This window comes from Glycine max, chromosome 13 (assembly GCF_000004515.6).
Source record: "Glycine max cultivar Williams 82 chromosome 13, Glycine_max_v4.0, whole genome shotgun sequence".
Lineage (NCBI taxonomy): Eukaryota > Viridiplantae > Streptophyta > Magnoliopsida > Fabales > Fabaceae > Glycine > Glycine max.
Window position 1 is genome coordinate 10,748,484 of NC_038249.2, and position 62,424 is coordinate 10,810,907.

Here is a 62,424-nt window from a genome sequence, read left to right on the forward strand (position 1 = left end):
GTGAAACCCTTTACAAGTACAGAACTGGACGTGACTTAGGTTGAATGAACCAATATAAACCAAAATGTTTATACTTCTTTCCTTAATGATTTATTAAGCGTTCTAGCTATTAGTACTTTCTGTCACTTTTTTAATATCAAGTATTTATTTGAAAAACTTTTTTAGAAGAACTCTCTTATTAAGTCACTAGTCAATCAAACCTGCCTTTATTAAAATCAATTTTCTCTTCGATGAACGACTTACCATACATATACATTTCTGTCTATATTTATTCTAATAGTAAGTAAAAACTATTATCTTTGATAAACACACTATTCAAACCCCTTCTAGTTCTAGTGTGATTGTTATTCTTTCAATCATGTAGATAGATGAGAAGAAGTAACTATAATAAGGTATTAAGGGGCACTCAAAAACACTCTCCATTTGCATTTGTTAGATCCAACCTAGCGGACATAACTGAAATGAAGTAAATATTATTTTATCCTCTTTGTGTTTAAATATTTTGTTGTTGGATGTTCTCTTTGTAGCCTTTGATGAATCTTCCATGTAAGGCTATGTTGTCTTGTACTTTTCCAAAACCAAGTACCTCAGAGGGAATCATTCTTCATCATGCAAATGGACTTCAAGTAATCTTCGAAGTTCTTTCTGAAAACCTTAGAGGTTCTTAAACAATCTTTCTGAAAACCTTAGAATGCATGAACACGTCTATTTTTTAATAACTTTAACATTGAAACACTTTAACAAAATGTTAGTCACCACATAAAACTCATTATTCTTACAATTTTCATTGCTAATGATTTGTCATAATTAAAACCAGGGATGTTGATTCAGCAGTTGATAGATACTTGTTTAGAGAAAATAAGTTATGTGTGCTTCAATGTTCTATGTGTGAATTGTCTTTAAAGAAAGCCCATGGGAGAGGATCAATGGATAGTTTTATGGGCAAAAAAGACTTTAGATGTTTTTGCATGAACATTTCGTTTGCCCTGAAATAAAATGTGATGTAAGCTCCATTGGAGCTTGTAGGCCTAGGATCTTCTTCATCAATGAATTCCTTTGCTTCTTGGAAGATGAATGACAGTGGAATGGAGAAGGAAGAGAGAGAGGGGACGCCACTTCAAGGAGAAGATGAGTTTAGAAGAAGCTCACCACCATAGGAGGCCATGGATAAGAGCTTAGAGGAAGAAGGAGATGAATGAAGGGAGAGGAAGAGAAGAGCACGAAATTTTGTGCTCCAAAAGAACTCTGAAATCTGAAGTTTAATTTTCAAATGATCAAAGTAAAAAAAAATGCACACAAATGACCTCTAATTATAGCCTAAGTGTCACACAAAATTGGAGGAAAATTTGAATTTCTATGGCAAATTTCCCCATCTGGGGTTGTTTTAAAAAGTATTTCCCCAGATGGGGTTCTTTCATTATTATTTCCGGCAGGGGGTACTTTTTAACGTGAAAAGGATGCCATGCAGTGACCAACTCGCCAGAACCAGTGGCGAGTTTGGTCTCAGTGAGCAAATCGCTCCTGCTGCTGGCGATACGTGCATTGAGGGCTGAAACCGCCAGCTTCAATGGCGATATGCGGATTGCGTAGGGAACCGCCAATCAAACTGGCGAGTTCCAATGCTTGAGGGTGCAGACTAGCCCTGCGAATGGCAGTGCAGGGAACAGACATGGCAGTGCAGGGTGCAGGCCAAATCGCCAGACCCATTGGCGGTTTGCAGGCCAAATCGCCAATCCCATTGGCGTTTTGCCTTGCACTGGGATCCATTGCTTCTACGTTTTTAAAATTTTCATTCATCTTCTTCCATTATAAAAGCTGAAGAAGGTCCGAGAGTGAGGAGCTGCCTTCCTTTGCTTGCTCTTTGTTATTCTTCTTCCCTACTACATTGCATTCTTCTTATTGTGTTGCTGTATTTGGTTTTTGGTAAGTATCTTTTGAATGACAAATATTATATATGATATATATATATATATATATATATATATATATATATATATATATATATATATATGTGAATATGAATGATAAATATTTTGATAATTTGTAGGGCTGTGCTTTGTACGTGGTTTCTCTCGTGCTCCTATTACGTGATTGCTATACTTGGTAAGTAGTTCTTAACTTAATAACTTTAGTTGATAGGTTAATATTATTTAAGTTAGGTTTTAAAAATTATATATTAGTAGTTGTGTTATATATATATATATAGATATATTTTAGGTTAGTTATAATTAAATTGATATATATTATTTTCTTTAAATTTTATAAATTACCGTGATATTAATTGTTTTATATATACATATGACACGTTTGTTGATGTTAGATGAAATTTTTAAATTTTAAGTTGTACATTGAAATATTGATATTATTTATGTTAGATGTATATGTTACAAATTTGAGTTGGTATATTATAATTTGTATGTTAGCTGTAGTGGATTTATTAATATGATTTTGTTAAGATTTTTTAAATTTGTATGTTATTATTTGTGATAAAAATATTTGTACGTTAATTTTAGTTGTTATGTTATTATTATTTGGTTTAGATTTATTAGGTTTGTATGATATTATTTGTATTTTATATATGGTATTTTAGGTTTAGTTAGAATGTGAATATTATTTAATTGACTTATTTATAGTTTTTATTGAAATATATGATATTTTATTAATTATATATATATATATATATATACACACGTTCTTAAAATTTTTTATTTCATGAAATTATTTTGATTAAATACCATTTTGTTGTGTCTAATATTTGTTATTTAATTTAAATTTTAATAATTGGAAAAAAAATATGGTCATTTAATTAAATTTATGTACGTATTTGAATATTTAATTTTGTTATGTATAGAGTATTTTAGTTAGTAAATTAAGTTTTGTTGTGTTAAATTTATGTACGTGTTTTATTTTATAATTTGATTATGTACATATTTTAATTTGGTCATTTATTTCAATTTATGTTGCTATGTTAATTTTTAATTTTGTTATTTGTAGAGTATTTTAGGTAGTATTTTAAGTTTTTTTGTGTAAAATTTATGTACGTGTAACAATTTTTAATTTTCTTATGTATTTTAATTTGGTTATTTATTTAAATTGTTGTAGCTATTTAATTTTTAAATTTTTTATTTGTAGACTATTTTAGGTAGTATTTTAAGTTTATTTGTGTAGAATTTATGTACGTGTTTAAATTTTTAATTTTGTTATGTATTTTAATTTGGTCATTTATTTAAATTTTTGTAGCTATTTAATTTTTAATTTTGTTATTTGTAGACTATTTTAGGTAGTATTTTAAGTTTATTTGTGTACAATTTATGTATGTGTTTAAATTTTTAATTTTGTTATGTATTTGAATTTGGTAATTTATTTAAATTTGTGTAGGTATGTAATTTTTAATTTTTTTATTTGTAGACTATTTTAGGTAGTATTTTATGTTTTTTTTGTGTTAAATTTTTGTACGTGTAACAAATCTATGTATTTTAATTTGGTCATTTATTTTAATTTGTGCAGCTATTAAATTTGAAGTTTTGTTATATGTAGAGTATTATTTTAGAACATTTATTTAAATTTGTGTAGCTATTAAATTTGTTAATTTTTTTAATGTAAAATTTTTGTTGTCAATTTTTTGTATTATATTTAACTTTACAGCATCAATGGCATCTTCGTCATCATGTTCATCTAGTATACACATTAAGTCTGGTCCAATAGAAGGAGACGTCTTATGGTTGCAACCTAAACATGTTTCCGAATATATTTGGAATGGGGAAGCAGACAGAAAACTACATATCAGACGAGCTGTACCCATCTATCAAGGACAAGAAGAAATACTAGAGGAAATTATTCCTCTGCTTCGCCAATCAGGATTCTATTGGATAATGAAAATGGGGTACCTGAAAATTAATTCTTCATTAATTACATCCTTGATTGAAAGATGGAGGCCCGAGACACACACGTTTCACTTGAGATGCGGAGAGGCTACGATTACTCTTCAAGATGTGTCAGTCTTGTTAGGTCTTCATACTGAGGGGGCACCATTAATTGGTCAGACTAATCTTGATTGGGCTGAATTGTGTGAAGAATTATTGGGAGTCAAACCATAGGAAGGTGAACTTCAAGGCAGTGTGGTCAAATTAAGTTGGCTGGCTCACCATTTTTCAGAAATAAATATCCATGACGGTAACGTAGAACAATTACAAAGGTTTACCCGTGCATGGATCCTCAGATTTATAGGAGGAGTTTTATTTGTTGACAAAAGCAGTAGTAAAGTTTCCCTAAGGTACCTCCAATTTTTACGGGACTTTGAACAGTGCAGCACGTATGCATGGGGACCTGCCGTGCTTGCTTATTTATACAGAGAGATGTGCAGCGCCACCGATTACAAAATAAAATCAATCGGAGGTATGTGCATCTTAATCCAATTGTGGGCATGGGAACGCTGCACGACTTTGGCTCCAAAGACAACTCCTCCTATAATAGAAAACAAACCACTCGGACACAGGTTAGTTGTTTTGAAAAAAAATTCATTTGAAAATAATCAATAATGTAACGTGTCGACACTAATTATTTCATATTTTTTTTGTAGGTGACTGCGACGTGGAAACCAACATATTGACAATGATGATCTAATAGTTTTCCGTCGCAAATTGGATATCATGAAACGACATGAGGTAATAAGATCATGATGTATTCGTTAAATAATAAATAAAATGTCATGGTTTAAGATAAATTAACAATTGTGTTATTGTATGCAGTTTCTGTGGGAGCCTTACACAGCAACTGTTATGTCGATGTTGCCTCCCATTTGTTTGGTTGGCAGTATGTCGTGGTGCGCAGTGGTGCCACTCATTTGTTTCCATGTTGTAGAGTGGCACCAACCGGATAGAGTGTTGCGACAATTTGGAATGCAACAACCTATTCCGGAGTCTCCTTTGCAACCATGAAATGTTCACGGGCTAACACTGAAAGGCAAAATGGATGAAAATTGGTTCCAGCTGTTGGCCCCATTTATCAGTCAGTGGAATAATCGAGCTGAGTTTAGGGTCGACGTTTATGCTCGACAAGAGGGCCTATTGAGTTTTAACTCGGATTACATGGTGTGGTATAGGCGCAAAACAAAAATGTTTATCAACCCAAACAATGCAAACACGGTTACATTGGTATTTATTTCTTTTTAATTATTTAACTTCAATTTACTTTTTAAAGCATCGACATTAATTTCCTTACCCTAATAATTGCAGGGTGAAGTTACCGAGACATTGCAGTATATGGTGTCACCACAAGGGCAAAACACATGGACAGTTGATGATCTCGTGTCATACGTGGAAAAGTTAGCGATTTTATCCCAAGAGCAAGAGAGGATCACTGAGCCTGTGGCACATGGTCCAGCATCAGAGCGTCGATTTCCCCCACAACAGTTTCACATGCTTCAGTCAAGTGTTGAAACTCGAGGTTTTGACAGACGAAGGGAGATTGTTCAAGCGGAAGATTTTTCCCAACATATGGAGCAGCGTGGCCATGGAATGTATTACACGCCACCAACATTTGCTCAGTATCCTTCGCAGATGTATCAGTATCCTTTCGAAGGCCATGACACTGATATGTCTGCAAGCGAACATTCGTTTGGTGGTGTTGCGGAAACACAGCCTCATTTTTCATGGCCGACCATGATCCTTTCGCAGCAACATGATGCCCCAATGGCAACACCTAATGCCCCATTAGGTCAGCAATGGGATGTACCCGGAGCAATCCCTGCTATGGGTGACTTATTAGGTGTTGATTTGCGTCACGAGTTTTCTGCAGAGGCTGAGGAACAAGGGCGGAGACAACGCGCAAGAAGAAATCCGGATTGTCAAGCCCGAAGGTGGGATCGACCATGTGGCACATGCTCGCGCCATCACGGACACCATGATGACTGATTTTGATGTCTCTATTTCAAATTTGTTTTGTATCTTTGTAATTTGAATTTCAGACTTAATTTATGGTATGTCATTGTACTTGTTATGGAATTTGTTATGGAATTGCGTTTTTTATCACCAGTTGTTATTGAATCACCATCGCGGACACCATAATGACTATTTTTATGTCGCGCATCAAACTACAATAATAAATATGAGTCATATAGCAAAATTAAAGTTGACAAATATAGAGTTAGGGTTAGGGTTTATGAGTTAGTTTTAGGACTTAGGGGTTATGAGGTAGTGTTAGGGTTATGAGGTAGGGCCAGGGTTATTAGTTGGGGCTAGGGTTTAGGGTTAGGTTTAAGGTTTTGAGTTAGGGTTAGGGTTATCAGTTTGGGCTAGGGTTTATAAGTTAGTTGTAGGATGAGTTATGTTTATGACTTAGTGTTTATGAGTTAGGTTTTAGGGTTTTGGGGTTGTCTTATGAGTTAGGGTTACGGTTAGGGGTTAGGGTTATGAGTTAAGTTTAGGGTTTATTAGTTAGGTTTATGAGTTAATTTTAGGGTTTATTAGTTAGGGTTAGAGTTTATGAGTTAATTTTAGGACGTAGGGTTTATGAGTTAGGTTTAGGGGTTATGGGGTAGTGTTATTAGTTAGGGTTCAGGTTATGAGTTAGGGTTAGGTTTATGTGTTACGGTTAGCGTTATGGGTTAGTAATCATAATGACTATTTTTATGTCGCGCATCAAACTAGAATAATAAATAAAGTCATAAAGAAAAAGTAAAGTACACAAATCAAATGAGTAACGGTAGTAATCATAGTGGTTAGGGTTTAGGGTTAGTGGTTGATTTTTAGGGTTAGTGGTTATGGTTTAGGGTTATTGGTTAGGGTTTAGGGGTAGTTGTTTATTTTTAGGGTTAGTGGTTAGGGTTTAGGGGTAGCTGTTTAGTTTTAGGGTTAGTGGTTTATTTTTAGGGTTATTGGTTAGGGTTTAGGTGTAGTTGTTTATTTTTAGGGTTAGTGGTTAGGGTTTAGGGGTAGTTGTTTAGTTTTAGGGTTAGTGGTTTATTTTAAGGGTTAGGGTTTAGGGTTAGTGGTTGATTTTTAGGGTTATTGGTTAGGGTTTAGGGTTAGTGGTTTATTTTAAGGGTTAGTGGTTTAGGTTTACGGTTTATGTTTATGGTTTTAACTAACGAATTGATTGAACCCCACAAATAAGTCATGTACAAAAGGCAAAATGTTTTTAACTACCGAATTCATTGAACCCCAGAAATTCAATACATTGAACAAAACGTAAACAAATACAAGTCACTCAACTAACATACATAGTACTTAATTTATGGTATCTCATAGTACTTGTTATGGAATGTGTTATGGAATTTCGCTTTGAATGACTATTTGTTATGGAATCACCATCGTGGACACCATAATGACTATTTTTATGTCACGCATCAAACTAGAATAATAAATAAAGTCGTAAAGAAAAATTAAAGTAGACAAATGAAAATAAGTAATGGTACTGACTAAGGTTATGGCTTAGGGTTATGATATGAGTAGGGTTTATGAGTTAGGGTTAAGGGTTATGAGTTAGGGCTGGGTTTATGATATGAGTAGGGTTTATGAGTTAGGGTTAAGGGGTATGAGTTAGGGTTGGGGTTATGAGGTAGGGTTAGGGTTTATTAGTCAAGGTTTATGACTTAGGTTATGGGTAAGGACATGGGGAGGGTTTATGAGTTAGGGTTAGAACTTATGGTTTAAGAGTTAGGGTTAAGGGTTATGTGACATGTTTATGGTTTATGAGTTAGAGTTAGTACTTAGGGTTTATGAGTTAGGTTTAGGGGTTATGGGTTAGTTTTAGGACTTAGGGTTTATGAGTGGGGTTTACGGGTTATGGTTTAGTTGTATGAGTTAGGGCTGGGGTTACGAGGTAGGGTTAGGGTTTATTAGTCAAGGTTTATGACTTAGGTTATGGCTTAGGGTTAGGGCTATGGGCAGGGTTTATGAGTTAGGGTTAGGGTTATGGTTAAGTAATCATAATGACTATTTTTATGTCGCGCATCAAACTAGAATTAGTGGTTAGGGTTTACGTTTAGGGGTTGAGGGTCAAAATTAGTGGTTTAGGTTTAGGGTTTATGTTTATGGTTTTAACTAACGAATTCATTGAATCCCACAAATAAGTTATGTACAAAAGGCAAAATGTTTTTGACTACTGAATTCATTGAACCCCAGAAATTCAATACATTGAACAGAACGGAAACAAATACAAGTCACTCGACTAACATACATAAATCAAGGATTTGAACAACTCCCACGCTCAGATTGCATTGGACAGCGACGCCTGTTATGCCCTTCGGCTCCACATCTACTACATTTTGTTCGGTGCTCAGATGGTTCGACCCAATCCATCTCATTTCTTATCCTTGTTGATTTTGGCCGACCTTTCGCACGAATTGTAGTTGGGTCAGGGATAAGTGTCCATGCGTCATCAGAAGGAGGAATAGCCGCTTCATTCCCAAGAGGCCACCATTGTGCGGAGTAAGCTTTTAAGATGTGCTCGTTTGTATAAACAACATCTATATATTGGTAGTAGTTCATGCTCACGTAACCACAAGCTGCAATAATGTGTGAACATGGATAGTGAAGCGCAGAATACCTTCCGCATTGACAATGACGACCATTCAAGTTTACTGCCCACTTTTGTCTGCCACGTTGCGTTATAGGGTTGAAGCTCTCCTCTACTTCAAACCTTGTGGAGTGGATATCATACACGCGAACGATGTGCGTACAAGCTTGTTCTTGATTTTTCCTCAGTTCTTTAACAAGCTTTGAACAATATACTTGGCCTTCATTTAACTGTCTTTGGGCTTGGCGGCCACGCTCAACTAAGTACTTTCGACACCTACTGTACGTTGATTTCACCAATGTTGTTATGGGAATGTTGCGACAATCCTTTAAAACCTTATTGATACATTCTGAGAGGTTCGTTGTCATGTGGCCATATCGACGTCCTTCTCTATCGTAAGCCATCGTCCATTTTTCTTTTGAGATGCGATCAATCCATGTTGCTATGGCTAGACTCAGTTCACGAAATTTTTCTAAATTTTGATAAAAAATGTGCTTGCAAGGAGTGTAGGCTGCATAAAATTAGTTATGAATAACAATTTAAAGTATAAATGAAAGTAAAATAAACGTGGCCATCAAATATGAAATTTTACCCAATTTCTTCAACATTTCTTTTTGTTTGGCATTATTGAATTTTCGATTGAAGTTGCTTGCTATGTGTCGCACGCAGTAGACATGATAACCGTGGGGAGGTTGTCAGCCAAGTGCTTCGTTAGCGACAGCGGACTTTATACTCGCGTGTCGATCAGATATCAGACAAATACCATTTTTATCTGTGACATGTTCACGCAAGTGTGCCAAAAACCATGACCACGCTGTCAACGTCTCACCTTCCACCACCGCGAATGCTAGAGGAAGGACACCACCATTTCCATCTTGGGATGTGGCCATTAAGAGGGTCCCACGGTATTTGCCGTACAAATGTGTGCCGTCAACTTGTATGATTGGCTTACAGTACTTGAAAGCCTCTTTACATTGGCCAAATGTCCAGAAAACTCTATGAAATTGGCATTGTTCGCGACTAACCGTATTTCCAACGATAAAATCGTCATGTAGTATTTGAAAATACGATCCAGGAGAATGATTTTGCATGTGTGTTAGCCACGACGAAAGTTTCGCATATGACTCATCCCAATCGCCATATTCAATAGCAATGACTTTCTGTTTCGCCAACCAAGCTTTTTTGTACGACACCTTGTACGCAAATTGACTGTTAATCCTCTCTTGAATCAATGAAATTTTTATCGATGGATCTTCTCTGATCATGCCTGTCAATAGAATAACAAAATTTAAATGACAATTAAGGCTAAACAATAACATAATATGAACATAAAATACGTACCTACTACACAAGTCGCAATTAAATCTGAATCAAGTTTCTCGTGATCTTGGGTCATGGTCATATTGAGACATGTGTGTGGTCCACCCCATTGAGTGACTTTCCATGAATCAGTCTTTTTAGATAGAATCGACCTCATGTAGAAAGGGCAAGGACAATCTGCATTTCTATTCAAGCAACAAACCACATACTTGTCCCATTTGCTTTCAACCACTTTGAAACTTTGATGCACCCTCATAACATATTGTTTGACCGCATTCTTGACCGCATCTTTACTATCAAATTCCATGCCAACATATAATTCTTGGCCAACATTAAAAGTGGATGGCATCTCCAAACCACAAATGTCCTCCTCATCAGGATGACTCCAGTTGATATTATTATAATGCAAAACATCATTCCAAAATGGATTCTGAATTCCTTGTACACCTTATAGTCCAAAAAAAATTCAAATCATACTTATTTGGCATTAAATACAATTGTCGTGAAATAATAAATGTATTGAGTGAAGTATTTTTTAAGAGGAAATCATACCTTCTGCTGGGTGAACAATTCTTACTGGTGGAATCATCTCGGGAACTTCATTGTCTGTATCTGATATACCGTCAACACTGTCCTCTTCGTCTAACGACTCTTCAACGTATGAGTTAGACACAAGATAATCATCATCATCATGATCATCATCTTCGTCAAGATTTAAATTGCTCATATTTGTTGGCGGTTGTGTGTAATCATTAGATACATAATTTCCACATGATGTAAGGGAATTTGCAGAATGAAACATTGAACCACCAACCACATCCTTTTCTATGTACAATTCTAGAACTGACATTTCTTGTTGTTGTTTAAAACTTTCCAGCATCGTTTCAACGTCTTCGTCATCGCAAATTTGCAAGGCAATATATTTTCCTGACACTAAAAATCTACAACTGATAGCAGAAATAATTTCATTATTTTGTAACTTTACCTTGTTTCCAATTTTTTTCTTCAAAGCATTGAAACTAATTCCACATTTAATCTGAATCGCTTTTTTACTGCCTTCAAATATTACACCATCATTATCTTCATATACCCTTCCATTGAAATACAACACTGTTATAACTGAATTCATCGTGTACCTACAAAAACAATATTTTAATTAATTATTCATAATAAATTCAAAATAGTCAATGGAAGGAATAAAAAAAATATATTTTAGTGCAAACTAAGAAATAAAAAAAATTACTTAAAAAAATTACTTGAAAGCTGAAAGCTAGTTTAAATTAAAAATTACTTTCAAAAAATTATAATACAAATTATTTTAGTGCAAACTAAGAAATAAAAAAAAATTACTTAAAAGCTGAAAGCTAGTTTAAATTAAAAATTACTTTCAAAATATTATAATACAAATTATTTTAGTGCAAACTAAGAAATAAAAAAAATTACTTAAAAAAATTACTTACTTAAAAGCTGAAAGCTAGTTTAAATTAAAAATTACTTTCAAAAAATTATAATACAAATTATTTTAGTGCAAACTAAGAAATAAAAAAAATTACTTAAAAAAAATTACTTCAAAGCTGAAAGCTAGTTTAAATTAAAAATTACTTTCAAAAAATTATAATACAAATTATTTTAGTGCAAACTAAGAAATAAAAAAAATTACTTAAAAAAATTACTTCAAAGCTGAAATCTACTTTTAATTATAAATTACTTAAAAAAATTACAATACAAATTAGTTTACTGGAAACTAAGAAATAAAAATAATTACTTAAAAAAAAATTTTGAAAGCTGAAATCTAGTTTTAATTAAAAATTACTTACAAAAATTATCATACAAATTATTTTACTGCAAAATAAGAACTAAAAAAAAATACTTAAAAAAATTTACTTGAAAGCTGAAATTTACTTTTAATAAAAAATTACTTAAAAAAAATTAGCATACAAATTATTTTACTGGAAACTAACAAATAAAAAAATTATAGCCTCATTCAAATATTTAAAACTGAACAAGCAAATACAAAACTTTAGTTTGTACCGAGATTACTTTAAAAAAATTACTTTAAAAAATTACTTATATTTGCTTGTCCCAGTACCTTTATTTTTACCCCAATTTATATCATTTTGCGAAAGTTTTGTTCGCCCATGGAGGCACCCATCATTTTCTAAAACTTTCATACTTATTACATTCCTATCAAATGCTTCACCTTACCACTTTCATCTCATTACAGCTGAAATCAATTTCAAGTTTAATTCATCGCCTTAAATCAAGCACACACTAAAAGGTTCTCTTACAATCATCTATAATTAGAGTATTAAGGAGCTTCTTTAAGATATGATCAATAGATAAAAATATAATGGATAAAAAATGAAAGATAATCCTCTTAAAAAAGAACATTTTTCAATAACAATAAGACATATTTATAGGAATGCATTCTCTGTTAAAATATAACCTAATTTTCTATGTATAATATAATTAATTATTCATAATAAAAAAAATTACTTTCGCAAAATTATAACACAAATTATAGTCTCATTCAAATATTTAAAACTGAACAAGCAAATACAAAATTTTATGCGGAATTCCTAGACACTCACAATTTTAAAATGAATTTGACGCCCTTAAATCTGAGTACAGCAACGTTGAAGAAGCAACAAATTTAAAAACTGAAATTTGAGCACGCAGCGTTGAGATAAAAACTGAGATGTTGAGTTTATATAGCCCTTAAATCGCTACCAGGACTGGCTAATTCTTCTTCCCTAACTCGCTGGTGGGAGTTGCAACTTGCCCTCAAGTTGCCAATGGCAGTTGCAACTCCCTACCTGAAAAAACGTACCCCTGAAAAAGCTGGAACCTCTAAAAGCTGGAACCTAGTCCTGCAAAAGCAAAATCGCCAGTTTGACTGGCGGTTTGCTCACCTGTGGTATGAACTCGCCAGAAGGGGAGGCGATTTGCAGATGTGGTATGAACTCGCCATCACCACTGGCATTTTCCTTGCCACGTGGGAGATGGCCAGCAAACCGCCATTGCCAATGGCGGTTTTGCTATGTTTCCATGCAGTTTACGTAACAAAACAACCCCCCCTCGTTAAATTTTTGAAAAGAATCCCATCTGGGGAAATACTTTTTAAAACAACCGAGATGGGGAAATTTGCCAATTTCTATTCAAATTTCACTTGAATTTGAAATTGAATTTATGGAGCCAAATTTTCACTAATTATGATTAGTGAATTTTAGCTATGGTTCAACCCACTAGTCCAAGATCAAGTCCAAGATTCTCCACTAAGTGTGCTTAGGTGTCATGAGGCATGTAAAACATGAAGGTCATGCACAAAGTGTGACTATATGATGTGGCAATGGGTGTAGCAAGCAAATGCTCACCTCCCCCTCTAAAATTTAATTGGATTGGGCTTCTCCTAATTCAATTAAATTTATTTCTAACCACACACATCAAATATTCACTTAATGCATGTGAAATTACAAAACTATCCCTAATACAAAAACTAGTCTAGTGCCCTAAAATACAAGGGCTGAAAAATCATATATTTCTAGGATACCCTACCTACATTATGGAGCCCTAAATACAAAGCTCAAAAATAATGAAGCCTTAATATAATATGTACAAAGATAAGTGGGTTCATACTTAGGGCATGGGCCCGAAATCTATCCTACGGCTCATGAGAACCCTACAACCTTCTCTTGCATCTCTGGCCCAATCTACTTGGAGTCTTCTATCCAATGCCCTTGCAGGGTAGGATTGCATCATTCCCTCCCCCTTGAAAAGGATTTGACCTCAAATCCCGAGATTCTTGAAACTTTGGGCTTTTTTCTCAACACCTGTAAAAAGAACAAAAACATATATATTAGTGGTGTTTGGTATGCTGAAGTAAGGTAAGGTCTGAAAACTCATTTCCTGGACATCTTCCCATGAAGGAACATGGTTCCTCACCAACTTAATGAGTGGTGCTACAAGTTTAGAAAAATATGGGATAAAGCTTTTGTAAAAGTTTGTTAAGTCATGGAAGCCCCAAATTTTTCTTATACTTGGTGGAGTGGGTCACTCAAGAATGACCTTTATCCTCCTAGGGTTCATGGGAATCCCTTGATCACTATTTAAAAAGTTAAGAAAAGTAACACAATAAAACATACCTTTTTCTGTATTTTCATGTTGATTATTCTTACCAAAAAGTATGACAAACCTAAGATGTCCCATATGAGTACCTAAGTTTGTATTGAAACTAAAAATAAGAACAAACCTACCTAATGAGTCCCTATGTACACAAATCATGAAGATGTTGGGTGCACGAGTGATTTTACAAAAGAGGGTTGCACCACTCAAAACATTCATCATACCACCTATTTTAGGGATTTGGTGCCTAATAATAGCTATTTTGGGCACCAACAAAGCACAAGGGTTTAAGCTCTTGTGAACCAAACCCTCATCCAACAACTCCTTTACCTGAGGAATAAACTCAAGCCCAAAAGGTATGGCAGTGCTAACAAGTGTCTTTTTACAAAGGAGAAGATGTGGAGGTTGTCTAAGAGGGAAATCTTCTTTAATATTTGTCTTTTTTTCAAAATGACTTTCTTTCTTAGCTAACCTCTTGGAGGAGACACTTACCTCCTTACACTCCTCCTTAACCATTAAAGGTTGTCTTTCTTCTTGGGGGTAGATTTCTTCACTAGATTCTTCTTCTTTTGCTTCTTCACTTTCACTAGAGAAAGGTGAAGTAGTATTCTCATCTTGGCTACTATAAATGTCTTGGCCCCTCATAATCATGGTTTTCTTGGTGGGGCATTAAGAAGTAATGTGTCCTATTCCAAGACATTTAAAGCACTTTATGGAGCTAGTCTTCTCTTGCATAGTAGCCTTAAGGGGTTGCTTTTCTATTGTCTTCCCCTTATCATCTTTGGGCTTAGAAGGTGTCACCCCTAAGATGCCTTGACCTTGGTCTTTCTTTGGATAAGAGTGAAAGCCATAAGATTTTGAAATAGACTTCTTTTTAAGTTGTTGCTCTACCCTTACTTCCCAATCTAAGTTAGCCTCTACATTGTCTTTCCTATGGAAGTATGGGAGGTTAATGTTAGCCTCTTGAGGTTTTCTTTCCTTTTCTCATCTATGGGAGTGAGGTCTAAGATGTGACCTATGTCTTCCTTTGTAATAGTCATGAAGTTCTTCACTTAGGCTCTTGCAAGAGTTATGACTACTATAAGAGGCATGTTTTTCTCTTTTCATTTCTTTCATTATTTTTCTTCTTTCTTCCTATCTTATTTTCTTTCTTTCATCTTGACTTATTTCTTCCAGTCTTTTTTTTTTCCTTTTTCTTTTCTCTCTTGTTTTTCTTTCCATAACTTGAGGGAACTCAAATCATCTAAGATTCTAGATAAAGGGTCTTTATGACTAGTACCCTCGCCATTAACACTAGATGAATGATGACTCATGTTGGTTCCTAAGTTGTGGGTCTTTCTTGTTGGGGGTTTGAAAACAAAAGGTAAAAGAAACTATGGTTGAAACTAGCCAAAATAAACACTAAAAGAGGTGTGAAAGATAAGGTAATAACTAATTCGTAAAAGGCAAGCTATCTAGGCGGTTTGACAATGGAAGGTAAAGGAAATAAGATATGAAAGTAAGCAAGAAATATAAACTAGGTGAATAAGATGAAGAACAAGGAATTAAAGAGAATTCACCAAATAAAAAGATAGAGGAAGCAAAAGAACATCACCTACATGAAGATGCTCTTGATATCAAATGATGTAAGCTCCATTGGAGCTTGTAGGCCTAGGATCTTCTTCATCAATGGATTCCTTTGCTTCTTGGAAGATGAATGGCAGCGGAATGGAGAAGGAAGAGAGAAAGGAGACGCCACTTCAAGGAGAAGATGAGTCTAGACGAAGCTCACCACCATACGAGGCCATGGATAAGAGCTTAGAGGAAGAAGAAGATGAATGAAGGAAGAGAAAGAGAAGAGCACGAAATTTTATGCTCTAAAAGAGCTCTAAAATCTAAAGTTTAATTTTCAAATGATCAAAGTCGAAAAAATACACACAAATGACCTCTAATTATAGCCTAAGTGTCACACAAAATTGGAGGGAAATTTGAATTTCTATTCAAATTTCACTTGAATTTGTGGAGCCAAATTTTCACTAATTATGATTAGTGAATTTTAGCTATGGTTTAGCCCACTAATCCAAGATCAAGTCCAAGATTCTCCACTAAGTGTGCTTAGGTGTCATGAGGCATGTAAAACATGAAGGTCATGCACAAAGTGTGATTATATGATGTGGCAATGAGGTGTAGCAAGCAAATGCTCACCTCTCCCTCTAAAATTTAATTGGATTGAGCTTCTTCCAATTGAATTAAATTTATTTCCAACCACACACATCAAATATTCACTTAATGCATGTGAAATTACAAAACTACTCCTAATACAAAAACTAGTCTAGGTGCCCTAAAATACAAGGGCTGAAAAATCCTATATTTCTAGGATACCCTACCTGCATTATGGAGCCCTAAATACAAGGCCCAAAAATAATGAAACCTTAATATAATATGTATAAAGATAAGTGGATTCATACTTAGCTCATGGGTCCTAAATCTACCCTAAGGCTCATGAGAATCCTACAGCCTTCTCTTGCATCTCTGGCCCAATCTACTTGGAGTCTTCTATCCAATGCCCTTGCAGGGTAAGATTGTATCAAAATGTGAAATATAAAGATTTTGTAGTAGGAGTATGGGTTGCACACCTTATCAACAATCCATATAGAGTGTTACCTTATGATTTATATACACTTCTACCTATACTTAGTGAACCTTGGGTATAGAAATATCTATGAATTTTATTTTGGAACTATGTAGGTGAAAGAGAGGACAATATTTTTTATTTTTGTGATTGATATATTTTTTAAACATTTCATTGCTTGTCATAAAATTGATTATGTTGTTCACATTGTAACTTTTTTCTTCAAAGAATTTGTGGGACTTCATGGTGTTAAGGAGTATTATGTTTGATAGGGGTACAAAATTTCTTTATGGGGAAAGTTTCATACTAAATTGTTTGGGTAAAATGTGTATTAGGTCTTTCAAGATTTGGTGAAAAGTTATGGTTTATCTCATCATATTTTATGAAATGTGAAGAATTTGATTCCTAGCTTATACTTCATTTGGACTTGACTAGGGAAAAAATACACCACATTTGATAAAAGACAATGATCAAATTTATCATTTTTAAAATGTAAGAAAAAAAACTAATATTGAGGGACTTAAAAGACATATTTTACTTTTAATTGTTTTTTACAACTCATCAACCACGGATAGATTACCAAACTGAAGTGGTTAATTGAACATTAATTCAATTACTTAGAGCTATTGTTCAAAAGAATGTGAATAATGTTTTTCATTACTTTATTAAGTTTGTTTATAATAGGAGTGTTTCATCTACTAACTTTAATACTTTTGAAATGATTTATGGTTTTAATCCTCTAACTCATAAGAATTTAATACCATTGATTATAGATGAAAAAGCTAGTCTTTTGAAATGATTTATGGTTTTAATCCTCTAACTCATAAGAATTTAATACCATTGATTATAGATGAAAAAGCTAGTCTTGATGATATAAAGAAAGCAAAATGGAAAAGAAACTTCATGAACATATTAGGTAGCAAACTGAAAAGAAAAATAACCAACATGCATCCAACGCTAACATAGGGCATGTTATATTTGAACAAGGTGACTCTTTATGGGAACATATTGATAAATCATTTTTGGGACATTAATGTGTGGTTTCTGCTTGGCCTACTTGACTTATATTTGTACTCAATATGGATATGATGATTAAGATTTACATTTGTGAGCTTCGTTGTACTTAAATGTCGATCATGGTTAATTTTTAGGTTTTCTCTAATTTTAACCTTTTTTGTCTTCTGTAGGACATATCTGGAGCTATAGAGGTCGGATTTTGATGATCTAGATATCCTTGGAATGGTAAAAAAATATAATTTATAATCGTTGCTTGATATTTAAAATTTAATTTCAACAATTAGAGTACTGGTTGTAGATATTAGAAACGTTAAATTATGACCATAATTTTATAATTTTATTCTTAAACATTGCAAATAAAGTTTCATTACTTGATAACTTTATTAAAAAATGTAACACCTTACATGTAATTATTTGTAACTTCAATATTGTATCTTTTACATTCATTAGTTTCTTGTTACGTGTAATTTTTCAAATACACATTTTTGTAAATTATTAAAAAGCAACCATTATTCGTATCTATAATACATATAAATTTGAAAATTTAAATGTCTGGTATTAAACAAACTTGTATTTATTTTTTAAATATTAATTTATTGACATTTTTTTTTGCAATAACTAAATATTTTTTAATCTATTAACTCAAATCATCTAATCAATGAATTCGGTTTAAAAATTAATTAATTGATTTCCGTAAATCATCTGAAAGTTAAAGTAATCGCATTTTTCTTTGCTATTTTTTTGTTGAAAACGGAAAATTGAATGATTCAGAGATTGCGATATAGTATGACTCCAAATGGCAATATTTTCTATAAATATAGTTTATTTATATTACTCGCCTTCAGGTCTCTACCAAAAATAGGAATAGTAGTACCTGGTGGATTGCAACTTTATTCGAATCTAAACATATAAAAAGTTTCTACTTATTCCTAAATTTACGAGTAAAAAATACGTGGACACTTCCTCCCCAGTCCCCACTACTCTATCTGTGCAGTTATACACACACCTTTGCTTACTGATTACTTTAGTAATGGATTATTTCTAGTGGGGAAAAAAGTTAAGGTTTCAAAACATCAATGGCATCCACATGATATTTTTTACAACTCAAGGAAGACAATGGCTTATCCACAACTCAAGGAAAGCAACATTGCCTTCTCCACATTTTGTAACGACCCGTCTCGTCGCTACGATATCAATACTCTAAATGTGAAAATTTCAATTTTCATAAAAAGAACTCCCTTAATTTTTGCTTATGAAAATAGAAGTACTTTATCTCGACATACATTCATCCAACAACACGCAATTTCTTAAGTGAATATGCATAATTATATAGAAACAAGAATTCGGTACACGTCATACACATAACGAAAATTAAATCTGTTCATAAATATAATTAAAATCTAAAGTTTACATCTTTGATACAACAAAATGAAACTTGAAAACCAACTACGGAGGAGTTGATTACAAAACACAACTCTCTACCAAAATAATGCCAACGTCATCATGTCGGCTCAACGGCTCCTCACCAGAATTTCACTTCCTGCACCCTGCCACTGTCATTCTGCTCCCACGAACAATGTTCGTGATCATCACAGGTATCAACCACACAATACAAAATTTGCAAGAATGAGTTCATTATAAAAAGAACCAATACCAAATCCAAATAACCACAATTAGCAAGGAACATAGACAAACATGATGAGCATACACAATATTCATTATTCAACACTCACATCCAACAATTATTCATCATCCACATTCAACAATTACTCATCATCCATCCATAGATCTAATCAAGACTGCACAGAATGATGCATGCACCTGACTCAACACTCAGATGCAATGTGATACGTACCAACAACAACCAAATCTCAGGAAATAGCCTAAGTGTGTCCACACGACACTCTCACTTAGGGAACTGTGCTGAGTTCGTCGGGACCACCCGGTTGTGCATGTAACAGCCCCCCTCCCATAGGTGATCATCCTGGGAGCCCAAAGGTGTTCCCTACCAGGTGACAAGTCTCCTCAGTACAAAGTACACTTGGTCACAGTTACTCTATTTCCTGTGTCGTATCACGACCAAAAGTAAGTGCCAAAGACCATGGACCAATTAAAGCGTCTTAGCATCCCCTAAAAAATGCTTAGATTCTCTAACCACGCTAGTCACCCACGTCTGGGTCATCCGACAAGGTCAGTGCACTCTACCCCCATGACATACACTCCATACGACGTATGAACGTGGCCAAAAGCTAGTGCCAAAGAAAAAGTCAGTGCACAGTGTCCCCACTAACATACACAACATCCAACGTATGAACGTGGCCAAAAGCTAGTGCCAAAGACCCTGGAAGGTCAGTGCACAGTGCCCCCCACGAACACACACAACATGCACATGCCAATGCATATCCAAGATCAATCAACATTCCATATCCATATCATTCTCAACATAGACATCATCTCGTCTCAATGACGTTATCAACAACAATAACAACCTTATTTCATATTCACATAATCATTAACAATAACATCAATTCATGTTGACATAGTCTTGTCAACAACGTCATCTCAAACCAATATCATCAAAATTATCAACATCACCGCACCACGATTAAAATCATCATTAGAAACATCAACAATAAATCATATTCCGCACATACATGTTACTTTCATGCCTGAGGTTCACACTCCCCAGGTCTTCAACCAACACAAGTCAAATAAAGACAACAATTTCATTCATCACAATAAATATATATAATGCATCCCATTCGTCAAAAACATAGTTTTTCCTGAAAATCAACATGCATATCAATAACAGTTATATCGCATCCCATTAGTTAAAAACATTATTCCTTTTTGGAAAACTCGCATGCAAAATCAAGGACAATTATATCGCATCCCATTAGTTAAAAAGATAATTTTCTTGAAAGAAAATATCAGCATGCAACAGGGACAGGCAGATATCCTCATAGCTAGGTTCCCTGACCCTAGCTATGGTGTTAAAACGGTAAAATTTATAATAAACTTCCCTCACCTATTGTGAGCTACCCCGCGGGTTCCTCGTCGCATCACTTGAAGATTTCTTCTTTGTCCTTGCTCGTCGGTTCCACACAAGCCTTTACCATGCCAAAATGAAGGAGACTTAATATGGATTTTCAGAAACAAAGCTAACAACAATGCTCTGGGTCAGACACCCATGTCACTTCATGAAAGAGCTGAGAGCATTTCGGGTTTTACAAAGGGATATCATTTTGAAATTCCAATCACGCCAACGTAACCGGGGCTCAGTATAGGTTACGGAGATAACATGCATTTCATGAAAAGATAACATTTACAAAGTCTCTATGCTCTAAGGTTTTTAAAGGAAGCGTAAAACATGCAATGGTGGTTCCAAAGTCAGAAAAGATGCAAAGACAAGCTGAAACTAACAAGGAACAAACATGGAATCATGGTTACCTCGAAGGAAAAATGAAAGGTTAAATTAGGGTTTCGCTTTCTACCGAAACCGCATGCCAAGTTGAAAGATTTCGCTTCGGTTGAAGGGTTCCTCTCGGTGTGGGGTTTCAATGGAGAACAATGGCGGTTTGTGATGGCTAATGGTTGTTGTGGGTGATGGAGAAAGTGCTTGGGATGTTAGAAATGGTTTTGGAAGAAAGAAATGAGAAAAAATGGCGTTTTTCCTAAGCTACACGAAAGCAAAGGCTGAAACGCTCAAGTGAGAAATGCTCTCTGAAACGGAAGCTTCACGCACACTCCAGACATCGTCTCAAAGATCTCAACAGTCAGATCATGGACAAGTGTCTTGTGAAGTTGCAAACCAAATTTCGAGAAGATCCAACGTTTAACGAAGGCTGGGCAGCGTTTTTACCGAGGCAGCTCATGTAGCTTCCTTGAGAAGTTTCATTAAGAGGCTTCCTCAAGAAGCTTCCTCGTGGCTTCTTTGAAAAGCTAACGCTTTAACTACTAACACCCTTTTAATAATTAAACTCACCTCCTCAAAAATACTTACAGATAAAATAACACAACAAATAATCAAACATCAAACATAATTACTAATAATATGTAGATATATATATCAGGGTGTTACACATTTCAACTATAAGTAGTGTTGTAACCGTGAAGCAGCATCATGGCCTTGGAGAACTATGTTAGAGTCACTACAGTAGGAACGGGTGCTACACCCCAATGTCTTCATCCATTCAGCCAAAGGGAAAATCTTGTTTTCGCCACTTACAGAGTATTTAAGAAATCTTTGTCAATAACAGCTTTATCAAACTCATCTCTTTATTTTGCTGCTAGTAGTACTGCCAAAAGAAAATCTCATTTTGTCTGCAATGCTCGTGAAGCAGTAAACGAAGGTAACCCAACACTCAAATTATTGTTTCTTTATTTTTCACTCAAGTAGGTCTTTTTCTTTTTCCGGTTTAAGTCCCCATTACAGATTCCATTGATTCTCTTTAAAGGGCACATCAAAGGTATAAAATTAGATAGTATAGTATAAAAAATAAGTTTAATTTTTATAAATGGTCATTTTAATTTGTGACAGGCTTAACTTCTAAGTTGCATAATGAAAACGTTAACAAACTTATTATATTTGTAAGTTTATTATATTGGATGACAGTGTAAATGGTACATGAACTATTTTCTATAAAAAAACATAAAGGGGATATCATTGTAAAAAATTCATGTCAATAACATTTTGCACCCTAATACTATATCCTTGACTTGAGTGACAAATAGTTGAATATCCTTTACCTTTCTTGTGTTGAATTTATGATTTTTTTTTCCATAAAGCAAGCATCTAGGTAGTAGTAAGTGGCTGGCCCTATTTTGCAGTGCGAGTAGTGACAGATTCAAGCTGGAGTGTTGCTAGGTGCACCCAACATTTTTGCTGGTGCACCCAACACTTTATATGAAATGTCATTTATGCCCCTGGGTTAATTTTTAAAAAAAACGTCTGATTCTCTCTCTCCCGCTACTCTCTCTCTCCTCCTCGCGCACCCAGCACTCTTCTTCTTCCTCGCGTTCATCTTCATCCTTGCAGCCTCTGCTTCCTTGCATTCTTCTTCTTTCCCCCCACAAAGCCATTCTTCTTCCTCGCATTCTCCTTGCAGCCATTCTTCTTCCTCGCGCTACCATCTTCGTCTTCTTCCTCGGCCACGAACCACCGTGAAGGAAGCCGTGTTGCCGTCAAGAGGAACCACGAACCACGAACCAGCGTCCACCGTCGAGCATCGTCAGCGTCGGCCGTCAAGGTAAGCATTTCAATCATTTTCCGCCATTGATGTCGAAGTAGGGAAGCTTGGAGTTGTTTATGGATCAGGTGATCCGTAAGCATTTTCCTCTTACGGATCAAGTTGATCCAGAAAATGCTTACGGATCACCTGATCCGTAAATAGCCACAACTTCATTTTACAAATTGTATCCTATTTTCAGGATGAATTAGATTGATTAGCATGAATTATGATTATATATAGATGTATCCTCTTTCAGGGAATTATTGAAATAGTATATATTGATTAGCATGAATTATGATTATATTGATTAGATTGATTATCATGAATTATGATTATATATTGATTATCGAAATAGTATCCTCTTCTTCATTTAAAAAATTCCAAAAGATACCTAATATGTGATGATTATACTAATCTTTAGGAACCACACATGGGGTAAAGAATTATGTATAGGCTTAAGTTATGGCAGAAAAAGGGGAGTGAGAGACTTAATATAAAAACTTTATAAATATCATAATATTGTGGTGAAATTAGTGGAAATATAACAAAATATAAAAGCTTAGGAATGAATGTGTTAAGACAAAAAGTCAGAGTACCACTTATTGATGAAAGATGATAGAATTTCGCCTTAGATGGTTTGGTCATTCGAGAATAAAGAGGAATAAAAGCTCCAGTATGAAGATGATCAAAGATGATCTGATACTAATATGTTGGATACCTACTAAACAATGTAAGAATCTGTTACATCCCATACCAATCCACATCTTCTCTTTACTTATTCCACTAAATACCGAATGTCTAAAGACAGAGCACTAGCTACACCAACTGCCCACACATGCTTACACAAGACTATTGTATTACCTCTGTCGGACTGCCTTCTACATGCAGCTTCTTGTACCTAAATCCAAATTAGAGGAGAACAATAATGAATAACAATGTGCAGCTTCTTGTACCTAAATCCAAATTAGAGGAGAACAACAATGAATTACAATCTGCAACTTCTTGTACCTAAATTCATACCTTAGATAGATGCAAATACTTGCAATTAATGGATTAAACTAGGAAATAGGAATTTGACATGATAGAACTGGGAATTTGACATGATGGTAGTTTGCTTAGAACCTCTGAGCCTATATGTGAAGAAATGCATTTGGAATCATGAACCAACTATCCCAAAACCTTAAGTTATTTAGAACTCTAAGCCACATGGTCGGCTATAATATAATATCACAAATGATGAACCAACTATTCCATACAAATGGTTTTATATCAAACTTTAGAGCAATAAGCATTTTGGTCATCAATTAAGCAGCCATTCTATCACCTAATGCTAATACTAATTCAATTCCCAAAACCCTATCATAATCATCAATTAAATTTCAAAAACTGAAAACATAAAAGGTAGAGAAACAAAACACAAATTCTCAATTAATAAAAGGGACTTTAAATTTAATCACAACCTCGAGATCCTTGAATTGACTTTGGGCTACACTAAACATTCTTAGCAACAAATGAAAACTTGTTTTAATTTCTCATGACTTTTTTGGTAACATAAGGAATTCCTTGTTCAACAGTGAGCTTGCCAAGAGCTTCAATTATATGGTCATGAAGTGATATGTTAGGGGACTCAATATGAGAGAATATGCATACCATTTCAGCTTCATAACCTGAACCATTCTTACTTCCCATGCGTGAATTCATTCAACACCTATGGAATAAATCATTCTACATGTCAATTCTCTCTTCCTGATTGGCTCAACATTTGCCAATCAAAGTCTTGATACACAAATATAATTAATCTTATAGACGAAAAGGAAAATTTAATGAAGAGATAAATAATCCATTTAATCATCATAGTCTCAAGTTATTTTAGAACTAATTGCTGCTACTTTTTTTTTTTTGGCTTCTTGTGACATTTATAAAACCATGCATGGAGACATTTATAAAACAATCCATTTAATCCTCATAAGGAAAATTTTACCCTTAATTCTCGCAACAAAATCCTAAATTATTTGATCCATTGAATTTTGTGCCTTCTCTGGCCTGAATTAAATTGTCCATACTCTACTGATGTTAGTATCAATAGACGAACACAACCTAAACCATGCATGGAGTTAAGGTATACTATACTGATGTTAACAGGAATGATCTGTTTCTCAGATTCCTGAATCAAGGTCAATACCACTAAGCATTTGAGATTTTGTTGACCATTGTTTCTCAGATTCATAAAGCTGAGCAAGTTTCTCTCTAATAACTAAAACATATGATAAAACAACAAGTTGGCATTTAGAGTAATTGAATTGAGTCAACCAATTGCTTGAACAACCATTGGGTGATGGTGCTTTGCTGTCCCAAATCAATGTCCTATATGCGTTAGACGCATGAAATTTGAGAAAATGAAATGAGTGATGGATTTTGCGGTACTCATTTGCAGATCATGGTTAGGACCAGAGGATTAGGTCGTGCCTTAGGTCAGGTCACTCGCAAAGGTGTGGGAAGAGGAGATCATGATGATTCTGATGATTCTCCACAGCGTCGACGACTTGCTGCATTCACACGGAGGCAGCGAGTCGCTGTGACTGCGGATCACATCGATGAGCCAGTCATCCCTGACCCAGATGTTCAGGATGACCCGATGGAGGCACCAACTGCTGTGGAGGAAATTCCTGCGGACATTCCTGCGGACGCAGGCGCAGAGGAGGCTGAGGATCAGCCTCAGGGATTTCCGGGTGGTCCGAGCGACCCATCTGTGCTGACAATGTATGCGGATCACGTTGCTTGCAGCGTATGGACGGGAGAGGTATTTATACTATTTATTTTTAGTTACTTGTAAATTATACTATTAGTTTTCCTTTAAATGATAATTTTAACGAATTTTGCGTTCCTTTTATACTTCAATTCAGGAGCGTCCTGAATTGAAGTTATCCTCTCATGGGAGGAAGGTCCACAGTTTAGGCAGGCCTGTCCCTGCCATTGAGGGACTTATTGCTGGTACAGGACTAAGTCCTCTGATCGCGTGTTCGGTAGACACCGACGATCGGGGACTTTTGTCTGCGTTTGTGGAGCGGTGGCACCGGGAGACGTCTAGTTTCCATCTCCCGGTGGGTGAGCTCACCACACATTGGACGACGTCTCCTCTCTTCTCCATCTTCCCGTTATAGGCGACTTTCACGCATTTGAGCCCTTGCACGTGGATGATGCGGTTCAGATGCTGGTGGACTTGTTGATGGTGTCTCCAGAGTCTGCTAGGGCTGAGACAGTCCAGTGTCGCGAACCGTACGTACGCCTACAATGGGTACGTGATATATATCAGCGACGATGCCAGGCAGGTCATTGGACAGCTGTGGCTCGTGCATATCTTCTTCACCTACTGGGTTGCACTCTGTTTGCTAACAAGAGTGCAACCAATGTCCATGTTGTCTACTTGGAGGTCCTTCGTGACCTTAGTATGACAGAGAGGTACGCTTGGGGAGTGGCTACTTTGGTTCATATGTACGACCAGCTGAACGATGCATCCATGAGCCACAGTCGACAGCTTGACGGTTACATCACACTACTGCAGGTAACAAATATGTTTTTCATTCATTCAGGCTAAACAATGTTCAACATTAAATTTTGTTACACTTTCATTATTAATGTTTATAATTTGAATGTTACATCTGTAGTGCTGGATTTACGAGCACTTTCCCTCGGTTGTGGAGTCCACCGCTGACCAGGACTACGACGAGGCTTCTCCGCGTGCGTGCAGGTGGATTGCGACAAAGAAGACCGTGAAGAGAATTCGCACGCCGTCGTACAGGGAGCGCCTGGACTGACTCCGGATTTCGGATGTCTGTTGGATCCCGTATGGGGAGCATCGGGAGGTCCGGGACTTCCACGTCAGATCATGCTACTCCGGTCTCTTGCGCTGGGGGCCTGTTGCTGTTTATTACCGACCAGAGAGGGTCGTGCGCCAGTTTGGTTACACGCAGACCATTCCTGCTCCTCCTGTCGATTCATGGGTCTTGTATGATGATATACACGACAGGTGGATGCACTACGAGGATCATATCGTACCTGCAGGTGAGGTGTGCGTTGTGTCAGGGGCGTGTTCCAGTGACTACATCGACTGGTTCTTCCGCATCTTCCATCCTTTCATGACACCAGGTCATGCAGTAGATCCTCTGCCTCATGGTCACGCCCCGCAGCCCTGAGTCGTCCCTCAGGCCCCGCAGACAGATATCCCTCGTGTGCCAGAGCCAGGAGCATCGTCGACATCTGTGGAGGAGCCCAGACATGCAGTGGTAAGTAATACTAATAATTTACGTCATTTACCTCAATATTTGCATAATAATTTGTGTAATTAGTTTGTTTTGTATGTAACAGGAAGTTTGTGATGACATTGCTGAGAGGTTGGAGCGCCATCTGAATCTAGGGGTGGTCACGCCTGGCTCATCGACACATGAGGTGATCGAAGAATGTCTCAGATTGGCCAGGAGTGTGACACAAGACCATCTAGTATACATTAGGTGTAGATGCAGGCGGTGCACTGATCAGGCTTAGTTTATGTACATATTTTACATTGATATTTCTTGTATATACAGATATTGTACATGAACTCATTTCATGAGTATTGTTGGTTTTATTTATTTTCATTACTAATGTTAGTTTTATTTATTTTCATTGATTATATATTCCATTTGTGTCTATATACACGTGTGTTATTAAAATGGTCTAATTAACTTAGTTTACCAACTAATAAAAAATAATTTAAAATATAACTTTAAATATAATTGAAATAAAGAAGTTGAAAAGGGTGTAAAAAAAATAATTAACCAAAAAATGGACATCATTCGTTATCTAATATAACGTACTAATATTTTTAAATTCTCTTATAATTATAATTTTTCCACTTATACTAATGATCATGTAAAAAAATGTATTATAAAGTAGTTAATATTTTAGTTTTTTTATATAATACTAATTATTTTTTTTATATTCTTTATAATATTAATAATGATATGATTAATTCTTTATAATATTATCTTTTATGTATTTATTGATTTTTATTAATATGTATAAAATAATCTTAAACAATAATTATAATGGGACTGAATAAGTATTTTAATATCATCTTCTAAACAAATTTATTCTAAAAATATATATTAAAAAATTAATTATTTATAATAAATCAATATTTATAAATATATTATAATTAATAAAATAAAAAATAGATTTAATTATATTATAAATAAATATGTTGTATTTAAAATTATATTATAATTATTTTTCCTCTTACGGATCAACTTGATCCGTAAGAGACTTCCAGATCAACTTGATCCAGAAGTTACGGATCAATCCGGAAGAGACTGACAGATCAACTTACGGATTAAGCTGATCCGTAGGTGGAAAACTAAGTAAGGGCAATTTTGCTATTTTTCAAGAATGTTGGGTGCACCAGCAATAATACTGGGTGCACCTAGCAACACTCTTCAAGCTGGAAGAACCTTGTCATTGCAAGTGAAACCCCTGTGCTGGTAGAGTTTTGGGCACCATGGTGTGGTCCATGCAGGATGATAGCCCGTCATTGATGAGTTGGCGAAAGAGTACTCAGGAAAAATTGCATGCTTCAAGCTTAACACCGATGACTATCCCAACATAGCTACAGAGTATGGAATCAGAAGCATATCAACTGTTTTGTTCTTCAAAAATGGAGAAAAGAAAGAAAGCGTAGTTGGTGCAGTTCCCAAGTCCACTTTGTCCGCAACAGTGGAGAAATATGTTGATGTATAAACTGGAAAGGAAGAAAATGCTATAACAAGGAACGCTTGATCATAAATTATGGACCATCTTGCTTTTAATGGTTTTCAACACTTCAAAAAGTACTTTGTATCCACATCTTTTACAACATTTGTTAAAGATTACATTGTATAAATTCCCTCTTCTCTTCTCTGCTGTTCCTTCTGCCATACATTACAGTTCACTTCGCCAAATTCTCATGCCAAGTTAATTTGGCACCATTACTCCAGGTTTGGGAGTAAACTGAAATTCCAATGTCTTCATGGCCTTTCTAGCTCACGGCATAAACTCTACAGGGGACTGAAAAGCCAAACATGGGTGCCAGACTTGTCAACTGCCGACGCACATGGTCCTAATCACTTGAAGTTTGCAGTCCAAAGCAATAACTTTCTTGCATGTGTAAAGGATAAGTTTGTGAATGCCATCAAGACATTTAAAAAATACAAAAATTAAAAGTTACATTTGAATTCAAAAGGAAAATCAGCCCCATCAGCCAAACAACCAGCCAACAAATTTTCATTTTTTATATATCTAAAATAACAGATTAGTACAAAGACCTAACACTACCCGATTGCGTTCTGCCATCTCCAGGGGGCCAAAGGCAATTCTAGCATTTCTCATGCTGCACAAGCAGCTGCCCAAGAACCACAACATCCAATAAGACTACAAAGGCTCTCATGGAGACGGTTTCCAATCAAATTGAAGATTACTGAAGCCATTTACTCCTCCTAGCCCACTAAGTAGTTGGCTTGACAGATCCTGCTGATGATTCATAACTTGATCACGCGCAAGAGATGCCATTCCTCCCCTTCCATTCATGATTGAATTATGTCCCATTACAGGTCTCATTCCATTAGTCATACCAGCTGGACCAAGACCAATTGTGCCATAACCACCAACCCCAACACCTGAATTACTGTTCACAGCCACATTACCCACCAGGCCACTGACACTGCCACTGTTGAGCCCTGTATTGTTACTCCCTGGTAGAATCCCGTTTACATTCTTCATGTCATTTCCAAGCGAACCAGCACCAGCCATTCCACCAGGGCCATTCATCTGGGAGGACATCATCATCTCATGAATGATTTTCTGGACCGAGCTCTGGGCATCGCTAGGGTCAGCTTCAGCAGGAAGAGATGTTTGTTGTTGTTGTTGCAAGGAAATATTAGCTGGTGAGTTTGCTGTACCCATGTGGTTTGCTGAAGTTAAGGCAGGGTGAGATGTTTGTGGGATGTTAGATGAGGATGGTGTTGGTGATTGAAAAGGAGATGCATTTGGCTGTGCTTGTGGCATGTTACCAGAGGAACCCGGGGATGCAATTTGAACAGAACTACCTCCATAAGGGCTGCTTGCATTGTTCATGGAATTTTGTCTAGAATTCATGGAATTTTGTCTAGAATTCATGGAATTCTGGTGAAGAAGTCCAACAATGGTGCTTGTGGAGGTTGATGCAGATGCTGCATTGACGGAATTATTTACACTTGTCACACCATTGCTAGAAGCAATTTGCATAGCAGCAGTTTGCACAGAGTTTTGATCACCGTTTGAAGAATGAGGCACCATATGCTGGGGTGGCAGTTGTGGCTGTGACTGCTGCTGTAATTGATCTTCAGACTGTTGTCCCTGACTATGAAGTCCAGATGAACCACTTGTTCTCCGAGGGAATTTAGCTAAGCTATCTGAGAAAATGAAACAAAAAGAAACATCTATTATCAATCATTACAATCAAACAGCTGGCAATTATTGATTTAAAAACTGTAAATTTCCAACTCAATTATCTTGAAGACCAAAGCTGTCCTTATGGGAAGAGTTTGTACACATTTTCCCAAGTTCCAAGCAACAAAAGAGATGCATACTTATTCTTTCCAACTTTTTACGGTGTTTGGTTAGAGGAAAATGGAAAGGAGGGGAGAAAAAATAAGGAGGCCAAAATCCCTCCCAGGCCATTTTTGTATCCTCTCCTATGTTCGGGGAATCTGAAGGGGAGGGGAAATGCTTCAAGTTAATAAACAGTTATGACTAGAGTATCCCTAGTTTGAGTACTTGATCTTAATGGTTTTATTTCTCTATTATATAAAAATATACTAGAAAATTATTTTATCCCCCCTTTCCAAAACGAAAAAAAAAAAAATAAACCTCTTCTTCCCTTGGAACCAAACAAACAATTCTCTCAGTAAAGAATGGTTTCACTAAGTGCTATTAACATCTGCCAACAAGCATGAGAAGCACTAAAGACTTGAGAAATTGTATCAACACAAGGCACAGTTCAGCAATTAAAAACACAGGCAAATTTTCCCAGAATCAGAAAAAGGAACTACGGCAACATATGTGATGTTAGGATATATGGAAAATACACAATAGTATCTTGATTGTATCTTTAGAATAATTTAGAGTATCTTAGATTATCTTTTAAGATTAGTTTTCTTATTTCCTAATATAAAATGATTTGTTTCTTTATTTAGGAATTAGGATTTGATCTAGCAATAAAGAAGGGTTAGTGCTTTATGCTTTTCATCATATGAAGTAAATAATAATAGCAATCCCAGAATATTCAGTCTCTTTTATCTCCTTTATCTCCCTCTATACCTAAAATTAGGGGCAAGCATCAGACAGATTCGGTCGGTTTCGGACCAAAAAATGCTTACCAGATGTAAACCAATCTTCATTTATTCTGAACTGAGCCCGACCATTCGCTTCTTCAGTTTTGGCGGGTTTTGAATGCAGCGGGTCACAGGTTTGTCGATTGGGTATAAACAGTTTGGACAGGTTGCTTCTTTGCCGTGAATGAACCTTCAAAGCTTCATCAGTGATGCCATGGCAGTGTGCATCACTGGAGATTTAAGTTGGGAGAGGGAGAAGACAGTGACTGTTGCGAGGCAATAGACATTCATGAAAGTATGAGATAGAAGGAGGGTCACATGTGATAGAAGAAAGGAAGGGAAGGGACATGCATCCGAAGGCTTCAACATGTGAAGCAAGAAGTCTCCCAAGGTGGCTCCCATAAAGATAAAAGAGAACAAAAACTCAGATCAGAAGAATATGAAAGAGAGAGAAACCCATGCCACTTTTTGCAAATAATAATAATAATAAGAACAAAGAACACAAAAGCTGTTAATGAGTGGCAGGATGTTGTGAGTTCCAATGTATGTAGGCTATAAATGTAGGTGACTGAGGTGAGACGTGTTCTACACGCTGTGTAGCTGTCAAGCAAATTATATCATATACACTCGGTCGGGTTTGGATACAATTGAAAAAAAAAAAATCAATCCGAAACCGTCTGTTAAAACCTTGTAAATCTGATTTTTTTAAGTTTTCTAATCTGACACCCAATCTGACCAACACCTGACTACTTCTGCTTTGGTTATTTCGGGTTTTGGTCGGGTTCGGTTTTTATGCTCAACCCTACCTAAAATTCAATAATTTCAATATGGTATTAGAGCAGTACCATCTACAGAGACCTTCAATATTCTGCTGCCAGGTTTCCTAAAAACAAGAGCATTCTTTTTAAATAAATCTAGATCGGTCTGACCCAGATGATCTCAGTCAGATGTGGTTGGACCCACCATTGTTTGTTCCACATGTAATCTAGCCTGTAGTCGTTAATAGCAGGTGATATCAGCACTATCCGGTTGTCGTGTTCCACCAGCCCGTTGCAGCTGAAGCGGTGCTTTCCATGACCAAAATTGCATCCATTGTCAGTGCTATTACTTTCACATGTCCAAGACACTTCTTTTCCTCAACGTCAAAGACCCTCCTCTTTGCCCCTGAAAGCAGTGTTGCTTCGTAGGTTTGTTGGAGGGCAAATTCAACTTGCCCAACCTAATAAACTAACCTGTTTTGTTCATTTCTCTCCTTTTCTCATCACTTCTCCCTAGTCTCTATTCTGGGGTTCTGCCTTGCTCATATAAATCTGATTAGCCTTGCTCTGTTCGCAAGCACCAACTTTGATCCCTTGTGTTTCTGAAACATGACCCACATTTCTCTGGCACCATCTCTGGTAATTTCTGACATTTTCCAGCACCTTCCTGTTGTTTCTGGCCTTGCTCTGTTGTTTCTATTCAGTTCCCTCTCACTGTTCCCTGCTCTCTTACATATTGTTCTGATCTTCTATTTTGTTGCAGTAAATGCTCTCACTCTCACACAGGTCTTTCATCATTTCATCTCTATTCTCTATCAGCAGCATATGAATGTCTCAAATTCCAGGTAATTTATTAATTTTGAGTTTGTCCAAGAATGTGTATGAAATTATGAATTATTTAACTTGCATCTAAAATTTCACAATAGCAGTCATCCCACTATAGTGATTTTTGGGTTGGCAATTCTGCACCACTATCCAGAGTTGATAACTATGATCTGTCCCCAATCTCAGTCCCAGGTGCAGCCTGGCCACCTGCCAGTTTATGTTCCAGATGCCTTTCTTCCTGACTTTTGTCTCAAACCAAGTCTGGCCTTCCAAATGTATGACTTTAGACACTCGCCTCATCTCCAATTCAAACTATTTGATGTTTGTTACAAGGTTCTTCTGCAGCACCAATCATTCCATTGACTTTTTTCACAGTGCTTCAAATGGAGATTAATTGACTAGCGTTTATACTATCAGCCTCCCTATAATGAATCTTAACGATTAAAAGAATTCTAGAGTGAAAAAGAGAGATTGCAGCAATAGAATCTGAATCTATTTTCTGTTATTGATAATGATTCTTCTCATTACAATCTGATAGAACAGATCAGTAATCAGTTTATATACTAGAGGCTAGAGCTAGCTTGCAATGAAAACTTTACAGCAGTAACTAACTTTAGCTAAACAAACTATACAATAGCACAGATGAGATGACTAGCATAGACAATACTTTAACACCAATGGTGATTTCTCCTGTCTCAATGAACCATGAGTTGATGAATTCTCTTTCTTTATAATGTAATATTCTACCCAGATCTCTAGGATGATAATCATTTCATCCATGTTTGGTGTGACCCATATTATATTTAAAAGGTATATTTGTTATAAGCTTAAATCATAGTAAGCTTGCACTGAAAACTTTACAATCTGATAGAACAGATCAGTAATCAGTTTATATACTAGAGGCTAGAGCTAGCTTGCACTGAAAACTTTACAGCAGTAACTAACTTTAGCTAAACAAACTGTACAATAGCACAGATGAGATGACTAGCATACACAATACTTTAACACCAATGGTGATTTCTCCTGTCTCAATGAACCATGAGCTGATGAATTCTCTTTTCTTCGTAATGCAATATTCTACCCAGATCTCTAGGATGATAATCATTTCATCCATGTCTGGTGTGACCCATATTATATTTAAAAGATATATTTGTTACAAGCTTAAAGCATGGTAAGCTTTAGCCTGAGGAGTGGTAGAATAAATGAAAAATATCCAATAATGACTTTGATTATATTTTTAGAATAACTTAAGAGTATCTTAGATTTTCTTAAGATTATTCTCTATATTTCCTAATATTTCATGATTTGTTTCCATATTGACTATTAGTATAAATAAGGATTAGTGCTTTATGTTTTAGTCATACTATAACACATCATATCAAATAAAGTCAACATCAATAATCTCACTGTATTCAGTCTCTTAATTCCTATTCCTCTCTCTCTATATACCTTAATCCCTATAGTTTTAACACACGAAATGTATCAGTTCACACTAGCATAAATTTAAAAACAAAAATGCAAATGATGATCATAAGTGGCACACATGGACTGACATGTAACACATTATATACATGCTTCCATTCTTCCCTATACTGTTTCTTGCAGTATTTTTCCCCCATAAAACACAGCCTCAGTGTTGCTGCAATTGTGAGGTGATCCCATTGTTCTATTCCATTCTGTTGGGCTCATTTTGCTTATCTTAGGAAATCACTTCCCCTTTAAGAGTTCAACATTCTTCTCTTTATCAATTGGGCTTGATCCATGAATTTAGAGAAAGAACTCGATCACTTCTGTTTTTTATAATCCTTCATCATTAAGGTCCATTCCTTTGCCTCACATTGTTGGATTTGGCCCCTTAGTAAAATACTGCTCTGCATTGATCATCCACCAATAGGCCTTCTTTCAATAAAATTCTAGGAATCATTTTCATGAACAGCTACCCCACAGCTCCAAGGGATTTCTTCCTAATTTGCAGAACTTCAAAGGTTTTTGCACCTCCCCAATGCCAAAAGGCTAGAATTCTCTCACAAATGACAAGATGAATGATCTCTTCCCTTCCCTTATTTCTTCAACCAACTAAAACAGATAATTAACTAGTGTAACTAACTAACTAACTCCCTCATTTACAATTACTAAACAAATTCTAAGAGATAACTAACACTAACAGCCACATCACAAAAGCTAGTTGGAGAGCCCAAAGCCTTATAAACCCCACACTAGAATCTCATACCTTCAATGCGGAATTCAAGTCTCATACTGTGCAACTGGATCCTAACCACCCACCACACTTTGCAGCCCTGGTGCTCAAACAGGTTGGCTGTGCACTAGCCTTTTTGACTAGTCTTGGGCAAACACCTGCAATGCTGGGGTCACCACCACCTCTTGTTTGCAGCTGAGACACACAGTGTTCAATAAACCTTTGGAGAGTCACACCACAAAGGCTAGCTGTTGTAGTTGGAGAGCCTAAAGCCTTACCTTAACTAGAATCCCATACTTCCAATGTGGGACTCAAGTCCCATACCTTGCAATTAGATCCTAACAGTTTGCCACTAATATCACCATTTGATACTCGGCATGTTTAATTTGGACGTCAACATAGTTATCATAGGGACATAATGACATCTGACAATGAGGATCATTTTGCATTGTTTGGAAATTATAGAAATCTGTATATTCAGTTATAATAGTTCGGACTATGCTGAATTTATTTAGTAAGAAATTATAGGGACTAAACAAATAAGTTAACCCAACATAAACTGATAAATGTAAAGGCATTGAGGCTTCCCACTTCTATTTAAAGCTCGTTGTTCAATTAGAAACGATGGCATTGCAACAATATATATGGATAAGATAGCTGGGGCTTTAGATAAAACATGATACAATTTCAAGACCATATTCATATCCGTATACACAAATACGTTATAAAACAGTAAAAAGGTCATTAACTTACCCATGGGTCCAGTCCCTGTTTCTCTGCTATAATCTATCAAGTCTTTCATACTATTTACCACTTCCGATATCTGCAACATAAGAAAAAGAAAGGTTTGTGAAGTTAACTCAGCAGACCCTACTCAGTACTCAATAAAATTTATCAGAAGACATTCAATGAGTTCATAATTCCATAATTTTCCAATAACTTTTTTATTTACTTATCCATGGAAAATCTAAGAACAAAAAATCACTCTCTTTAGGTAGCACGTCAAAAAGTTATTACTTCCCAAAAATTACCAAAAAACTAATTTTAAGAAAACGCCATGAAATTATTAAAGGACACATGAAAAAAAAAACTACATTTGCCAGTCTGTTCATATGCAGCCACTGCAGCAGTTGAAATCACAATGGGATTCAACTTTATTATATATTAAAGGACATGCCACAACAAGTAGACCATTACCTGAAGGCACCGCACGTATCTCTTTGTATATCCTAAATCATTGACCAATGGAACTTCTAAAGCTTTTGCCAACTGACGGGCTGATGCAACAACCCTGGAAAAGCAGAAATGCAACACGTAAAATTAGGAAAAGGAAAACAGAAACTTGTTAAATCAAGTGAACATAATTAATTTAGACCACAGTACATCAAGAAAAAGTTGTATAAGTGGAAATAGGAAGTGGGCATATCAGACACATCCCTGAAGCTCAACTATGATGAGATGCGGAAAGACACATTCCAATTTCCTAACAACAGCGCATGATTTTAGACCACAGTACATCAAGAAAATGTTGTATAAGTGGGAATAGGAAGTAGGCATATCAGACACATCCCTGAAGCTCAACTATGATGAGATGCGGAAAGACACATGCCAATTTCCTAACAACAGCCCCTGATTTTAGAAGTCACATAAAACCCAGGAGAAAAAAAACTTTGAAAATAAAAAAACTATATATATATATAATTTTAGATAAAATAAAAAATGGCTGCAATTCCTAAATTCTTTCAAGGACACATGCAATGGCAGGGGGGCACAGATAAAAACCATCTCCCATTAGATGTATGAGTCAAGGATAGGTAGACTTTAAAATAAGCCAAGACATTAGTTCTTTTATTACAACATAAACAAATTAAAATATTATTTTATTAGAAACCACTATGAAAACTCATTCAGAATGTAATAAAATCTACCAACAATTTCGGAAATCCAGAAGCAGAAAGTTACTACATAATAAACAAATAAAGTCCAAGTTTTAAGAGCAGCAACAATTTTGCAGGTACAGCATGACAATTTGGCAATAAGATCATTAATAAAAGAGTATAGCTCATACATAAGCATAAACAATAAAGGAAAAATAGACTCACATATTGCAATTATTCTGTAACTCTGGAACGGATAAATTGGGTGTTGCATTTTGAGTTATTGCCTGGTATTTTTGAGCAACTGCTCCAAGTTGACTAACCTGCATACAACAATAGAGTACATATAAGAATCAATAATCATAATGCACAACACCCTGTCATTGTCATTGGAATCAATAATCAAAATATATAATCAACTACTACTCTATTAAAATCTCTACAAACTAAAAGCATTTCTGGCAAACAACAAAACTAGCAGCAAAACCAAGAATACATTTTGTGATGATTGGCAAAACATATTACCAAGTAACAACATCAAAACTTGCAATAGTCACATGACACAGAACCTCAAATGGTTTACAGGGTCAGAAGGATATGTGGGCTCCACAATTGTCTCATGGGCTCAAAGTTTGGAAGGTTTACACCAGAAGGAATAGAAGGAAGACCGAGAAGAATGGCAAGCTGGCAGTGAGTGAGAAAAAGGAGGGAATTAGTTACTAAATAGTGGAATATTGGAGAGAAGGGGAGTGAGGCTAGGGTATCCTTGTGTATCATTTTGTTAGTCATGGGTAGTGAGCAGTAGCTCCCTAAAGGAGCAAAGCTCTGGGCAGTAGAGATCCTATTTTACTGAATTTTCCTTAATTTGAATAATACATACAGCATCTTGTTTTTCCATTCTTGCTATATTTTTTCATTTCTGTTACTGTGGAACTCAGTTTGTATCACAAACATATAAAGTCTGTCTAATTCTCAGCCAACCATCATAATAAAGCATCTTGTATGCATATATTGATACAATATCAGGATATAAAGCCTCTCATAAATAAATTATTTAATCACCAACCTGAGGTATTAACAATCTTCTGGGGATGAGCTCTTCATGGCGCCGAGCACAAAATTCCCAAGAGCATATCTGAAAAGGAAATAACAAACAAAATGTCAACTATTTTTGGATATAAAGAGAATATCAATAATAGGGTGCACTGACTTTTAGTAAAAGCTAAAGGTAATTATTCCTATTCACAACCTTTAGGTCTGGAGAGAAAACTATTCGAAGTTGACCATCACGAACAACACGAAGTTGCTCAAAAACGCTTTCTTGTATTGCTTTTGCATAATCTAGAACAATCTGGCCAGAGGAATTATGATATTCCCGAGGCATGTCAACATAAAGTAGCTCTTCCAAAGTACCACTTTCATATTTTATTTTGAAAAGCCTGGGAAGAACCTCAGCAGTTGCTTCTGAAAACACAAAAAAAAAAAAAAAAACTTCAGGAGGAGGATAGTGCAGCATAATCATATTTTTAAACATCTGACTCGTTAAAAAATTCATAAAACTAACAGTAAGATAATAACAGACCAAAACTAAACTGGACAGAGTTAAACTGAAAAGTTACAAAAAAAACTTACCAAACCCACGCCCAGGTTTGCGATTACATATTTCACAGTGCCATACATCCTGAAAATATTTCAAAAGTCAATATGTTAGCACCTTAAACTAATGCTCAGCTTCATGAACTTAACAAGGTTGCATCTTGATTCCTGTAGAATTTTCAAGACAATCGTTGCTTGATACATAATAACATGGCAATAAGCCAATAGCAACATCAAAATTAAGATGCTAATAAAGGAAAATGGTACAATGGAGAATACTACAGACATTATTGAATAATCAAGAGACTAACTTAGATGAAGTTATCCAGGCATCAGAAATAGTTTATAAGGTTTTCTCTTGCAGCAGACCTGAGGGAAAACTCCAGTAGTTTGTCTGCCATTTCCATACATGGAAACACACCACTTCTTTTTGGCATTTGGAGCAAAATACTCAGAAACAAATTTCCTCCAGAATTCGATATTGTTATCCTGCATAAAATCAAGAGCAAATGCATTATCATAAGACAGAAGATATACATACTTAGATTTTAGAGAAAATACAATATCAAGAATAATTATTACATCAGGTCTATGTTGTTGCTGATACATGTAATGTGTCAACCGCCTGGCACACATCCCGGGTTCATATGCTGGTTTCACAGGAGACCTCATAGGCATATTTTGCTGTTGAAACTGCTGTGGTAGCTGGGACCGTTGTTGAGGCATTGCCTTCAAGAGTTGCTGCTGCTGCTGCTGATGTTGTTGATATTGCAAAAGTCTCTGCTGCTGCAAAAGATGATTCATCTGAGCAGCAGCAGCCTGAGAGGATTGCCTTGACATGTGGAGCAGTTGTTGCTGTTGTTGTTGTTGTTGCTGCTGCTGCTGCTGTTGTTGTTGCTGGTGCAAAAATTGCTGATCATTATGCTGGGGCTCCATTTTCACCGGTGCCATATTTCTCAATGTTTGAAGTTGCTGCGGTTCCAACTTCACCTGAGCAAGATTCCTCGACGGCAACTGCTGCTGCTGCCCAAACTGATCGATGTTTACCTGTGGCTCCAACTTCACCTGCCCAACACCACCCATCCCACCTCGAATGGACTGAAAATGCTGCTGCTGCTGCTGTTGCTGTTGAGCGTTCAGAGGACCAGAGAACTGTTGCATTGACGGCTGACTATGTTGTTGGAAATTCTGAGGAAGTTGCTGCGAATGCTGCTGATCTTGCAACATCTGGCTACCAGAAGCATTTGAAAATTGTGGACCCTGACCTTGACCAGATGAACCAGGGTTCATCAAATTTGATTGCAACTGATTGCCAAAATTCATTCCATTGCCAACACCAGATAGCGGATCCGCCTCTGCCCCAGCATCAATCCCTCCACTGCGCTGGCTGCTCCCAGGGCCACCAAGCCCTGAATTTGGAATTCCATTCGGGAAAGACTGATTCAGCAAGGAAGTCACATTAGACATGTTCCCTAGCATATTCATGTTGTTAAACTGGTTTCGCTGTCCCACCAGCGAAGGGAACGAGGTTTGTGAAGGCACAGCTCCCCCCCCTTGACCCGCCAACATTCCCGAATTTGATCTCAAAAGCGACAGCGGCACAGACTGAGCACCACCAATCGGCGTGGGTGGCCCAGGAGGCACCATTCTCTCACTATCACCGCCCCTTTGAAAACAATCAAACCTAAGCCCAAAAAATATTAACAACCACAACCTAGTACACAAAACATGTCCACAAACAAACCCTCTCAGTCTCAACCGACACAACGTTTCATTTCAACCCAAACTCCTCCAAGCCCTTGATGTGCCTCCAAAACAAACCCAAACACCGAAATGTGCACTCTTCAAACACTTTCCGCATGTGTCTCTGAACAACACACCAATTTTCAGATCCAAATCATTAAAAACAGTCCAAAGAATACCGTAACAATTAGAAACAAATGTATAGTAATATAATAAATCACACTAATTAATAAAACCTTTTAAAAATTTACCAAATTAGCTTCTTGCCCAACCAAAGCATTAAGTTCAATTGAAAAAAGTAAAACATAAACAAGAAATGAAAGAGATTGAATTTAATCAAACTAAAATGCGCGGTCGAGTTCAAAAAAAAATTAAAAAAAAATAAAAAATAAAATAAAATAAAACATACAAAAGAAAGTGAAAACTGTAGCGAAATAAAAAGGGTCGATCGAGCCCTAGGTGGAGCAAATCAACGATCCATGACTCGGAAAAAAGAGAGTGAGTTGGACTCAGCGAGACCTACCGAGTTGAAACCGAAGAGAAAAACAGTGGAGAGAGACAAAAAAAATGGAAAAAGAATTTGAATTGTGTGGAAGAATATGAAGAGTTGCTGGGTTGAGCTGAACTGAGCTGAGTTGAGTTGTTTCTCCTTTCTAGGGTTTCTTCTTCTGCTTCTTCTTCGGCGCCCTGTTCTGTTGAGGTCTTTTTTTAGAGAGAGAAAGTAGAGAGAGAAAGGGAGAGTGGTCTGTTGCTGCGGACGTCAAGATAGTATTCGATCTGATTGAATTTTGCTTCTCTCTTTTTTCTCTATCTCTTTTTTCTTTTCTTTCGTTATCTGTTTCTTCTTTCTGTTGGCACACTCGAGTCAAATCTTATTCTTCTTCTTCCATTCCTCTTTTTCTTTCTCTGTTTTGCACATGAACCATGCGTTGCCGTCCATCTTCCTCATCATCTTAACCATCCATCATCATACTCTATGATTAAACAATTTTATTTTTATTCAGTTTTTAACGCAACACTTTTTAAGGTCTTTTGTTTACAAAAACAGTTTTTTAGTTTTTTATTCGATAAAGGTTTATTTTTATATAAAAACTTTATAATAGATAAAATATAGATATTTTGAAATATTTTATATAATTATATCATGTATTACAGATAAATTGATAATAAATATTTTAAATATGCAAATTATTTTGAATTTATAATAAACAATTTAAATTGTGATATTAACATTAATAAAAAATGTGAATTAACTATTTATGATTTTATAAAATTAAAATTTAATGTAAAGGTAAGTGGTAAAGAGAAATGTGTCATTCAGAATTTAATTATTCATGTAATTAATTTAATTATTCATGTAATTGATGTAAAAAAATAATATATATAAATTCGGATGTTCGAATTTTATTTTGGAAAAAAAAAATCAAACACATCTCAACTTTACGAAGACAAAACATATATTTTAAATTTTTTTTTCTAATTGTAACTTGTGAGAATAATGTATGAAATGCAAAGTATAAGGAAAAAGAAAAAAAGACAATATTGGAAATGTCTAACTGTGAATGTTAAAATAAAATAAACATACTAGAAAGGAATTGAATAGTATTTGTAAATTTAGAAGTTTTTTGTGAAGCCAAAGTTTTCCAAACAAGTTTGAAATCTTTCATCCCAAGGAAAAGCATGAAGGGAAAAATAAAAACAAGAACACAAGAGTTTCTCAATCAAATTTACATCTAATTCTCTTTCAACTTCATATTTAGAAAAATTCTTGTAGCACCCTAAAAATTACTACTCAAACTATTGTGTGTTTAAGTAGAATTATCGTGTAATAGTATTATTGATAAGGAAAAAATATATTTTATGTGAACTAAGGTAATTAGTAATTAGAAGTGATTTAGACATAACAAAATAATTAGTGTAAACTAAGTAGGCTTAATTAACACAAGTCAAAGACTAGTCAACTAGTTAAACTTAGGCAAAGTAAGAGGATGACATTCATTTGACATTTGTGGTTATTATGATGAACTTTTGAAATAAATAGAAAATTAGCATTCTAATGACACAAATGGCTTACTAATTAGTTGTAACAACCTTAATCGGTAAAAATTAATAGTTTTGAAGTAATTAATGACGTAAAGTTTTAATTAAGGAAAGTAAATTTAATTAAAATAATTTTAAATTAATTAAAGCCTAGAAGTCACCCGTTGAAAATTAAATAATAAAAGTACACATTTTTTTTAAAAGGTCAATTTTAGTTGTTAATTTGTTAGTTTTTGTTAGCGAAAATGATTCGAACTCATGACCTCTTCCTCTCATCCTTCTCTCTTAATTATTAATGTTAATTAATTAACCATAAGCTAGTATTAAGAACCTTAGTGCCCTAAACACTAAAATACCTTAACACTAAGACAAATGGCCCATTGATTATCTAGAGTGTTGAGGCCAAAACCCCTTTCCAAGTAACGTTATAATCAATTACAATATTTGGCAATCAATTACCAACATTTGAAAGATTTTTTTAAACGAAAAGACAATTGCTCTACTTTAATAACCCACGACCCGGACCTAAAATTTTGTCTTCTTTTTTACTCAGCCATTTTTTCGAACCTTAATAGAGTTGGTCTATCCTTAGAAAGTTTGACATCCAAACAGAACGACCTCTAGGATGCTGAAGTAAAGTTCAATAAGGTCACCAAGTACTAGTCCTTGATGAAGAATCCTTTTACCTTCATTGTTGTTGTTACTAAAGGGAAGGGCAAGGAAATATTTGGTTTTGGTGCATTGTTGCTAGAGCACAAACTCCTAGATTATGTTATTGCTTGGATTATCACTGCCAGAGGGGAGTAATCAAGCATAATTGACAAAGGAAGATCTTCTTCTCGTTTGTTTGATGCAAGGGAAGATGAAACTCAATTGGGACAACATCATTGTTGACACTATGCTGAAGACCAAGAGGATTGGTTCCTTCAAGTGTCCTTATGCAATGTTGATTTCCAAGATACTTGACTACTTTGGTGTGGATACCCAAGATGGGGTATTTGACTTTGTGGAAGTTGATTTTGAGATCAAGACAAAGGTGTGCTGAAATAGATGTGTTACATCAAAACTGAAGAAGAATGAGTTGGCTAGATTGAGAAACCAAGGAAAGATCAAGTAGAACAACTAGAAGAAGCTAAAGAGAAGCCTATGAGTCCCTTTAAGACAGATGATGTAAGCAAAGATGGATGAGCTCTTAAGGGTGCACAAGGAAGACTATGGAGAGCTGAAGGAATCTTTTGAGTCTATCTTAAAGAGGTTGGATGCTATGGGAGCACCTCATGTGGATTACATTTGACCCTTAGATATTGCCCTAGGACCTCCTTAGAGTCTAGGATAGTTAGCCTCAAAGCTCTCTAGGACATAGTCTGGGCTTTATATTGTGTTTTCTACTATGTTACTATGTTTTGGATATTTTCTGATATGATTAATCATGGTTGTAATGTTTCTTTTTAATGAATGAAATATATGATATCTTTCTATTTCCTACCTTATGTGTCTTGCTTTAACTTGTTTTTCTCATTTGATACACATTTTTTGGCTGTGATGCCAAAAAGGGGAGAAAGATATGATTGTTTGTGTTGTTTAATTGTATTGTAACTAATTGCTTTGATTGAAAAGATGCTACTAATGTGTTTGCTAAGCATGATGTGGAACATGTACATTGAGAAGAAAAACATCAACACATATCATATAGGTTTCGCATTATCAAAACCAAAAAGGGAGAGATTGTTGGATCAAAGCTTGAAGCCCTTAGTCTTAGTTTTGGCTTGTAAATTTTACAATGTCAAACATGTTTAATAGAAGTGTCATTTGTATTGATTGTTTTAGACTAGACATGTTGTATGATAAAGCTTAAGCCTTTTATACATGCTTAGTAAGGATCAAAGATGTTAAAAAAATGGATTGATCTCTAAGTTTCTAAAAAGCAATGAGTTCAACACACTATAATTGATTACAAAGTTTTGTTATCAATCACAAAGTGTTAGAACAAACAACAAATCTCTCTTCTACTTGAAATTTTTGGCAAGTTTTGACAAATTAATCGATTACTTGTTTCAATAATCGATCATAGAAGTCAGTTTCAAAAGAAGAAAGACTTTGTAGCTTAAGCTAATCGATTACCTTTTATTGTAATCGATTAAATTGTATCTAGAAATAATCAAAGTTAGTTTCAAAAGAAGAAAGACTTTGTAGCTTAAGAAGTTCTCTACATGATGAAATAATCAATTACCACACCTGATAATCGATTATTCCAGAAAATACAGAAGCATGAGAAGCTCTTTATCTGAAACAAGATAATAGATTATCATTTCCTATAATCGATTACAAGATTTATGAAAATGCATAACAAAAAGGATTTTGACGTATTAATCGATTACCATAATCTATAATTAGTTAAATTTGTTTTACCCATCAAAATTATAAATACCCTTTTATCTTATTTTCATTAGTGACTCTTGATTCATTTTTATCATCTTTGAGAAAATACTTCAGGAGAGTCAACTAAGGGAATTTCACTGTATTCCTTTTGGAGATTAAAGTTGATCAAAGATCCATTCATTGTCCGTCATGATTTATCATACTAAGAAGAAAATCCTGAAGATAGTGTGATCCACACATCAAGGTGTATTCGTTCTTATTGTGAAATTATCTTTTTGTTTCTATTCTTAGTTAGGGTTATCAAGAGTTTTGTCAGTTGATATGGTTTCAACTCTTGTTCTCTCTCTTGTAGGGTTCAAGGGAAGATGAGAATTTAGGGAATTGCATGTGTATAGTGTTTGGACCTAATTCTCTATTAGTGAAAGTTCTAAGGAGTCTTAGAACAACTAGATGTAGGTCCTTTAAATATTGAACTAGAATAAATTCAATGTATGATTCTTTTTCTCTCTAACTTGTAGTTTCATGATTCAATCTTGGAAATGGAATTGATGTTAAAGGGCCATAAAGTCCATTTTCCATATGATCTTATTTTCATTGTTTTCTTGATTGTAATAATCTTTTTGGAAAAATATTTTGAGAAAATTTTGATTAATCAAAAGGGATCATTTTAATTTCGCCGCCATACTCGCTAAGCTTAGATGTTGTCGCGTTAAGCGCGTGATCATTGTCATACCTCTAAGCCTAGAAGGGCGCACTTAGCATGAGGTTCGTGAATTTTGTGTTTGCTTTCTTCTTCCCTACCCTCTTTACCTTTCCGCTATGCACTTTTTATTTCCGCTTTACTTTTGTCTAAGTTATTCTTTTTGTTCTTTACTTTCTCATAACTTAGTAGTAAAGCCTAATTGAATCTAGTAATATTAAGAAGGATAAATTTTAATTAGTCAAGACACACTGTACGATCAATCCAACATCCAATTTCAATCACAACTCCATTAACACCTCATGGATTTTCTGAAAAGTAAATCTGAAACATCCCCAACAACCCATGGTTGAACACTGGCCAAATGATGACCCTTGTCCACAGTTCTAACCACTGGAACCAATTCAACACCCTTTCCTTCCAAATCATATAACATATCTTTTCGAGATGTTGTGAGTTTCTTGCAAGATGATGCTAATAGGGTGTCACTTTTCTGTAAACCATATCAATTCAGAGATTGTAGCGACTGTTTCTCTCTCTGGGAATCTCTCTATGCCAGCAATTGAAATTGCTCATGAGCATGGATGGAAGTGTTTATAGTTGAAGTGTGATTCAATCCTTGTTAAGTTAGCTTTTGAGAATCTGAGTGTTATCCCTTGGCAGTTGCATAATAGATGGCAGAATTGTAGTGTCCCCCAAAGAAGGTGAATTCATGCTGCTGCAAATTGATGATAATGGTTGTTCTGGCTGCATTGGTTTAGTAACTCTTCAATATAGGAGTGCATGGTGTCGCTGATGATGTTTAGAATATGATGATCCTTTGTTACCCTCGAATGACCCCCTACACACGCACACACACACACACACAGCCACACACACACATAAAAACAAACACACACACACACATAAAGACACAGAGACACACACACACACACATAGACACACACACACATAAAGACACAGACACACACACACACACACACACACATAGAGACACACACACACACACACACACACACACCCACACACACACACACACACACACACACAAAGAGACACAGAGACACACACAGACACATACAAATGTTTGTTACCAATTAATTTTTTTTTCTTGTTCACTACCATTAATGCCAACTAATATATGGTATACAAATTGTCTTCATGATGAGTGCACCTTAGATTCTTGTTTGAGATTGAATGCAATGATTCTTGCAGACAGTTTGCATTAATCATTGTATTCAATCTTGAATTGTCTGTTTGGACAGTTTGGGGAGACTGGTATTTTTATGGTAGATTCATGCATTAAGGTTAAAATTATTTTGTTTAATTTGATTAAATTTCAGTACAATGCATTTCTATTTGTTCTCTAAGTGCATACTTGATTATCGGGAAATTAATTTCACTGATTTCATGTCATGTACTTGGAGACCAATGCGAAATGCTACCAAAATTTTGTCAAATTTAACAAAATAGAATTAACCCTGACGTATGAAGATACCGTAAAAGAGGGTCTTTCTGAATGGGATAAGGCCACACTTATAATAAAAAAAGTGAGATTTTCAAGCATCGAATAACTTTGAGAGTATGATGGAGTTATTACTTAGATGGATCAAAGTTGGATGAATGAAAGTCGCATCAGCCCAGAATATGAGGAAGGCATCAAGTAATTCTTACAATTTGCTTCAGAAAGAGGTCGACCAGATGAAGTTGGAAAATATTGTTGTCCTTGCATCAATTGTTTGAATGGAAGACGACAAATACTGGACGACATACGGGAGCATCTATTGTGTGATGGAATTAAGAGGAATTATACGACATGGATATGGCATGGTAAAATGACAGACATGCAGAGTGGACCCCCAATCTGAACCGTTTGATGTAGAAATGGGAGATCGGTTGGCGGATATGATTCGTGACCTTGGACAAAAGTCTTTTCAACAAGCCCATGTCCCTGTGTATGAAGGATTGCAGAGTGACTCAAAGAAGCCTTTGTATCAAGGGTGCAAGAATTCCTTGACGCTGTTGTCAACGATCTTAAGTCTGGTTAATGTCAAGGCCAGATATGGGTCAAGTGACAAAAGTTTTACTTTACTGCTTGAAGTAGTGCACGATCTGCTTCTAGAGGAAAACACGTTGCCTAAAAGCTACTATCAGGCCAAGAAGATATTGTGTCCGATGGGTATGGAGTATCAAAAGATTCATGCTTGCCCTAATGTTTGCATATTGTACAGGCATGAATTTGAAGAAATGTCCAAATGCCCTAGGTGTAGGGCATCACGGTACAAGGTGAAGGATGATGAGGAGTGCAGTTATGATGAAAACTCAAAGAAGGGCCCTCCAGCGAAGGTGTTGTGGTATCTTCCCATCATTCCAAGGTTTAAGTGTCTTTTTGCTAATGAAGACGATGCAAAAGACCTTACCTGACATGCAAATGGGAGAAACTCTGATGGAATGGTCCATCATCCAGCTGATTGCTCCTAGTGGAAGAAAATTGATGGTTTGTATCTGGATTTCAGTAGAGAGGCAAGAAATCTGAGGCTTGGACTAGTCAGTGATGGAATGAATCTGTATGGCAGTTTAAGCACTCAACACAGTTCATGGCCAATTCTACTAGTAATTTACAATTTGTCTCCTTGGTTGTGCATGAAGCAAAAAAATAGATGTTGTCTATGATGATATCGGGCCCCCAAGACAGCCAGGAAATGACATTGATGTTTATCTAAGTCCGTTGATTGAAGACTTGAGAAAGTTATGGGACATAGGGGTTTTAGTGTTTGATGGATTTCACAAGGAGACTTTTCAAATGCATGCAATGCTTTTCTGTATCATTAATGACTTTCCATCGTATAGGAATTTGAGCGGTTACAGTGTCAAGGGTCATCATGCATGCCCCATCTGTGAAGAAGACACAAGCTTTATACAACTGAAACATGGTAGAAAAAAAGTGTACACCAGGCATCGCCATTTTCTAAAACCAGATCACCCTTACAGACGACTGAAAAAAGCTTTTAATGGAAGTCAAGAGCATGAAACTGCGTCAATACCGTTGATTGGTGAGCAGGTCTTCCAACGGGTTGAACACCTGAATAATGTATTTGGAAAGACCCAAAAGAAGGATAAAAGTAAGACTTGCATATGGAAGAAGAGGTTCATTTTCTTTGATCTCCCGTATTGGTCTGATCAAGATGTTAGACATTGTATCGATGTTATGCATGTGGAGAAAAATGTATGTGATAGTGTGATTGGGACGCTCCTTAACATTCAAGGCAAGACGAAAGATGGTCTGAATATCCGTCAAGATCTAGCTGACATAGTTATACGGTCGTAGTTGCATGGGAAAAAATATACTTGCCTCCAACTTATCATACTTTGTCCAGAAAGGAGAAGATAAGTTTTTGTCAATGTCTTCGTCGGGTCAAGGTCCCACAAGGATACTCTTCAAATATTAAGAGCCTTGTGCAGTTGAAGGCGCTAAAGCTGGTAGGGTTAAAGTCTCACGATTGTCACGTGTTGATGCAACAATTGTTAGCCGTAGCCATACGAGACATTTTGCCTAACAAAGTAAGGTTAGCCATAACTCGCTTGTGCTTTTTCTTCCATGACATATGTAGCAAAGTCCATGATCCTGTCAAGTTTGATCACCTGGAAAATGAGGCTACAATAATATTGTGCCAGTTGGAGATGTATTTTCCCCTTGCTTTCTTTGACATTATGATTCACATAATTCTTCATCTGGTCAAAGAAATCAAATGTTGTAGTCCTGTTTATTTGAGGTGGATGTACTCGGTTGAGTGATACATGAAGATCTTAAAAGGGTATACAAAGAATCTACATCGCTCAGAAGCATCTATTGTTGAAAGGTACATTGCAGAAAAAACCATTGAATTTTGTTCAGACTACATTGAAAAGGCTAAACCTGTTGGCCTTCCTGAGTATTGCCATGACGACAAAGTGGGTGGTAAGGGTACAAGAGGATTGCATGTTATCACTCCAAGTGTAGAAGATTTGTTACAAGCTCACTTGTATGTGTTGAACAACAGTAATGAAGTTTTGTCGTACATACTTCAACATGAAGTTTTAGTTAAACAAAATAATCGAAAAATGTTGAAGAACTGGGTGTTGAAAAAGCATAACAAGACTTTCTTTGATTAGTTTAAAGATACAATCTTTGCTGATGAAAATGCTTCAGAAACATTAAGAAAGCTAACAAATGGGCCTAAAATAAATGTTATAACTTGGCAAGGATACGACATAAACAAGTATTCCTTTTACACAAAAGCACAAGACGACAAAAGTACAATGCAAAACAGCGGGGTCACCCTAAGGGCTAAATCTCAACACTTTGCTAGTGTACATGATGGCAATCTCAACGTGATTTAAATAAAACTTCTACTTATATATACTGCTTATGTGTGTGTACACTAATTGTAGTTAACATTTAATTAATATTCAAATTTCATAATGTATTTAGTGTAATAGACAAAAAGGAAGCACTGAGTGCGGCTATTACGTTATGCACTGGATGTCCACCATCATCTTAGAAAGTTTCAGGAATAACTGAGAAGCGGTAATTGTTTGTTTCAAACAAAGTTGATTTTTCTTATAATTGGTATTGCATTATTAATTTATCTTTTATTTGATCATGTAGTATTTTAACGATGCTAGACCATTGGAGCCAGAGAGATTAAAGGCGCTTTGCATCCAGTGGGCACAATATTATCTCTAACTTAGACATCAAACTTGGGATGTTAGGAAAATTAGGATGTTAGGGAATTCATTTTACCTTACTTAATTAGTTTACACTACTTGGTTTACATTTTTTCAATTTGCCATGTCATTTGAACATTGACCATTATTTATTGATAGTTCCTAATAAATCATTTATTCATATTTATCAATTCATAGTTTAAAATAGATTTATGCTAAAAACTGCTTGAAAGCAGATACAGATGATGTGTGTTGTGAATTGTGGTCTGAAATTGCTTTTTATAGGTTAAATTTTGGGTTTTTTTTTTTGTAAAAACAGAAAGTATATATAAAAAAAACCTTAAAACAACATCGGTTATTTACAAAAACCGATGTTAATATACACAAACAACATCGATTTTTGCTAAAAATGATGTTAACATATAACTTAGCATTGGTTCTTCCAAAAACCGATGTTAATTTACAAACGTTAACATCGGTTATTTACAAAACCGATGTTAATCTTCAAACCGATATTAACGTATACATTAACATCGATTTTAATACAAAACCGATGTTAACGTTTGTAAATTAACATTGGTTTTTATAGAAAAATTGATGTTAATGTATACGTTAACATCAATTTTTCTATAAAACCGATGTTAATTTACAAACATTAACATCGATTCTGTATAAAAACCAATGTTAATGTACGAGTTAACATCGGTTTTGTATAAATAACCGATGTCAATGTTCAACATTTATACACTTATTTTGGTATAGTTCTTAACATATAACATCGATTATTTACATAACCAATGTTGGTAGTCTTATGTTAACATCGGTTTTCAAAAACCGATGTTAACCATAATACTTTCAACATCGGTACTTTGAACATCGGTTAAAAACTGATGTAGAAAGTCATAAATAACCGATGTAAAAAGCATATTTTTTAATAGTGAATCTAGGTGTTCCTCTAGGTGGTAATCCCCTATCCCACACCTTTAGGAACCTATCATTTGAATGATTTCCTAGCGGTTTGACATATTGAAGGGTGCTTTCTTTTTGTAAATTTCTTTCACTAGTCAGGTTTCTCTATATAGTATCCCACTATACCGTGTCTCTCTTTTTATGCATACCAGTTGTTATTGCACAGTGTATAGAGAAAGTAATGAGGGGCTTCTTTGGTAGGGGGTTAATGGGTTAATTCGAGAAATCTTTGTTTTGTTTTTATGTCTCTCTTTCTTTTGTTTGTTGGGAATTTTGCAATCCCCATGAAGGAAGAGGTTCAGGTCTAGGAACTTGGTATAGCTTTTGAGAATTTCTTATCCTTTTGCATATGTATCTCTCCTTTTTCATAAAAAATATTTTAAATCAAAAAAATATATGTACTGCAGTAAGACATTTATGGTGCAAACATTTTAGTTTTAAACTTTTAATTTAATTAGGGAAACTGGATTTCCAGAGAGGATAAGGTCTTTTAGAGCAATTTCTCATGCCATTTTAGTGGTTTTAATTGGACTAGGAGTTAAGACAGCAAGATCCCATTAGTGTGCTATACAAGCATTTATTTGGTGCTTTTGGTTAGAGAGGAATGCCAGAATTTTTTAATGGTGGTGAAATTTGTACAATAACAAGAGCTGTGACATAGAGAGAGTTTGCTTAACGTAATGGGTGACCTTTTAACTTGCTGATGCAATCCTAACCCACTAGGGTTCTCATGAGCCTTAGGGTAGATTTCGAGCCCATGGGCTAAGTATGAGCCCGCTTATCTTTGTAAATATTAAAATAAGTTTTTCCTTCGCTTAGGCCTTGTATTTTGGTCATTCTAGTAGTATAGGGTTTTAGCCTTGTATTTCGAGCCATTTTGAGTAGTCTTTGTAGTAGGGACTTTTTTTGTATTTTCATGTATTTCGTCATGAGGGTGAGCTTAGCTATTATAGGGGGTGTGTAGCTAAGCTCTAGCTTCTCATCTCAAGGAGGTGAGCTTAGCTATTAGAGAGGTATGTGTAGCTAAGCTCTAGCTTCTTTAGGAATCTTCTTAAGGAAGCTTATCAAGGAGGTGAGCTTAGTTATGAGAGGGGTGTGTGTAGCTAAGCTCTAGCTTCTCAAGGAAGTTTTCTCAAAGAAGTTTCTCAAGGAAGTTTTCTCAAGAAAGCTTCTCAAGGTAGCTACCTAGTCTATAAATAGAAGCATGTGTAACACTTGTTATAACTTTGATGAATGAAAGTCTTATGAGATACACTTCAAAGTTTCACTTCTCTCTCTCTTTTATTCCTTCAATTTCGTGCTCCCCCCTTCTCTTTTTCTTTTCCTCCATTAAAGCATCCTCTTCAAGCTTCTTATCCAAGGCAATTCTTGGTGGCGAAGCTCCTTCTTCCTTGACTTATTCCCTAGTGGATGGTGCCTTCCCTCTCCTCTTCTCCTTTGCCTTCCGCTGCATCTCCATGGTGTAAAATCACCATTGAAGGACCTCATTGTAGCTCAAAGATCCAGTCTCCATAGAAGCTCCACAAGCAAGCTTCCATCAAGTGGTAATCAGAGCACAAGAGCTTTAAGTAGGTGCTCCTTAAACCTCTATTTATTTTTTGCTTTACCTTCTCTTCCATTGTTGTTTCTTCATTTTTCTCCATGTATCTCCTCACATGTCTTGTGCTAAATGTTGTTAACATGATTCTTTAGAGTTTCCACCGATTAAACTTGCTATAGAAGCTAGATTTGATTTTGTATGGTTCAAATTTCTTGTTCTTGTTCTTGAACCATGAATTGTGTTGAGTTTAGGTTCCTTTGAGTTTTGTCTTGTTATTTTTTGTGGCTGAAACCTAAACCATAAAATTCTTACAAAAATATTAAAGTAGAAGAAAACCTCAAAAATCTAGAGTGACTTGTTCACCTATTGTAGTTTTGTCATAGAAGTCATGTCTAGTCATGAAACTTGTCACTTAAGATTTCTTATGTTGTGCTGAATTTTATTTTTCTTGTTTCTTTGTCTAACTCATTTGTTCATGAGTGTATGAAATTCTCTTAGCCTATTATTTGATTTGAGTCAAATATTTCATGTTAATTAGTCCTTAACATGTTCATGCAAAATTCTAAGAGAGTCTTTGATTGTGAACCTTTTCTTGAACTTTTAGGTTTCCTTATGATTGTGTCTATTATGAATTTGAGTTTTGGTGATTGAATTGCTGGCTGAAAAGTTGATCCTAAGTGAATATTGAACTTCTAAAACTGTGGTAAATAATCCTAGTGAGTTCAACATACATAGGAAGGTTGAAAGTAAGCCCAATGCAATCAATATACCATGCTTAAAAAAAATCGCTAGTGCTGGCAGCTTGGACATACAAAGTTGTAAAAATTACTGAAAATTGATTACTTTGAATTTTGAGCTGAAAGTTTTACTGAATTTGCTAGACATCTGGAAAAAAGTTAAAAAAAAAGAACCAAGTGATTTGGATAAAAGGAAAAAAATACTAAAAATCACACAAGTTGGCAGAAAAATCAGTATCCAGGAAAAAAAAAAGTGAAAAGGAAGTGTGCTTATTGTTTTGGCTCAAAATTTATTCTATAATTGGTGCCTATGTTATACCAATCTTAGTTCCGAAATTTCAATTGAAAATTACTGTAAAAACAAGTGCTAAAGCTACAGGTTTGTTGAGTCTTTTTTTTTTATATAGTTTTTTTACTCTACTCTAGAGCCATTCTAAGTTTCTCTTTGAGTCCTAGCATGCTTCTATGTCCTTTTCATTGCTTTAATTGTTGAGTAATCCTTGAAAAATTGTCTTGTTAAAAATCCATTGGTTTAGCTTTCATTTCATTTTTTTTGGTCTTTGGTTATTGCTTGTCTCTTTGTTTCCTTGTTTGTGGGTTGCCATATAGGGAATTGGAAGGAGGATTGGTGTCATCCCTTGAAGAATTTGAGTCAAGAAGAAAGGGGCCAACCACCTTAAGAGCTATTGGATTAAGAAGCACTCCAAATTGAGTGAATCACCAAAGAGAGAACAACCACCAAAATTGAGGACCGTTTTGTAATTTTGTAATTTGCAATTTACTTTCCTTCATTGCTTTCAAGTTTTGTAACAAAAAGACCTTTCATTGGAAGTGTGTTGGAAGCCTCCAATAGGTTATCAAACTTCCATTTGTGTGTAATAACTTTAGGCAATTTTTCCTTAGGAAAGTGAGTGTTTTGTTGGGAACCTTGAATGTGGTCATCCAAACACTCTTAGGATTCGCCTAGTTTACATTTCTTGCTTACTTTCATAGCTTATTTCCTTTACCTTCCATTGTCAAACCGCCTAGATAACTTTCCTTTTACCAATTAGTTTTTTACCTTATCTTTCACACCTTTTTTAGTGTTTATTTTGGCTAGTTTCAACCATAGTTTCTTTTACCTTTTGTTTTCAAACCTCCAACAAGAAAGAACCACAACTTAGGAACCAACATAAGTCATCATTCATCTAGTGTTAATGGCGAGGGTACTAGTCATAAAGACCTTTTATCTAGAATATTAGATGAGTTGAGTTCCCTCAAGTTATGGAAATAAAATCAAGAGAGAAAAGAAAAAGGAAAAAAAAGAGTGGAAGAAATAACTCAAGATGAAAGAAAGAAAATAAGAGAGGAAGAAAGAAGAAAAATAATGAAAGAAATGAAAAGAGAAAAACATGTCTCCTATAGTAGTCATAACTCTTGCAAGAGCCTAAGTGAAGAACTTCGTGACTATTATGAAGGAAGGCATAGGTCACATCTTAGACCTCACTCCCATAGAAGAGAAAAGGAAAGAAAGCCTCAAGATGTTAACATTAACCTCCCATACTTCCATAGGAAGGACAATGTAGAGGCTAACTTAGTTTGGGAAATAAGGGTAGAGCAACAACTTAAAAAGAAGTCTACGTCAAAATCTTATGGCTCTCACTCTTATCCAAAGAAAGACCAAGGTCAAGGTATCTTAGGGGTGACACCTTCTAAGCCCAAAGATGATAAGGGGAAGACAATAGAAAAGCAAGCCCCTAAGGCTAGTATGCAAGAGAAAACTAGCTCTATAAAGTGCTTTAAATGTCTTGGAAGATGACATATTACTTCTCAATGCCCCACCACAAAAACCATTATTATGAGAGGCCAAGACATTTATAGTAGCCAAGATAAGGGTACTGTTTCACCTTCCTCTAGTGAAAGTGAAGAAGCAAAAGGGAAAGAATCTAGTGAAGAAATCTAACCCAAGAAAAAGGACAATCATTAGTGGTTAAAGAGAAGTGTAAGGAGGTAAGTATCTCCTCCAAGAGGTTAGCTAAGAAGGAAACTCATTATACAATAAAGACAAACATTAAAGAAGCTTTCCCTCTTAGACAACCTCCACATTTTCTCTTTTGTAAAAAGACACTTGCTAGCATTTCCATACCTCTTGGGCTTGAGTTTATTCCTCAAGTAAAGAAGTTGTTGGATGAGGGTTTGGTTCGCAAGAGCTTAAATCCTTGTGCTTTGTTGGTGCCCAAAATAGGTATTGTTAGGCACCAAGTCCCTAAAATAGGTGGTATGATGAATGTTTTGAATGGTGCAACCCTCTTTTGTAAAATCACTTGTGCACCTAACATCTTCATGGTGTGTGTACATAGGGACCCATTAGGTAGGTTTGTTCTTATTTTTAGTTTCAATACAAACTTAGGTACTCATATGGGACACCTTAGGTTTGTCATACTTTTTGGTAGGAATAATCAATATGAAAATACAGAAAAATGTATGTTTTATTGCGTTACTTTTCTTAATTTTTCAAATAGTGATCAAGGGGTTCGCATGAACCCTAAGAGAATAAAGGTCATTCCTAAGTGGCCCACTCCACCAAGTATAAGAAAAATTTGGGGCTTCAATGACTTAACATTTTACAAAAGGTTTGTCTCATATTTTTCTATACTTGTAGCACCACTCATTGAGTTGGTGAGGAACCATGTTCCTTCATGCGAAAATGCCCAAGAAATGGGTTTTCAGACATTACCTTACTTCAACATACCAAAGACCACTAATACATATGTTTTTGTTCTTTTTACAGGTGTTGACAGAAGGAGCCCAGAGTATGAAGAACCTCAGGATTTGAGGTCAAATCCTTTCCAAGGTGGAGGGAATGATGCAATCCTAACCCACAAGGGCATTGGATAGAAGACTCCAAGTAGATTAGGCCAGAGATCCAAGGGAAGGCCCTAGGGTTCTCATGAGCCTTAGGGTAGATTTTGAGCCCATGGGCTAAGTATGAGCTCGCTTATCTTTGTAATATTAGAATAGGTTTTTCCTTCGTTTGGGCCTTGTATTTCGAGGCATTTTGAGTAGTCTTTGTAGTAGGGACTTTTTTTGTATTTTCATGTATTTTGTCATGAGGGTGAGCTTAGCTATTATAGGGGGTGTAGCTAAGCTCTAGCTTCTCATCTCAAGGAGGTGAGCTTAGCTATTAGAGAGATATGTGTAGCTAAGCTCTAGCTTCTTTAGGAATCTTCTTAAGGAAGCTTCTCAAGGAGGTGAGCTTAGTTATGAGAGGGCTATGTGTAGCTAAGCTCTAGCTTCTCAAGGAAGTTTTCTCAAAGAAGCTTCTCAAGGAAGTTTTCTCAAAGAAGTTTCTCAATGAAGTTTTCTCAAGAAAACTTCTCAAGGTAGCTACCTAGTCTATAAATAGAAGCATGTGTAACACTTGTTGTAACTTTGATGAATGAAAGTCTTATGAGATACACTTCAAAGTTTCACTTCTCTCCCTCTTTTATTCCTTCAATTTCGTGCTCCCTCCTTCTCTCTTTCTTTTCCTCCATTAAAGCATCATCTTCAAGCTTCTTATCCAAGGCAATTCTTGGTGGTGAAGCTCCTTCTTCCTTGGCTTATTCCCTAGTGGATGGTGCCTCCCCTCTCCTCTTCTCCTTTGCCTTCCGCTGCATCTCCATGGTGTAAAATCACCATTGAAGGACCTCATTGAGGCTCAAAGATCCAGCCTCCATAGAAGCTCCACAAGCAAGCTTCCATCACTTGCAACCTGTACTTGCAAACTATCCATGTTCATGTCAATTTGGCATGTTATTATGACTGTAGAGTAACGTACCAATTGCCAATTTACCATTCAACGATGGGTCAGAGCCTATCAGATAAACAAACTCCAAAAATGATTCTGATCTCCACAATCTTCAACATTAAACTAATTTACGTATAAGATACAATATTTATTAGTAGTAACAATTAACATTCACTAGGCGCTTGGGACTCCACGATTCAGAGTGGTCACTTCACTTCTCTGCAGAACCTAAACAAAATTAGACAAGTGATTATTGATCCTTAATTGAACCTTCTGATAAGTTTTGTTAACTTTTGTTAACTGTTGATTTATGATACATTTCTCAAAAAATTACTATATTTTTAGAAAAAGACTAGTTACTGTATTTTTCTCAAGGTGTTTCGTTTTTAAAATAGTATTTTATGGTCATGCTGTTTTTAAATGCATTTTTAATTAAATATGACTTTAAATCTCATATAAAATAACAAATGAAAGAAAATTGCTCTGTTAATTATGACTATGGTTTTCTCATAATTACACATACTAAACTCTCTAATGAGATAATTGGCTTTATAGTTAGTTTGATTAGAATACAGACACTCATTAACTATTAAATGAGAAATATAATCTATCATGATCATCACATGTAGAGTCCAATAATAAATACCTATATTATCAATTTATCATAATTAAAAAGACAATATTAATTTCTACTGTTAATATTATTTAATTTCACCTACTCAATATTCAAATACATGACTAAATATTATCATAACTAAAATGTCATAATAATTAATAACATATGTGATAATAAAAGTAAATTAATAAAACTAAATTAATAGATATATCATAAATTAATAACAGTGCCCAAGCTTCTTGCGGTGCCCTCACCAATAGGTGGCATTCTTGTAATTAGTGTTAACACTATTCATTACTACAGTGGTAAGCGTGTTGCCTAGGCATAATCATGCAATGTCTTCTCAGTTTCTATTAAATTGAAAAGATATTTAATTGTAGTTTTGTGTACATTCTTACATTTTACTATTTTTGGGGCATAAGCTAATTAAATGGGCATGGACTTTTACAATTATTTGACATTACCTCTCACTTTTCATGCACTGATTTGACATCCTCTTATGATGCACATTAATTAATTTCTTCATATTGTATTTGGGTGTTAACTTTTATAATTCCAATTGCCTTCTTTTTCCTATTTCCAGTCAAGAGATACCAAGATCAAGTTTCAATGTGGAGCTTGATGCGGCCAATGCAACTTGGTTGTTATGTGATGTGGTCTTCCTGTCAACAAAAACTGGTGAACTGCTATTGCTTACGCTTGTTTATGATGGAAGGTACATTGCATATAGGTTGTTTTATTTCCCTCATTGTCATCCTTTATGTTGTGCGTCATATGTTCATTTTAGTTGATTGGGAGGTAGATGTGTAGGTTGAGATTACACTCCAACTGCCATATGATAGGAATATGTCTTTTACTTTAAGAAAAGAGAATCTTACTATTGTCAATACTCCAGATAACTATTTTCAGCATTACTTCAATGTTCTGATTCCTATTCTTCTTTTTTTTTTGTCATTGTATTATCTCATGCTACTTTTATGTAAGTGGAAGGTGTTTTTACCTATGGCGGACCTACATGGCTGTAAGGGTGTGCACTTGCACCCCTCATTTTTTAAAATTCACCAAATTTGTAAATAAAATATTATATTTTTATATTTTATTTATATTTATATTTATATAATTGAACCCACTGATTTTATTTTTTATAATTTGCACCCACTGATATAAGGTCTTGGATCCGCCACTGGACTTTCTACTCAATGCTTTATCTAGTTTGTACACCCAACATTTCAAATTTTTTTGCATCAAAGGAAGAACATTTAGTTTGAGTTTTTAAATTTTGGTCTATAGTATATGGGTGGATGGAAAGCAATTATAACAATTTTGAGTAGATAGCATGATTGAAGAAGAGTAATAGTTGCAGTTTTATCCCCTCTTGAAACCATGGAAATCAATTTCAAGAATTCTATAGTATACAATAACATGACTGAAGAAGAGTAAGAGTTGCAGTTTTATCCCCTCTTGCAAACATTGTTGCAGTGCCATGTCCTTAAAACAAGAACACTACTATTATAGAACGTTCTATATACATGAACCAACAATTTTTTTTTCATTTTCAGGTTTGTACAGAGACTTGATCTTTCCAAGTCAAAAGCTTCAGTTTTGTCATCTATAAGTTTGAAAATTTTACATTTTTGTTAATGTTGTTGCAGATTTGAATCTAACCTTTATAGATTAATTTAATTTTCATATTGACCTTAGTTTTTTTTAATATCTGCATAATTGTGTTAGGGTATTACAATAATTGGAAATTCTCTATTTTTCCTCGCCATTCGGTTAGGGGACAGTATGCTAGTGCAATTTTCTTGTGGATCAGGTGTTTCCATGTTGTCATCCAATCTGAAAGAAGAGGTATGTAATGGATGACTTTTAATTCTCCATTGCCTTCTTTTGATAGCTAAGTCTAAAAACGGTAGATGCAAATATGTTATTCAAGTTGAGGGTTGTTTTTTGGTTCTATAAATATTTTCAAGCAAACCTGCTACTATCTTATTGTGTTACTTTTGTGTTCTCTATATGTGAAGTGATTTATAAAATATTCCCCTGTAGTTTTATAGGTTGGTGATATTTGTGGGCCTCAAAATATCTAATAAGTTTTGATTCTACATTTAATGCTATTTGTGGGTGGATTTTCTAGTGAAATCATTTGGGGGTAAGAGATTTAAGTGTTACATCAGTGCCTACACAAAATGGTTGTGACATAAAATCAAGCTCCAAAAATGTTTGATTGTTTTCTCTATAGCTTGTGAGGGGTATATAGTTGCCACGACATATGAGTAATAGTCCCTAATAATACAGTATTTCATAGATAATTCTATATTTGTATGCGCATACATAATCTCAAGTATCTATTTTTGTCTCTATTGGCTAAGTGCCAGATCGGCTTTCTTCATACTTTACACGTTATGCAGGATAGAGGATGGTTTACGATTTAGCACTTGAAAATTTGGGTTTAAGTGTTGAAAGATTGGCAATTAATAATCAACTTATGAGTTTTTAGGAAAGACTGTTTTCTGGCAATAGGAAAGGCAATCAACATTTGTTAAGAGACTACAACAATCTTCAAGAAGATTCTATATTCCACCATTACCAGCAACAAACTTTGCCATTCCTACAAATGTGAAGAATAAGGAAATGGCAGATAGATTCTCCTTTTCAAGATTATCACCATTTACATCATTTTCTTATAACCACCACTACCAGGTCAGTGAGTGAGGATCAATATCTGCTACATAATCTTTTTCAAGAAGATTATATATTCCAACAGATTCATCTATAGTACCATGACCTCTTCAAGAAGATTCAGTTGAAATCTCAATAGTAAGGGTAGTTTGGAGCATACAAGTCCAAATCCATTCTATTTGGCAACACCATCTTGCTAATAAACCAAAACTCCATCCAGAGGAGGTTGTCATGGATAGAAACAAGAAGAAGAGATGAAATCTCTAAGGTTCTTTATGAAGCCTCCAAGATCGGACTTTCATGGAGGAAAATCTTCACCCAAATCATCTCAACCCTAATCCTTCCTCTCTCCTTCCTCAGCGTCTCCCACATAGTAGGCTCCAACATCTTCTACTTGAAAATTTTGTAATAATTTTGGTATGTATGTTTTGGAATTTCGATTGTTCCATTAGTTTTAGAGTTGAAAAGTCAAATATTGAATGACTATTAATGGGTGGTAATGACTAATAATGAGTGATAATGGCTACTAATTGGCGATAATGACTATGAAATGCATTCTTGATGGTAGAATGTCTATATGTATAACACATGTGTTTCACATCTGCCATTGTCATGAGCCACTGGATCGTTTAAGATTCTTTGACATTTATCCATTTTTTATATTTTATATGCTTGCGTGTTTTTGTTTACCTTTGCAATTTATGGAGTTTTGATTTATTTTATGCATGAATATATTCTAGAAAAAAATTATTTTGTGCATATATATATGAAATCAAATGCATAATATAATGTTTCAATTATGAAATTATATATGAGAATTTTATTCATCATTGTATTATATCTTGATCTTGAAATGCATAATATGATTTATTCTCATATGATTAAGTTTTATGTTTAAGTGATCTTTATAATTTTGATTAATTATGGATTGACCACAACATCTATAATTTGATTAAAATTATATATTAAGTTGTTTAAAGATCATATAAGGAATTAGGCATAATATTGTGATTAATTGTACTTTATATAATGAATTTTATCCCACATGAATTTTTATTATATTTGTATAATTAATTAGGATAAAATGACATATTATTTTTTATGGTTTACCCACAGGGATCATGAGGTATGTATAATTTGTCAGCTTTATCATAAAGTAAATATTTAACATAGAAAATTAAATTATTTTCATGTTGTACCCGTAAAGCATGAATTTGAGTATGTGATTTGATTATTCTATCATAAAGTTTAATTGTTTCTTATTGAATTAAAAATTTAGCCCACAGACAATTTTTATGTCCCAAGATTCAATTTTCTAGTATGTTTACATTAGTTAAACATACAATTAAGATTAATATGCGTTAAATTTTGACATAAGCCTTTGGATTTTTGAACTTCTCAAACTATTAGTTTTTTTGATATTCAATGAGATATTCCTGAACTCAAAGGAGATAACTATAAGATATGAAAGGAGAGAATTCTTCTAGATTTGGGGTAAATGGACAAAGACTGTGCTATAAGGAAAGAAGAACCACCTGCAATCATTGATGAAAGTAGCCTAGTTGTTGTTGCGCTATATGAGTGGTGGGAGCAATCTAACCGGCGAAGCGTGATGTTCATTAAGACCAAAATATCGGTTGGGATACGTGGTTCTGTCGACCAACATGAAAAGGTCCAAGCCTTGTTGAAGGCTTTTGTTGAGGCTTTAGCAAGCATCCTAATCATGAAGTTCTCCTCTCTCCGGCTATCGATGTGAAAGATGTGCATGAGTACATAATGCAAATGCGAGATATTTCAACTCAACTTAAGAAACTGGAGGTTGATATGTCTGAGTCATTCCTAGTGCACTTCGTTCTGAACACCTTTCCGCCGGAATATGGGTCGTTTAAGATTTCCTACAACAAACATAAGGAAATGTGGTCTATCAATGAATTAATGACCATGTGTGTTCAGGAAGTAGAACGACTTGTAATGGAGATAGGTGAGAGTACATTGTTGACAACTGCTTGTGGGAAGAACAAAAAAACTAAGTCTAAAGTTATTAGAAGGAGAACGGTAAAATACCACCTCAAGCTGATATTAAGAAGGTG

At 35.3% G+C, this 62,424-nt stretch overlaps 2 protein-coding genes and 1 pseudogene across 2 annotated transcripts; 2 read left to right on the top strand and 1 right to left on the bottom strand.

Moving 5' to 3' along the window:
* The first annotated feature begins 3,383 nt into the window (after positions 1-3,383).
* On the top strand, positions 3,384-6,059 carry LOC102665796 (uncharacterized). The gene is made up of 4 exons (XM_041007889.1): positions 3,384-4,495; positions 4,580-4,664; positions 4,749-5,153; positions 5,235-6,059. Exons 3-4 carry the CDS (start codon positions 4,968-4,970, stop codon positions 5,910-5,912), a joined length of 864 nt encoding a protein of 287 aa, XP_040863823.1. The 5' UTR covers positions 3,384-4,495; positions 4,580-4,664; positions 4,749-4,967; the 3' UTR covers positions 5,913-6,059.
* A 15,651-nt stretch (positions 6,060-21,710) lies between these two features.
* Positions 21,711-28,736, top strand: LOC100777632 (thioredoxin-like; annotated as a pseudogene).
* Positions 28,626-41,163, bottom strand: LOC100787437 (transcriptional corepressor SEUSS). Its single transcript, XM_003541759.5, has 10 exons — positions 40,719-41,163; positions 39,035-40,319; positions 38,822-38,941; positions 38,489-38,537; positions 38,106-38,320; positions 37,923-37,991; positions 37,082-37,179; positions 36,177-36,270; positions 35,733-35,802; positions 28,626-30,278 (listed from the first exon to the last, which is right to left on the bottom strand). Exons 2-10 carry the CDS (start codon positions 40,097-40,099, stop codon positions 29,272-29,274), a joined length of 2,787 nt encoding a protein of 928 aa, XP_003541807.1. The 5' UTR covers positions 40,100-40,319; positions 40,719-41,163; the 3' UTR covers positions 28,626-29,271.
* Between the last annotated feature and the right edge of the window lie 21,261 nt (positions 41,164-62,424).

Coding starts and splice junctions, on each gene's coding strand:
- LOC100787437 (XM_003541759.5), bottom strand. CDS start 40,099: ATGGTGCCTCCTGGGCCACCCACGCCGATTGGTGGTGCTCAGTCTGTG. Junction 38,942..39,034: donor AGCAACAACATAGACCTGAT/GTAATAATTATT, acceptor GATTTTATGCAG/GATAACAATATCGAATTCTG. Junction 30,279..35,732: donor AACAGGGACTGGACCCATGG/GTAAGTTAATGA, acceptor TCATTTTCTCAG/ATAGCTTAGCTAAATTCCCT.
- LOC102665796 (XM_041007889.1), top strand. CDS start 4,968: ATGGATGAAAATTGGTTCCAGCTGTTGGCCCCATTTATCAGTCAGTGG. Junction 5,154..5,234: donor ATGCAAACACGGTTACATTG/GTATTTATTTCT, acceptor TAATAATTGCAG/GGTGAAGTTACCGAGACATT.